Source organism: Nicotiana tomentosiformis, chromosome 3 (genome assembly GCF_000390325.3).
Source record: "Nicotiana tomentosiformis chromosome 3, ASM39032v3, whole genome shotgun sequence".
In the NCBI taxonomy this organism is placed as follows: Eukaryota; Viridiplantae; Streptophyta; class Magnoliopsida; order Solanales; family Solanaceae; genus Nicotiana; species Nicotiana tomentosiformis.
In genome coordinates, this window is record NC_090814.1 from 142,959,352 (window position 1) to 143,020,299 (window position 60,948).

The 60,948-nt window shown below is 38.8% G+C and overlaps 2 protein-coding genes across 3 annotated transcripts; both read left to right on the forward strand.

Annotated features, from left to right (window-relative positions):
* The first annotated feature begins 38,093 nt into the window (after positions 1–38,093).
* On the forward strand, positions 38,094–49,008 carry LOC104084461 (protein MLN51 homolog). 2 transcript variants are annotated; one of them, XM_009588312.4, is made up of 12 exons: positions 38,094–38,841; positions 43,840–43,942; positions 44,048–44,280; positions 44,365–45,203; positions 46,449–46,554; positions 46,811–46,936; positions 47,553–47,608; positions 47,714–47,759; positions 47,886–47,953; positions 48,057–48,132; positions 48,445–48,530; positions 48,622–49,008. In XM_009588312.4, exons 1-9 carry the CDS (start codon positions 38,321–38,323, stop codon positions 47,911–47,913), a joined length of 2,058 nt encoding a protein of 685 aa, XP_009586607.1. In that variant the 5' UTR covers positions 38,094–38,320; the 3' UTR covers positions 47,914–47,953; positions 48,057–48,132; positions 48,445–48,530; positions 48,622–49,008. The 2 variants fall into 2 exon arrangements, with proteins under 2 accessions (XP_009586607.1, XP_009586608.1); XM_009588313.4 differs by lacking the exons at positions 47,714–47,759; positions 47,886–47,953; positions 48,057–48,132; positions 48,445–48,530; positions 48,622–49,008 and having other exon boundaries at positions 47,477–47,576.
* A 4,245-nt stretch (positions 49,009–53,253) lies between these two features.
* Positions 53,254–56,686, forward strand: LOC138908608 (uncharacterized). The gene is made up of 10 exons (XM_070199286.1): positions 53,254–53,313; positions 53,756–53,882; positions 54,422–54,450; positions 54,672–54,724; positions 55,118–55,238; positions 55,322–55,397; positions 55,537–55,634; positions 55,791–55,890; positions 56,143–56,441; positions 56,483–56,686. Exons 1-10 carry the CDS (start codon positions 53,254–53,256, stop codon positions 56,684–56,686), a joined length of 1,167 nt encoding a protein of 388 aa, XP_070055387.1.
* The last annotated feature ends 4,262 nt before the right edge of the window (positions 56,687–60,948 follow it).

The window sequence follows — 60,948 nt, forward strand, 5'->3', positions numbered from 1 at the left end:
TCTACTAGATGCTCATACACTTGTGACATCAGGTCTTGGCACACACTTGTAGAATTTTTGGATTTAATTATTTTACTGGGTTATAACTTATCTTATTTCTCACCTTGTCTTAATTTTTGCAAGTACTCCGAGTTTTATTACTCGGATAATTTTTAAAGAAATGAATACATATTTAAATCATTAGTTGGCTTGCCTAGCTGGATGTTGGGTGCCACCACGACCTATAGGTGAATTTGGATCGTGACAACATGGTATCAGAGCACTAGGTTCACATAAGTCTCACAAGTTATGAGCAGACCTAATAGAGTCTTGCGGATAGGTACGGAGACGTCTGTACTTATCTTCGAGAGGCTATAGGGTGTTAGGAAACTACCTTTCTTCATTTTCCATCGTGCAATTTATGTAGAACTAAATATCTTTCTCTTATTCTCTCACAGATGGTGAGAACGCACTCTAATGAGGTTCCAGACCAGGGAAGAGCTACTCCCCCTGTTGTTAGTGGCCGAGGCAGAGACCGGGGGAGGGCTCCAGCCCGTGGTAGGGGACGAGGACGTCCCAGAATTGTTCCAGTTATGCCACCAGTGGGTACAGCTGAGGATCCCATTATTGAGGAACAATGCGAGGTGCCCGTGGCAGAGAAAACTCCGGTGGATTTCACGTCTGCACCGGAATTCCAGGAGGTCATGGGCCATATGCTACACTTCATGGACACTATGACTCAGGCCGGTTTATTTTTGACAGACCCAGCCACATCTCAAGCAGACGGGGGAGCACAGACCCCTATCGTACAAGCTCATGGGAAGGCATGTGTTGTATATCATACCCAGGGTGCACTACCCGTAGGTGGAGCCCAGCCAGTGGCAGCAACTACACTTGAGCCCAGACCAGCTTTGACCGCCGAGCCGCAGAAACTATTGGACAGATGGACTAGACTACATCCTCTTGTCTTTGGGGGTGAGCGACATGAGGATCCACATGACTTCATTGATCGGTGTAGGGACAGACTACACAACATGAGGATATTGGAGTCTCATGGGGTAGACTTTGCTACTTTTTATCTAGAGGGCAGATCCCGTAGATGGTGGAAGTCTTATCTTCTTGGTAGACCAGCAGATTCTCCTCCCATGACTTGGGACAGGTTTACTCGTATTTCCCTGGACAGGTATATTCCATCCTCCCAGAGGGAAGAGTTGCGGTTTAAGTTTGAGCAGCTCTAGCAGGGTCAGATGTCAGTGACCAATTATGAGGCGAGGTTCTCTGAGTTATCTCGCCATGCACTTATGATACTCCCTATTGAGGCAGAGAGAGTGCGGAGGTTTGTTGCGGGTTTACATACTGGCATTCAGGCCACTATGACCCGAGAGGTTGAGATGGGGACTTCTTATGAGTTGGTTGTGGAGATAGCCCGGAGGATTGAGGGTGTACATCCGCGTATCCGGGAGCAGGTTATGAGAGATAAGCGGTTTAGATAGTTTGGAGAATTCAGAGATGCTCCGTCTGGGGGTAGAGGTCAGTTCGTGAGAGGGAAGTCCAGCAGGCCCTCATATCCAGCACCATCGCCTCCTCGGGGTGCTCCAGTGCGACTTTATTTCAATGTTATGCCTAAGAGTTCTTATCGCCCACCAGCTATTCAGGGTTCTTCCAGTGGGTATTCAAGTCACCAGGGCCAGGCTCTTAGTCAGCATCCCATCGCACCGAAAAGTTGTTACGAGTGTGGGGATCCCAGTCACATATGGAGATTCTGCCCCAGGCTTCGGGGTAGACCGGTGCAGTAGGGTCAGCAGCCTATGATTATCGCACCATTTTCTCCACCAGCCGTCCGACCACCAAGAGGTGGAGGACAGGTGGGTAGGGGTCGTCCTAGAGGTGGAGGTCAGCCAGGTGGAGGCCAGCCAATTGGCACTCCAGCTCGGTTCTATGCTTTTCCGGCCATAACTGATGCAGAGGCCTGAGATGCCGTGATTACAGGTATTATTTCTGTTTGCGGCAAAGATGCCTCCATATTATTTGATCCAGGATCTACGTATTCATATGTGTCATCTCTATTTGCTCATTTCCTGGGTGTTTCTCGTGAGTCCTTGAGTACTCCTGTTTATGTGTCCACTCCTGTGGGCGATTCTATTGTTGTGGACCGGATTTACCGATCCTGCATTATTACATTCTGTGGTTATGAAACTAGAGCAGATCTTTAATTTCTTGAGATGACCGAGTTTGAAATTATCCTGGACATAGACTGGTTATCTCCATATCATGCCATCCTAGATTGCCATGCCAAGACTGTTACCTTGGCTATTCCAGCATTGCCTAGGCTATAGTGGAAGGGTTCGTCTGTTAGTGCATCTAATCAGGTTATTTCTTTTATGAAGGCTCAACACATGGTTAAGAAGGGTTGTTTGTCTTATCTAGCCTATGTTCGGGATAAAACTACAGAGACTCCGACTATTGATTCAGTGCTTGTAGTTCGAGAGTTCTCCGATGTATTTCCTTCAGATCTTCCAGGCATGCCACCAGATCGTGATATTGATTTCTGTATTGACTTAGCTCCAGATACCCAGCCTATATCTGTGATGACCTAAAATATCATCTTTAAATATAATAATTAATTGTGTATTCTAAGACCTCGAAAAACACCATTTGTCACTCCTCGACTTGCGTGTGAAGTCCGTAAAATTTTTCAGAATATTTTTATGTGAAAAATGGATTAAAATGTGAACTAGAGCCTTAAAACTCAACTGAGTTGACTTTGGTCAACATTTTGAGCAAACGGACCCGGATCTGTGTTTTGACAGTTCCGGTAGGTCCGTATCGTGATTTGGGACTTAAAAGTATGCTCGAAATTTAATTTGGAGGTCTCTAGCTCAAGTTATGACCATTTAACGGAAACTAGTAATTTAAAGGCTAAAGATTTTCAAGTTTGACCACGGGTTGACTTTTTGATATCGGAGTCAGAATCCAATTCCGAAAATCTTTATAGCTCTGTTATGTCATTTATGACTTGTGTACAAAATTTGAGGTCAATCGGACTTGATTCGATAGGTTTCGGCATCGAATGTAGAAGTTGGAAATTTCATAATAGACTAAGGTTTCAAGTGAGTTCGCACAAGACCTAACTTCAAACGAGTATACCTCTCTTGATATGAAGATTTATATGGTGTATTACCTATCAAATGAAATATCTTTGAGTCTAGTTTCTAACGCTTCAAACCGTTCATCATTTGGACATTCCTACAAGAAGTTATGTCCAAATTACCAAAGGCTGACATAATGCGATTCTGCGACCATTATGCGATCGCAAAATGGTTATGCGACCGCAAACTGGTCGCAAAATGGTCCAGAACAGCCCAGTTCTGGGCACCAATTTGTGTGATCATTTTGCGACCCGCACACAAATTGTGCGGTCCATTGTGTGACCGCATACCTGTTTTCTGAGGGGTAATTTTCCTATTTTCATAACCCGACCCCATTTTGATAAATAGGCTTTGGGGTTTATTTTGGGGCATTTATCTGATAATTTTAGAGAGAAGTGAGAGTGTTCTAGAGAGAGAAAGTAGATAAAGTGTCTTGTTCATCAAATTCTTGTCCAAACCTTGAAAACCAACAAGAAATTCCTCAAGTTCTTCATCAAAGAGGTAAGGTTCTAACCCTTAATCTTCAATTTCGAGTTTGGGTAATGATGGGTGATTAAGAGTATGATTCTTGGGGTAAGTATTCTTTATCCTATATTGATTATACTTCATGATTCTATACTCATTTACATCATGAATTCGTAAATTTAGGGAAGAAAAATCAGATTTTTATAAAATCTTTCAAAAACGAAAATTTAAGATTTGAAGGTCCATTTGATATCGGAATTGGATAATTTTTGTATGGTTGAACTCGTAGCAGAACGGGTGTTCGGATTTCGTGAGTTTTTCTAGGATTTGAGACGTGGGTCCCACTGTCGAATATTTAAATGAATTTTGGATTTTTATCCGGAAAATTAGTAAATTCATATGGAATTAATTCCTATGATTCGTATTGAGTATATCGAATTATTTGTGAATAGATTTGAAACTTTTGGAAATAAATTTAAAAGGAAAAGCTATGGTCGAGTAATTGATTGGGAATTGCAAAGCGAGGTAAGTGTCGTGGTTAACTTTGACTTGAGGGAATAGAACCCTTAAATTATTTGTTATGTGAAATGCATATGAACGACGTATATAGGCGAGGTGACGAGTGTCTATACATTGTCAAATTAATTGTTTGCCTACTTACTTGAAAAATTATAAATTATTTTAAATCATGAATTAATTATTATAATAATTGTTTCTCCCCTATTCTTTGTCAAATATTAATCCTTGAATTATTGAATTAATTGTTACCTGCTATTTGAATTATGTGTCTTAATTGTTATTTGACATTTAGCATATCAATTATTAAACTGCCTATTTTCTCTCTGATTTCCATAATAACTTGTTATTTGTCATTGTTTGTTTCATAATTAAATCATAATTATTGTATGCTTGTTGTCTTATAATTTTATATTAATTGTTGCATTTATTGGGGAAATTTCTTCTATAAGAATTGGTAAATGAATATATTGGAGGAGCGGGTTGCACGCCGCAACAACATTGAATTGGTAAATGTGTATATATATATATATATATATATATATATATATATATATATATATATATATATATATATATATATATATATATATATTGGAGGAGCGGGTTGCACGCCGCAACAGAATTGATCGAAATGAATATATTGGAGGATCGGGTTGTACGCCGCAACAGACTTATTAAAAAGTCCATATTGGAGGATCGGGTTGCACGCCGCAACAGACTTATTAAAAGTCCATATTGGAGGATCGGGTTGCACGCCGCAACAGACTTATTAAAAGTTAATATTGGGGGATCGAATTGCACGCCATAATAGACTTATTTAAAAGTCAATATTGGGGGATCGGATTGCACGCCGCAATAGACTTATTTAAAAGTCAATATTTGGGGATCAGATTGCACGCCGCAATAGACTTATTTAAAAGTCAATATTGGGGAATCGGATTGTACGCCACAACAGACTTATTTAAAAGTCTATATATACTTGATTGAAATAAATATAAGACAGACTTGATTAAAAGGAATATATTGGGAGAGCGGGTTGCACGCTGTAACAGAATTGATGGAAATGATAATTGGTTATGACTGCTGAATTCGCTTCAATTATTATAAATGAGTTACCTGATTTATTTCTATTATTTGTTGTTGTTACTAATATTGCGTACAGGTTAATGTAAGTGAACCGCCTTAGCCTCGTCACTACTTCGTTGAGGTTAGGCTCAGCACTTACCAGTATATGGGGTCGGTTGTACTGATACTACACTCTGCACTTCTTGTGCATATTTCGGAGTTGGTCCCAACGGCGTACCATAGACTTGCTCGGATTTCAGCTACTCAGAGGAGACTTGATGTATAACTGCACGACGTTCGTAGTTTTGAAGCCCCCGTCTACTTTACTTTAGCTGTGTGTTTGTTTCCATACAGCTTTATTTTATTCAAACCTTTATTTGTATTATTCTAGAAGCTCGTGCACTTATGACACCAATTATGGGATGGTATTTAGACACCGTTGTTTTTAAGGATTATTCACTACATTTCAGACTTCACTTCCGCATTTGTTCTTTGTTATTAATAAATTAAAAAACTATTTTAAAAATAGATAATATTATTCTAACATTGGCTTGCCTAGCAAGTGAAATGTTAGGCGTCATCACGGTCCGAAGGTGGAAATTTTGGGTCGTGACAATATCTATCCCACCGTATCGCATGGCTCCAAAAGAATTGAAAGAACAGCTTGAGGAGTTACTAGCCAAAGGGTTCGTCAGACCGAGTGTATCGCCTTGGGGTGCACCGGTGTTATTTGTGAAGAAGAAGGATGGAACGATGCGAATGTGTATTGATTATCGCCAATTGAACAAAGTCACTATTAAGAACAAGTACCCGTTGCCACATATTGATGATCTATTTGACCAGTTGCAGGGTGCTAGGGTATTCTCTAAGATCGACTTGAGGTCGGGGTACCACCAGTTGAAGATTCGGGATTCCGATATTCCGAAAACAGCTTTCCGGACTAGATACGGCCATTATGAATTTCTGGTGATGTCTTTTGGTTTGACTAACGCCCCGACGGCGTTTATAGATTTGATGAACAGGGTATTCAGGCCATATATTGATTCTTTTGCTATTCTCTTCATTGATGATATTTTGATTTACTCGCGCAGTAAGGAAGAGCACGAGCAACAAATGAGAGTGGTGCTTCAAACACTGCGGGAACAAAAGCTATATGCTAAGTTTTCCAAATGTGAGTTTTGGCTAAATTCTGTAGTATTCTTGGGGCATATTGTATCGGGCGAGGGCATTAAAGTTGATCCTAAAAAGATCGAGGCAGTTCAGAATTGGCATCATCCCACTTCGGCCACTGAGATCAGGAGTTTCCTGGGTTTAGCAGGTTATTATCGTCGGTTCGTGGAGGACTTTTCATCTATTGCAACGCCTTTGACCAAATTGACCCAGAAGGGTGCTCCGTTCCGATGGTCTGATAATTGCGAGGTGAGCTTTCAGAAGCTCAAGACAACATTAACTACAACACCAGTGTTAGTGTTGCCTTCCGGTTTAGGGATATATACAGTGTATTGTGATTCTTCACGCGTTGGTTTGGGTTGTGTATTAATGCAGGAGGGGCGAGTTATTGCATATGCTTCACGTCAGCTGATACCCCACGAGAATAATTATTCGGTACATGATTTGGATTTAGCTGGAATTATTCACGCTCTTAAGATTTGGAGGCATAATCTTTATGGGGTGTCTTATGAAGTTTACACTGATCATCGCAGTTTACAGCATTTGTTCAAGCAGAGAGACCTAAATTTGAGAAAGCACAGATGGCTTGAGTTACTAAAGATTATGATATTACTATCTTGTATCATCCGGGCAAAGCAAATGTAGTTGCAGACGCCTTGAGAAGAAAGGCGGGGAGTATGGGTAGTTTGGCTTTCATTTCAGCGGAGGACAAGCCATTAGCTTTAGATATTTAGTCCTTGGCTAACAGACTTGTGAGGCTGGATATTTCAGAACCCAGCCAAGTTCTTGCATGTGTAGTGGCTCAGTCTTCATTAATTGAGCAGATCAAGGCTCGCCAATATGATGATCCACACTTAATGGTTCTTAGAGAAACGGTACTACGGGGTGGTGCCAAGGAAGTTACTATTGGCGCAGATGGTGTTCTGCGACTCCAGGATTGTCTATGTGTTCCTAATGTGGATGGACAGAGGAAAAAGATCCTAGAGGAGGCACACAGCTCTCTGTATTCTATTCATTCAGGTGCTACGAAGATGTATCGTGACCTGAGGTAGCATTATTGGTGGAGGCGAATGAAAAAGGACATAGTTGAGTATGTAGCTAGGTGTCTAAATTACCAGTAAGTTAAATATGAGCACCAGAGGCCAGGTGGCCTACTTCAGCGGATGACTATACCGGAGTAGAAATGGGAACGCATTAGTATGGACTTTGTAGTTGGGTTGCCGCGGACCTTGCAGAAGTTTGATGCAGTTTGGGTCATTGATGACAGGCTGACCAAGTCGGCACACTTCATTCCGGTTATGACTACATATATTTCAGAGAGGTTGGCCCAGATTTATATTCAGGAGATAGTTCAGTTGCACGGTGTGTCAATTTCCATCATATCAGATAGAGGCCCTCAGTTTACTTCACATTTCTGGAGAGCAGTACAGAGTGAATTGGGGACTCGCGTAGATCTCAACATAGCGTTTCATCCACAGACCGACGGGCAGTCAGAGCCGACAGTTCAGATTCTGGAGGACATGCTCAGGGTGTGTGTGATTGACTTTGGAGGTCAGTGGGATCATTTCTTGCCTTTGGCCGAGTTTGCTTATAATAATAGTTACCAATACAGCATCGAGATGGCTCCATTTGAGGCTTTAGATGGTCGGCAATGTCGCTCGCCCATCGGATGGTTTGAGCCTGGTGAGGCTAAGTTATATGGTACTCATTTGATGAAATATGCCTTAGAAAAGGTAAAGTTGATTCAGGAGCGACTTCGTATAACACAGTCTAGACATAAGAGTTACGTAAATCAGAAAGCGTGTGATTTATCGTTTATGGTGGGTGAAAAAGTTCTCTTGAAAGTTTCGCCGGTGAAAGGAATCATGAGATTTGGGAAAAGGACAAGTTGAGCCTAAGGTTTATAGGTCCATTTGAGGTGTTGAGACGAGTTGGGGAGGTTGCTTACAAGCTTGCTTTGCCTCCCAGTCTATCAGGAGTCCATCCGATTTTCCATGCATCTATGCTCTGGAAGTATCACGTCGACCTGCCACATGTATTAGACTTCAGTACAGTTCAGCTAGATAAAAGCTTGGGTTATGAAGAGGAGCCAATTTCCATTGTTTATAGACAGGTTCGCCAGTTGAGGTCCAAGAAGATTTTTGTAGTAAAAGTCTAGTGGAGGGGCCAACCAGTCGAGGAAGCGACTTGGGAGGTCGAGGAAGACATGTGAAGCAGATATCCACACTTATTCAGCACTCCAGGTACAATTTTAAACCCGTTCGAGGACGAACGTTTGTTTGAGAGGTGGGGAATGTAATAACCCAACCGGTCATTTTGACTTTTAGAACCATGTTCCCCTAAATAAAACTTCACGTATGTGCTTTTATTAATTTATGACTTGCGGGGATGGTTGGTTTGGGATTTGGAAGTGTTCGGGTTGAAATCGGAACACTTAGTTCCTTAAGTTGGCCTTAGAATGCTAAGTTTGACTTCGGTCAATATTTTTAGAACAATGACCCCGAAATAGAATTTTGATGATTCCAACAGCTCTGTATGGTGAATTTGGACTTAGGAGCGTGTTCGAAATTTTATTTGGAAGTTCGTAGTTTAATTAGGCTTGAAATGGCTAAAATAGAAATTTAAGTCTGGAAGTTTGACCGGGGAGTTGACTTTTTGACATCGGAGTCGAAACCTAGTTTCAAAACTTTTCATAGCTCTGTTATGTCATTTATGACTTGTGTGCAAACTTTGAGGTCAATCAAACTTGATTTGATAGGTTTCGGCATCGAATGTAGAAGTTGGAAATTTTAATTTTCATTAAGCTTAAATTGGAGTATGATTCGTGGTTTTAGCGTTGTTTGATGTGATTTGAGGTTTCGATGTTTTAGGACTTGTTGGTGTTTTTGGTTGAGGTCTCGAGGGACTCGGGTGAGTTTCGGATGGCTAACGGATTATTTTTGGACATTGGGAGATAACTGATAGTTGCTGGTATTTTTCTTCTGGTTTTCTTATATATCGCATAGGTTTATCCGCTATCGCGTAAGCTAATTTGGGGCAGAGGCGACTTTGTTCTACGCGATCGCGTGAAATGGTTTGCAATCGCGTAGGCTTGTTTAGGGCAGTGATGATTTTTGTTCTTCGCGATCATGTGAAGAGGGCCGTGATCGCGTAGCTGTGGGAGTTTGTTATTCGTGAACGCATGAAGAAGGTCGTGTTCACGTAGAGTAAGTGGAGCAGAAGTGGAGGTCACGTGTTTGTACTTTGCGATCACGTGGATAAGTTCGCGATCGCGTAGGCCTGTAAGTTTGAGCTTCGCTATCGCGTGGACAAGTCCACAATCGCGTAGGGTTAACTTGGGCAATGGAAAAATTGTGCTTCGCGATCGCGTGAGAAGGTTAGCGATCGCGTAGAGCAAATGACTGGGTAGAGAGTTTAAGTTCTGTTCATTTTTACCGATTTGAAGCTCAGATTGAGGCAATGTTTGGGATATGTTCAGAGAAAATAACGGGGTAAGTGTTCATAACTCAATATCGGTTAAATTAACCGAATCCATCACTGTTTTTATAATTTAATTGGTGCATTAAATTGGAAAAGTTTGAAAACCCTCTTGGATAAATTTGAGGATTTGAGGGCCGAATTGTTATCGAAATTTAGTAATTTTGGTATGGGTAGACTCGTGGTTAAATGGGCGTTCATATTTCGTAATTTTTATCGGATTCCGAGATGTGGGCCCCTCAGATGATTTTTTAGTTAATTTTAAATTTTTATTGAACAAATGTAGTATTTTCTTATGAAATTGATTCCTATAATTTTTGGTGACTGTATCGAATTATTTTGGCTAGATTCGAGCCATTCAGAGTTGGATAATCGAGGAAAAGGCCTACCGGTGGATTAAATTGGAACAAGTCGAGGTAAGTCTCTTGCTTAACCTTATAAGGGAGAAATTACTCCATAGGTGATTTAAATTAATAATTGTTTCTAATTGCGGGGGCTACGTACGCACGAAGTGATGAGAGTCCGTGCGTAACTACTATTTATGCTAAAGTCCGGATAGTTTAGGACTAAAATCATGAATTGTGTGTGTTAATTATATCATTTATTTAATTAAAGTATTTGAACTATACTGTGAATTATTAGGGAAAATAGTAAAAGATTGAAATCTCATATACTTGAATTTTTGAATAAATTAATTAATTGTTAAAAGAAATTGTATACCCTCTTGTATTAATCTCCTAATATATATATCCTCATTCTAGAGGTACATAAGAAAATGTTCTCCTTTCTTGTGGAGCGGGCCGAACGCCTCGGTAGTATAGATGCATCTATGGATCGCGACGCACGTCCCTCAGCAGTGTACACGACACTCTGGATCGGGTCATACGACCTCGGCAGAAATCGTGCCTAATAATAATAATTATACGATACATTGATATTTTAATTGCTGCTTGTGAAGTTAATTAATAAATCGAAAATTATCGCATTTGAAGGAATTTAATTATTTCTGCTGGTTAAAGAATTTTTTTTTGTAAATTCTATAAATCATGTTGATTTAAATATTTTTATTGTAATATTATTGACCCATAGTGAGTGTCAAAGTCGACCTCTCGTCACTACTTCTTCGAGATTAGGCTTGATACTTACTGGGTACACGTTGTTTACGTACTCATGCTACCCTTGCTGCACTTTTTGTGCAGGACCTGAGACATGTACTATCGGAGGACCCATCGACGCGCACCCACGTTATCCAGAGGCTTAGTGGTGAGATGCCCCTTTCTGAGCCATTCTGCAGCAACTAGTGCTTATTCTTGTATTTGTATTCTGTCTATTTTATTTCAGATAGTATTTAGAATTTTGTATAATTTACTAGATGCTTATACACTTGTGACACCAGGTCTTGGCACACACTAGTAGAATTTTTAGATTTGATTATTTTACTTGGGTTTTAACTTATCTTATTTCTCACCTTGTCTTAATTTTTGCAAGTACTTCGAGTTTTATTACTCGGATAATTTTTAGAGAAATGAATACATGTTTAAATCATTAGTTGGCTTGCCTAGCTGGATGTTGGGCGCCATCACGACCTATAGGTGAATTTGGGTTGTGACACTTTTCATTATGACACTTAATCTTGAGTCGGTTCCATTTGAACCCTATAACAAGGTTATTACTGTGTCGCTTAGACACAAAAAATATACGGGCCACCTTGCGTGGGAATCACAGATGTTTAGCGCGTGAGGGCTATAAAAAAAAAGCTGACATGGACTATTCAAACGGTAATAAACCAAACCCCACGTTATTTTCCTTATTTTAACCCCTTTCTCCATTGTTATGTTCTCTCAAGCCCAAATTTCTCTCCATTTCAACCGAGCTAAATTCTTCATCAAAAAGTGAAAATCGGAGCTTTTGTTTTTCAATTTGAAAGAACTCCATCCTCCTTAATCGAATTTTTGACGTAACATTTCCCGCTACTTCTCATAATTTTTGTTCGAATAATGTCCCAAAACACCGAAAGTGTTGACTGGTGTCGATGTGGTCGTCCGTGTGAACTGGAAATTTCATGGAGTGCTGCTAACCCAGGAAGAAGGTACTTTTTATGCAAAATTGGCAAAGTAAGTGTATTCCACAAAAAATTCTTTATACGATTTTATTTGCCATTGATTTATATTAGTTGATTTTTTTTGTTTTTTGAAGGACAATGAGGGATGTAAATATTTTAGATGGTTTGAAGACGAGTTTCATGAGCAAGCGAATAAAGTTATATGGGGTATGTTGAAGAGAGTGAAGGCATTTGATCAAGAAAGAGATTGAGCTAAAAAATGGAGGAACATAGTAATGCTTGTTGTTCTACTGGTGGCCTTAATCATATGGATTTGTTGTGGTTCTTGCTCTTGTTGATGGACTGAGCCAAGTTTCTGGGAAAATCATTTGTAATTTAGGCTAGTTAATGTAGTTAGTGTTGGGAACTATTGCTCTACTTTTGTTCATTGCTGACTTACTAATGTACTTGGGATAGTAGGGATCCTTATTTGTGTAATTGATATTGCGTTATCAATGCAATGTATCTTTATTTTTTGTTAAAAACATTTGTAATTCTTTAGTGTTTACTACAATTCTTTAGTGTTCACTGCAATTCTTTAGAATATAGGTGAGTTAATATCACGACCCAAAATCTCACCAGTCGTGATGGCTTCTATCTCAATACAAGGCAAGCCCACATTCTTAATAAACCACCATATCTTTTAAATTTAAAAATAAAATAATTAAATTCAGCGGAAGAAATCTCACAAATATAAATATAATACTCCCAAAAATCAGTGTCACTAAGTACATGAGCATCTAATATGAATACAATGTCTGACTGATGAAAACCATTGTCTGAAAGTATAGAACAGTACAATAGCTAAAGAAAAGAGAAACAACATCACCGGACGCCAGGCAGCTACCCTGATAGTCTCCAACTGGTAACACACTAAGGTCTAGCAGCCGCCGTCTCCGGAAGCACCTGGACCTGCACATAAGGTGCAGAGTGTAGTATGAGTACAACCAACTCAATAAGTAACAAGACTAACCTCTGGCTGAAAGTAGTGACGAGCTCCGCAGGTACAATCCAATATAAATAATGGTACAAAATGTAGGCATGCTTTCAAGTTCAACAGTTAAACTCAGTACAAGTAAAATAGATCAATACCGCATGATATGAGGAATATGACATCCCAGTATAAAGACCTCATGTAAATACTGGTCACAAATTATTCGGTTACTCGGTACAGTTTTTGGCCAATCCAGCCCAGGGGTGTTCCAACCCGTATATATATACACATCGACTGACAGTTAGTCACTCAGTACCATATAAGGCCAATCCAACCCTGGTGTAATTTATCCCCAAATACAAATGATACGGACAAAATCCATATCCACGTAAATTCATTACAATATAAATAAGTAAGACAAGTCCATGCCCTGGGAAAATCCATCCTGAATATATATATATATATATATATATATATATATATATATAATCATCATAAGTAAGGCAAGTCCATGCCCTAGGAAGTCCATCCCGAATATATATAATCATCTACGCTCACTGAGGGTGTGTACAGACTTCGGAGGGGCTCCTTCAGCCCAAGCATGATATAAAGCCGATATGGCCTGCTGCAGGCGGGCAACCCCGATCCATATAATAATAAAGCCAATAAGGCATGCTGCGGCGTGCAGCCCCGATCCAGAACAATAAAGCCTATAAGGCCTGCTGCGGCGTGCAACCCGATCCCGTAATAATAATAATATATATAAAGTCGATATGGCCTAGTGCAGGCGGGAAGCCCCGATCTCATAAATATCCTCATAATGGGTGAGCATGACTGAGTATGAAATGTACATTTTAAAATAATTAATTCAACAGCAACACGACTTTATGAGTCCCAAAATATCGGCACGTAGCAAAATCATGATCTTTAATACGAGTCTCAGCTCAATTTCCTAACACGTGAAGGATATGCGAATAATAACATAATTCTTTAATTTTACAACCTCACAGGATTTATTCAAGTCACAATTTCTATGGTGTACGTCCACACGCTCGTCACCTATCGTGTGCGTCACCTCCAAACAATTTATATAATACCAGATTCCGGAATTCATACCCTCAGAACCAAGTTTAGAAGTGTTACTTACCTCAACAAAACGAACCCAACGTCGAGCAAGCTAATTCCATTCTGTGCGTATCCACCTCTGAATGCCTTCTTGTCTCCTCAATTCAATGCCAAAGATCCGAAACTGAAATTCACCCCTTAATAATACTACAACAATCTACTATACTAAGAAACTTCAATCTACAATATCAACATCCACTGGGACCAACATTAGTAACCCATTCCATAGTTTAGGCCATTTAGACAATTTGCCAAACACCTAGTAGGCATACATTTATACATTCTTAACCATATAATTAGTTCTTCCAACTACCATCATTTACCAACAATTCATCCCACCATCATTATTTAACAACTTATAATCCTAACATTACATATGTGACCAACCATTCTCACCCGACCAACAAAATTCCATCCAATAATCACCTTTCAATCTCTACAATGGTTATGTATTTAAATTGGGAACTTATAGCTTCCAATAACCATACCATGAGTTCCTATACTTAATTCATACTCATATTCCCATAATATATCCATACATGTAAGTCTAAGGGTGTAGGATTACCTTTTGGAAGAAATCTTGCAAAATCCTCCTTTGAGTTCTTGAAGAATTTTCTTGAAGATCTATGTATTTTATGAGTAGATTTCATCAATACTTGTGTAGAAATGATGGAATTGCACACCAAAATAATGGGGATTGCTTACCTTGAAGAAGAGGGGAGTTGGTGGTCTTGAGAGAGTGGAGAAGAGCTCCAAAATTCGTCCAAAACAAATGGGGAAAATGAACCCCGAAATTGTATTGTATTTATAGGCCCAAATTTCTGGGTTTCGGATGCTGCCCCGGATGCTTCACATCCCCACTTCACTCCTCTTTAAAGTTCGAATGCGGACCTGGATGCTATGGCAGCACTTCACTGCCAGCCTTTCTTTCGGACGCGGCCTCGGATGCTTCGCATCCGCAGACTCCTCCGCCATCCTTTGGTAATTTGGTCATAACTTCTTATAGGAATGTCCAAATGACGAACGGTTTGAAGCATTAAAAACTAGACTCGAAAATCTTTAATTTTATAGGTCATCCATCACATAAATCCTTATATATATATATATATATATATATATATATATATATATATATATATATATATATATATATTGATATTCTCATCCAAAGTTTGGTTTTGTGCGTACTCATTTGGAACTTTAGTCTATCATGAAATTTCCAACGTGACTTGGACTTAGGGATATCCTTAGACCCCACATCACTTATAATATACCTCATACATTTATTATCATATCCAATTGATATCCATTATATTAATAGTCCTTGTCTGCACACAAAATAATATAATGAGCGCACATCAACTTTCTTACTAGCGCTCAAGTACTTCAAAATGTTTTTCGGGATGTTACATTCTCCCCCACTTAAGAACATTCGTCCTCGAATGTTTCACAAGTCACTTTTAAGAATGGATTTATCCTTCTACCTCCAACAATTAGACATAGGCACTTATGACTACATCGATCTCATACTTCCTTTCCAAAATTTCAACTTACTTATGACTCTTAAATGTGGCTATCTTTACAAATTCATAAAAATTTCGGCAGAGTTTCCCCTATAACTGGGCATATCCACCTGTCAGGTAATCACCAACATCAACCTATCAACACATCCACAACTTGACAAAGCATCACCATGTATATCAACATCACAAATCTCATCATTACAGGCATTGTATTATCAAAAGTGATATCTAGACATGAGCTGCACATATTTAAATCATAACACATAGAAAGTACCTTTCAAATCACAATCATTTGACTATACACTCAAGTGAGAACATTTTATCTCCTTAACACTTTTGGCCCTCAAGGTGGCCTCCTCGATTTACCGACTCCGCCATAACACATTAACGGAGGCAATCTCAACTCCCGGTCTTTTCTAACGAGGATAGAAAATAGTTGCTCCTCATAATCCAATTATCCATTAACTTCACCTCCTTAGACATAGACACATGAAACACCGGGTACACAGAGAACAATAATAGGTAGACATCATACTCATAGTTTGGCATATTCCCTTCATGATTTCATAAAGCATAATGTGACTACACATACTTTACCCTTATTAGAAATTCACATAACCTCTTATTAGATCAACAAGCCATGGAGTTATCTTGCCCCAACCAGAACTATAATAACTTTCTAAGCCGACTTTTAATGTTATCCTCCCAAATATACCATAATCAAACCTGATAGTACCCATTCTAGGTCCAATGACCTTATACTATTAAACACAACTATTCCACAGACATGCCACACCAATATAACTCAAGCCACAAACTGCACAACCTTGTACCCAAAAATGGAAGATATCTCAAAGTAGAGAACCGTATTGCAAGTTCAACAAGCACCACCACAACTGCAAATGCTATAAGCTCATTATCTATAGTAGAACCAAGACACACGAATTTAGTAAGAGTAACCAGCTATTCTAGAGCTCACATTAACATCACTCACACGGACAACTCACGTGCCATAGTATTAGTATATGGACCCACATAGACAACTCACGTGCCAATAATATAACTATCTGGACCCGCACGGACAACTCACATGCCAATAATATTAGTGCATGGATCCGCACGGACAACTCACGTGCCAATAACATAATCCGCTTGGCATGGACACATGCCTTTAATTCAAGCATATCATACTGGAGCAATCAAATAAGTAAACATGAACATCGTAACTTATCACAACTCCAGCACTCGCATGGCTATCACATCCTTCATGCACGATCATCCCACTAGGAATATTCCCATAATTCCTTCGTACCACGTATCAATAACTCGTATATGAGTAGTCTATTAACTAAGTGAGTATCGCAATACCGATGACATCCGAAAGTCAAAACACAATGCGCCTTTTGAAATGCGCCCCCTCCTCATGGATTACCGAGCAGTTATAACATTCACTTAAATATCTGAAGCTGACCATGTAGTCTAAAAATTTGGGACCTTCCCTTCAAGACTAAAATGTCACCTCGTATATGTAGATTTTAATCCCGTACAACACACCGCATCTATCATGCCATCATGTGACAAGCACAAGAATCTCATTATCATCTTTGAGTCATCAACAATTTACATACCCTATTAGTTAGAAACCTTTCTCTTGCTTCTTTCCAGGAGGAAGCCACAATACACAACACGTTCCCCACACCGGTAGGAAATATCCGGCTCAAACTATGGTAGAAACCATTAAGAACACTTTGAAATCCATTTGCACATAACTAAGCTATCAGAACTGAATTTCTCTAACTCGACCAAGCCACACAGGTTGCCAAATCCGAAAGAATTGCAACAAAACACCGTAACGCCCCACCTCATCATAAGAACCAAAAGAACCAAGCATACCATTACCATATTGATCCAATATGTTACCCATTTGTCCTATTTTCTCCGAGTTTCTTCTGAATTAGCCTCAAGTTGACAATTCTCCTTGTCAGAACACAACGATCCTTACCCAAAGCTCACTACAAGACATCCTAACATAATACCACATCGCCCTAAGGCCCATAAGCCATTGTATTCTTCTTAAGCATCTCTATAAATACCACAACCGTAACACTCACTCTGAAAATTCCTTATGTGAATTTAAATTTTTTCTTCTTACCTTTCTTATACTGAAATGTAGAATCCATAGTCGTACAGAATTACCGCAAGTTCCGACACCATCCAATGTAAATAACCGATTCTAGCGATATACGAATCCGAACAATTTTTAATTGCCACTCATACATTTTTGAATCCATTAGCACCTTCTCGAGAGTCACCCATTTTGTTCAAATCTAAATTGCACCGCCCTCATGGGCTGAAAGACACGTTCCCTATTAGCATAGTACCACTCAAAGAAGTAACACTTCCTTAATACCACCGATCAAATTCATACTTTGTGCGCGCTACATCCTTTAGAAATAAAAGCTCACTCATCCCATGATTTTCCTATATTCCTAAAGTGCCATAACCCGTATCCAGAAATTTCCTTACTCGAGTTATTCTTGAACTCCACCTTTGCAAGTCATCACTGATTCCCAAGTATACCTCAGACCAAACAAAAAATTGACACATAACCATGAATTAAATTGTCATTAGCAGACTCTCTCACTTGGCTGAAAGCTATAAATTTAAACACTCGATAACTCATGATATCCATACTATATTACCGTCGTAATACCGCGGCGAGATTCAACTAAATCCTTCATGTGCTCCAGTAACGCAAATCATCTAATACTTCAAATTATCTGCAAACTTGCATTCACCCTTGTGATAGTCAGGTCAACTATTACAACCGATCCCAACTCAAATCGCACAAATATAACCCACTGATGGATAAAAAATCCTCCACATAATATCATAAAAATCACACATCCGTAGATCATCTCATAGGTTATAACCCAACTGCTTAGCCTCAACTAACATCTCTTTATACCTTTTTCACAGACACTACTTCGACGCAATCACTTAATCTTCCCAAGTCTGAACTCACCAACAAGGCATGAGAATTTAATTTGTCCCAAAATTTAATAACGTGAAAGATCCTCCAAAACATTAATTCTCGAGTTTATACGTCACATCAAAACGAAAATCAAGTACCCAATGGCCTTCCTTTACATTTCAAGGAAACACTTCTCGTCATATTCAAATAGTCTTAACACATCCCACAGTTTCATCATACTCATCACAAAGCCATTCCACCGCTCATCAACCCACAAATTCCCCTCGTAGGGACATTACCGGACATATGAGTCCAAATGTACAAGTTACAACTGAAGCTACCGAGCTTAAGCCGTGGTCTGCCCATGGCCTCAAGTCCTCCAAACTGGCCCATCACCAAAACACAGAATACACATCTCGAACCTCGTTCATAGAATCACAAGCCAGCGAAGCACAACTGATACCGAGCACTCATGTGCGCATACGAATACGTGGAAGGAATTCAAAGAGTTATGTCTCAAACTGAATAAATTTCGCACGATAAGGAAAGAAAGATGGGAAGTATATATCCTAAATTCCCTGTAGCCTCTCGAAGATACGCATGGACATCATCATACGGATCCGTAAGACTGTACTGGACACTTGCTCATGACTCGTGAGACCTATGTAACCTAGGCTCTGATACCAACTTGTCACGACCCAAAATCTCACCAGTCGTGATGGCGCCTATCTCAATAATAGACAAGCCCACAATCTTAATAAACCACCATATCTTTTAAATTAGAAAATAAAATAATTAAATTCAGCGGAAGAAATCTCACAAATACAAATATAACACTTCCAAAACCCGGTGTCACTAAGTACATGAGCATCTAATATGAATACAATGTCTGACTGATGAAAACCATTATCTGAAAGTATAGAACAGTACAATAAATGAATTAAAGAGAGACAAGATCAGCGGACGCCAGGCAGCTACCCTGATAGTCTCCAACGGATAACACACTGAGTCTAATAGCTGCCGTGTCCGGAAGCACATGGATCTGCACATAAGGTGCAGAGTGTAGTATGAGTACAACTAACTCAATAAGTAACAAGACTAACCTCTGGGCTGAAAGTAGTGATGAGCTCCGCAAGTACAATCCAGTATAAATAATGGTACAAAATGTAGGCACGCCTTCAAGTTCAACAGTTAAATTCAGTACAAGTGAAATAGATCAATACTGCATGATATGAGGAATATGACATCCCAGTAGAAACACCTCATGTAAATACTGGTCACAAATTATTTGGTCACTCGGTACAGTTTATGGCCAATCCAGCCCAGGGGTGTTCCAACCCGTATATATATATACATCGATTGACAGTCAGTCACTCAGTACCATATATGGCCAATTCAGCCCTGGGGTAATTTATCCCCAAATGCAAATGATACGGACAAAATCCATGTCCAGGTAAATTCATTACAATATAAATAAGTAAGGCAAGTCCATGCCCTGGGAAACTCACTCCCGAATATATATATATATATATATATATATATATATATATATATATATATATATATATATATATATATATATATATATATATATATATAATAATCGTAAGTAAGGCAAGTCTATGCCCTGAGAAGACCATCCCTAATATATATAATCATATACGCTCACTGGGGGTGTGTACAGACTCCGGAGGGGCTCCTTCAGCCCAAGCATGATATAAAGCCGATATGGCCTGCTGCAGGCGGGCAGCCCCGATCCATATAATAATAAAGCCAATAAGGCATGCTGCAGCGTGCAACCCCGATCCAGAACAATAAAGCCTATAAGGCCTGCTGCGGCGTGCAACCCGATCCCATAATAATAATAATATATAAAGTCGATATGGCCTGGTGCACGCGGGAAGCCCCGATCCCATAAATATCCTCACAATGGGTGAGCATGACTAGAGTATGAAATGTACATTTTAAAATAATTAATTCAACAGCAACACGACCCTATGGGTCCCAAAATATCGGCACGTAGCCAAATCATGATTTTTAATATGAGTCTTAGCTTAATGTCCTAAAACGTGAAGGATATGCAAATAATAACATGATTCTTTAATTTTACAACTTCACTGGATTTATTCAGGTCATAATTTATATGGTGTATGTCCACACGCTCGTCACCTATCATGTGCGTCACCTCCAAACAATTTATATAATACCAGATTCGAGAATTCATACCCTCAGAACCAAGTTTAGAAGTGTTACTTACCTCAACAAGACGAACCCAATGTCGAGCAAGCTAATCAATGCTCAGGAAATTCCATTCTGTGCGTATCCACCTCTGAATGCCTTCTTGTCTCCTCAATTCAATGCCAACGATCCGAAACTGAAATTCACCCCTTAATGATACTACAACGATCTACTATACTAAGCAACTTCAATCTAAAATATCAACATCCATTGGGACCATCATTAGTAACCCATTCCATAGTTTAGGCCATTTAAACAATTTACCAAACACCTAGTGGGCATACATTTATACATTCTTAACCATAGAATTAGTTCTTCCAACTACCATCATTTACCAAAAATTCATCCCACCATCATTCTTTAACAACTTATAATCCTAACATCACATGTGTGACCAACAATTCCCACCCGACCAACAAAATTCCATCCAATAATCACCTTTCAATCTCTACAATGGTTATGTATTTAAATTGGGAATTTATGGCTTCCAATAACCATACCATGAGTTCCTATACTTAATTCATACTCATATTCCCATAATATATCCATACATGTAAGTCTAAGGGTGTAGGATTACCTTTTGGAAGAAATCTTGCAAAACCCTCATTTGAGTTCTTGAAGAAATTTCTTGAAGATATATGTATTTTATGAGTAGATTTCATCAATACTAGTATAGAAATGATGGAATTCCACACCAAAATAATGGATATTGCTTACCTTGAAGAAGAGGGGAGTTGTTGGTCTTGAGAGAGTGGAGAAGAGCTCCAAAATTCGTCCAAAAGAAATGGGGAAAATGAACCCCGAAATTGTATTGTATTTATAGGCCCAGATTTCTCGGTTTCGGATGCTACCCTAGATGCTTTGCATCCCCACTTCACTCCTCTTTGAAGTTCGGATGCAGACTTGGATGCTATGGCAGCACTTCACTGCCAGCCTTTCTTTCGGACGCGGCCTTGGATGCTTCGCATCTGCAGACTCCTCCGCCAGCCTTTGGTAATTTGGTCATAACTTCTTGTAGGAATGTCCAAATGATGAATGGTTTGAAGCATTAAAAACTAGACTCAAAGATCTTTGATTTTATAGGTCATACATCATATAACTCCTTATATATATATATATAGAGAGAGAGAGAGAGAGAGAGAGAGAGATTCTCGTCCAAAGTTTGGTCTTGTGCGTACTCATTTGGAACTTTAGTCTATCATAAAATTTCCACCTTGACTTGGACTTAGGGCTCTCCTTAGACCCCACATCACTTATAATATACCTCATAAACTTATTATCATATCCAATTGATATACATTATATTAATAGTCCTTGTCTGCACATAAAATAATATAATGAGCGCACATCAACTTTCTTACTAGCGCTCAAGTACTTCGAAATTATTTTCAGGGTGTTACAGTTAATGTAGTTAGTCTTATGAATGGAATGGAACTTACTTCATTGCAAAAGCTACTAAAATAAGTGCTGCAAATTATAGAAGTGCATATTACAGTACTGAAAAGGAATGGAACTTAGTCATTGAAAATTAAAGAAGTGCTGGCATATTACATAATCCAGTTCCAAAAGATACTAGTGAGTGCAACAAACTACATTTAACAAAAAAAGCAAGTTTTAACAAAAACAATTGCTGCATATTACATAATCTTGGCTTGTCGCTAATTTTATTTGGCTAGTTTATCCATGATTACTTGAGTTGAAGACTGAGATGGTGCTTGTGTTCCAACTTTGTTTCTTCTACTTGCACTCATTTGCTGCAGTTGCGAAGTAGTAATAGCATCTCTCCCATTCCATCTAAATCTTGGAAGCCTAATTCCATCATCCAGATTCACATCAGTGGTGCTCCTTACTCTAGTCCCATGGTTGACAACCCTTTCATTTGACAAACCAGGCTGCAATTGTATAAAATCAGAAACCTAAGTAAGTAAAAATAACCAGGTTGGAAAAATAACTAGAAACTAGGATAAAAAAACTAGAAACCAAACCATAAATCAAGATTCTTACATTAAGTACTGTCATTCCAGTCTCTGTGTTAGTGTAGCATCCAAAGCCAACTGTTCTTGGCCTTTTTCCCCCATAAGCAGCAGATGATTCTGCAGTTGTAGGTCCACTTCCGCTTTCCCTTTTTCCAGCAGATGAAGATCCTCTTGCTGCCTTTGGTTTTGGGGATCTTCCCCTGGGAGCAGTCTGAGGAAGTGCATCAGAACTGTCAATGAACTCCTCATTACCTCCTAATCTGCCAGCATATTTCCCTTTTTTGTTAAATCTTATATCTTCAAAACCTCTATCAATTCCAGCTTCTCCTACATGCACACTAGCAGATCCATTTCAGTTTCAGGTTATTTCTTCCTTCTGGTCACACAGTAATAACCTTGTTATAGAGTTCAAATGGAACAGACTCATGATTAAGTGTCATAGTGAAAAGGGAGGACAAGTTTAATGGCATGTCGATGTATTCTGCCAATTTCATACTATTAATGGAAGATAGTTTCAAAACATTCAAAACACTTACAAAAGATAAGGATTACTAGAATTAGATAATAGCATTTCAAAATGATCTGGTGAGACAATCCTTCCAAAATATACTTGTAATTATATTGGTGCAGTATAATCCAATCGATGTTATATAGTTGTGAAAAATATATTATGAAAATAAGTTAGACAAATTTAGAAGGATACATAACAATTCATCTAATAATTAACTACAATAAACGTTGAAAAGCATTAATTATTTCTTAGAGAGCACGAGCAAGAGTGTAAAAAAAATATGATACGCCTAAACTCGATCAGAGGCTAGATGATAGTATTTCATCAGAATGTAAAGAAACAATTGAGAAAGTCCATAAAAGTTTATGTGGAAAATTCAATGCCCAATCAAAGCTAAATCTTAATCAAGAGCAAGTCCATAAAAGTTTATGGACAATTGAGAAAGTCCATAAAAGTTTATGTGGAAAATTCAATGCCCAATCAAAGCTAAATCTTAATCAAGAGCAAGTTTTCGAGACTATATTACAAAAAGTTGACTCTGACAGGTAGGACTATTCTATGTAGATATAGTTAAGGAACTGAAAAATATTTTTATATCGTGCTTTACTTGCAAAGTCAAGAGGCATGATAACATTAGCAGTATCAATAATTGGTGTAGAAATAATGGTCAAGGTTGTATGACTCGCTCAAGATTTTATACACCTCTTTAAATAACTATCATGACCGAAAATCCGCATGTCGTGATGGCGCCTATCTCAATACTAGGCAAGCCGATAACTTCAATAAACCACAATTTCTTTAAAGTTAATAGAAAACATAATATTTAAATTTAATAGAAAATCCCACAATTTTTTTGATACAAATACACTCCCAAAACTCGGTGTCACTGAGTACATGAGCATCTAAATAATAACATGGTCTGACTAATAGAAATACTGTCTGAAAATATAGAACAACACAATAACTGAAGAGGGAGAGAGTCAAGGTCTGCGGACGCCAAACAAGTACCTCGATAGTCTCCAACAGATAAATCCCCGAATCTAACAACCGTCGTATCGAGAAATACCTGGATTTGCATACGAGGTGCATGGTGTAGTGTGAGTACAAACAACTCAATAAATATCGCAAACAAACATTTCAAGGTAAGAGAAGCTTAATTTGTTGAATTCACCAGTTAATTCAGTACAACTATATCATGCTCAACAATATTATGGGATGTAGGGGAAAGAAAACCAGTAAATCAGATAATGATCGAGAAAATACAAGTTTCACACATTGCACGGACAACTCACGTGCTAACAATAGAATCTGTACGGATAACTCACGTGCAACACGGACAACTCGCGTGTCAATAATATCAATATATGGATCTGCACGGACAACTCACGTGCGACACGGACAACTCACGTGTCAATAATATCAATATATGGATCCGCACGGATAACTCACGTGCTAAAGTATCAATATGTGAATCCACACAGATAACTCACGTGCTAAAGTATCAATATATGGATTTGCACGGACAACTCACATGCCAAAGTATCATGCAATAGCAATAAATCAAGGGTACATGTATATAATGAGTGAAATAAGATTCACATATCCCTCGACTGGTATAAATGACATGCTAAAGTGTAGGCATGTGCAAAGTGTGCTATCGTAACAAATTCAAAAATTTCATCGATGAAAAACATTTATCAAGTTTGTTCTGGGATTTTTACCTCTGAGTAACCACATCATGGTTTAATCAGATCATATAAATTGTTACAACATATTAGATATCGAAGCTCGAACCTTAACAATCATTCCTGGGCTTATAGGAGTCCGAGCACAACCCAAACATAAATACACAACCCCGGTGCCTGCACATTGGACTATCCCTACATATGTACGCACCTAAAAGCACGTGGCTATCACAATAATTTAGGCAACTAGTGCCTTAACCGAGTATAAATACGATACTTACCTCAAATCATGTAATTCTTTATTCCAATATGCCTTTGCCTCGCGAATCGGTCTCTGAACGCCTCAAATCTCGATTAACCGCAATTGCATTAAAAATGTGACCTCCCAATTCACGTACAAATAAAGAGATTCGACCTTAAACTTGCCAGAGATCTGAACCAAGACCGGAGCTGTTGAACCCGACTTCGAACCCGACTTCTAGAGATGTTGTTTTTGTGCGAAAGAGGGACTGTTTCGAGGTGTTTCTAGCTGAGTTTTGGTGTTGATTTGGGTGGAAGGACTGTTTCAGCTATGTTTTTAGCTGGTTTTGGCAGCATTTTTGGAGCTGATTTTGGGTCTCGTTCGAGGACTGTTTTCGCCGGTGTTAAAGGGTGATTTTAGAGCTGATTTAGAGCTGAAATTTGGGAGCTGATTTGAGGACGTTTTGGGGGTGTTTTGGAAAAGGTTTCACTGCTGGTTTTGGCCAGCTTTTATGGTGTTTTTATCTCAGTTTTCTGGTGAGAAACTGGTGAAGAGGTGGTGCGAGGAGGAGCAATTTTTATGGTGGTTTTGGGTGACATTTTGGCTAAATTTATGGAGAAAATAGCAACTGATTTTTTGAGCTTGTGAGTTGTTTTAATGGAGTTTTCAGGTGGATTTACATGGCTGGATCTTAGATAGTATTCATGGTTGTGTAGAAGATCGAAGAAGAAGAACAATATCCATCAAAAATGAAAAAAAGGAAACCCAAACCAAAAGTTGCGCTTTTCCCCTTTCTCTAGCATCTTTGTTTTTCCCTTTTTTTCCGTTCCCTACTTTCTATTGCTACTTCAGATGTGTGTGTATGTGTGTGTGTGTTTTAAGTCCAAATTTGGTCTGTTAATCATCTGAAACTCACCCGAGGCCCCGAGACCTCAACCAAATATACCAACAAGTCCTTAAAACATAATACGAATTTAGTCGAGGCCTCAAATCACATCAAACAACGCTAAAACACGAATCATACCACAAATTCAAGCTTAACGAAGCTAAGAAATTCCAACTTTTACATTCGATGCCGAAACCTATCAAATCAAGTCCGATTGACCTCAAATTTTGCACGCAAGTCATAAATGATATAACAGACCTTTAAAAATTTTCAGAACTGGATTCCAACGCCGATATCAAAAATTCAACTCCCCGGTCAAACTTCCAAACTTAAACTTACTATTTTTGCCATTTCAAGCCTAATTTAACTACGTGCTTCCAAATAATTTTTTGGACATACTCCTAAGTCCAAAATCACTATACGAAGCTATTGAAATCATCAAAACTCTTTTTCTGGGTCGTTTACATATAAGTCAACATCCGGTCAACCTTTTCAACTTAAGTTTTTATCCTTGAGAGTAAGTGCCTTAATTCATTCTGAAACCTCACCGGACCCGAACCAATTACCCCGGCAAGTCACATAATAATTGTAAAGTATAAATTGAGCAGTAAAAGGGGGAACGAGACTGTAATACTCAAAACGACCGACGGGTCGTTACATTCTCCCACTCTTAAACAAATGTTCGTCCTCGAACGGGTTTAGAATCATGCCTGGAGTCTCAAATAGGTGTGGATATTTCCTCTGCATCTCCCGCTCAGTGACTCAGTCTCCCAAGTAGCTTCTCTGACTAGCTGGCCTCTCCACTGCACTTTCACTGAAGTTATGTTCTTTGGCCTCAACTTTCGAACTTGCCGGTCCAAAATGGCCACCAGCTCCACATCATAAGTCAAATTACCATCCAACTGCACTAACTGAAATCCAAAATATGAGATGGATCTTCGACAAACTTCTGTAGCATGGATACATGAAACACTGGATGAACGCCCGATAGACTAGGCGGCAAAGCAAGCTCAAAAGTCACCTCTCCAATCTTCTTAAGTATTTCAAAAGGCCCAATATACCTAGGACTCAACTTGCCCTTCTTCCCGAACCTCATAACACCTTTCATAGGTGAAACTCGGAGTAGTACCTTCTCTCCTACCATGTAGGCGACATCGCGAACCTTTCGGTCGGCATAACTCTTCTGTCTAGACTGTACCGTGCGAAGTTGATCCTGAATCAATTTAACCTTCTCCAAAGTATCCTGAACCAAATCAGTACCCAATAGCCTAGCCTCACCCGGATCAAACCAACCCACCGGAGACCGGCACCGTCTCCAATATAAAGCCTCATATGGAGTCATATGAATACTCGATTGGTAGCTGCTATTATAAGCAAACTCTGCAAGCAGCATAAACGGATCCCAAGAACCCCCAAAATCTATAACACAAGCATGTAGCATATCTTCCAATATTTAAATAGTGCGCTCGGACTGTCCATCCGTCTGAGGGCGAAATGCTGTACTCAACTAAACCTGCGTGCCCAACTCTCATTGCACTGCTCTCTAAAGCTGTGATGTAAATTGCATGCCCCGATCTGAAATGATGGACAATGGCACACCGTGAAGGCAAAAAATCTCGCGGATATAAATCTCAGCCAACCACTCCGAAGAATAAGTAGTACCAACTGGAATAAAATGTGCGGACTTGGTTAACCGATCCACAATCACCCAAACAACATCAAACTTCCTCAAAGTCCGTGGGAGCCCAACTACGAAGTCCATGGTAATACGCTCTCATTTCCACTTTGGAATTTCAAGTCTCCGAAACAATCCGTCCGGTCTCTGATGCTCGTACTTCACCTGTTGACAATTTAAACACCGAGCTACAAACCCAACTATATCTTTCTTCATTTTTTTCCACCAATAGTGTTGTCTCAAGTCCTGATACATCCTAGCGGCACCTGGATGAATGGAATACTACGAACTGTGGGCTTCTTCAAGAATCAACTCACGCAGTCCATCTACATTTGGTACACAAATCCGACTCTGCATCCTCAATATCCTATCATCTCCAATAGTAACATCTTTGACATCATCGTGTTGAACTGTGTCCTTCAGGACAAGTAAATAGGTATCATTATACTGGCGCTCTCTGATGTTGTCATATAAAGAAGACCGAGAAACCATACAAGCTAGAACCCGACTAGGCTCCAAAATATCTAATCTCACGAACTGATTGGCCAAAGTCTGAACATCAACTGCAAGAGTCCTTTCACCAATAGGAATGAATGCAAGGCTACACATACCCTCCGCCTTTCTACTCAAAGCATCGGCCACCACATTGGCCTTCCCAGGATGATACAGAATAGTAATATCATAGTCCTTTAGCAGCTCCAACCATCTCCGCTACCTCAAATTTAGATCCTTTTGTTTGAATAAGTGTTGAAGACTCCGATGATCTGTAAATACCTTACAAGACACACCATAGAGATAGTGCCTCCAAATCTTCAATGCATGAACAATGGCTGCCAACTCTAAATCGTGAACATGGTAGTTCTTTTCATGTGGCTTCAATTGGCGCGAAGCCTAACTAATCACTCTACCCTCCTGCATTAAGACACACCCAATACCGATCAGAGAAGCATCACAATACACTGTATAATAGCCTGAAGCTGAAGGCAAAACTAGAACTGGAGTTGTGGTCAAGGCAGTCTTGAGTATCTAAAATCTCTCTTCACACTCATCCGACCACCTGAATGGAGCATCTTTCTAGGTAAATTTAGTCAAGGGCGATGAAATATACAAGAATCCCTCCACAAAACGACAATAATAACTGACCAAGCCGAGAAAACTCTGAATCTCCGTAGCTGAAGATGGCCTGGGCTAACTCTGAACTACCTCTATCTTCTTCGGACCTTTACTGTACACTATGTGTCCCAAGAATGCTACCGAACTAAGCCAGAACTCACACTTAGAGAATTTGGCATAAAGTTTCTCCTCCCTCAGCCTCTATAATACAATACTCAAGTGTTGTGCATGCTCCTCCTGGCTACATGAGTACACCATGATATCATCAATAAATACTACGACAAATGAATCAAGATATGGCTGGAATATTGTTCATCAAGTGCATGAATGTTGTTGGGGCGTTGGTCAACCCAAAAGACATCACGAGAAATTCATAGTGATCATAGCGGGTCCTGAATGCCATCTTTAGAATAACGAAATCCCAAATTTTCAATTGGTGATACTCAGATCTCAAATCAATCTTAGAGAACACCCTCGCTCCCTAAAGCTAGTCAAATAAATCATCAATACCCGGCAAAGGATACTTGTTCTTGATTGTAACTTTGTTCAACTGTATGTAGTTAATACACATCCGCATAGTACCGTCTTCCTTTTTCACAAATAGAAATGGTGCACCCCAAGGCGACACACTAAGCCTAATAAACCCCTTATCAAGAAGTTCATGAAATTTCTCTTTCAATTCCTTCAACTCAGTTGGTGCCATACGATACGGAGGAATAGAAATGGGCTGAGTGCCCGACACCCAAGTCAATACCGAAATCAATATCCCTATCGGGTAGCATACCCGGCAGGTCTGCAAGAAATACATCCAGAAAGTCTCACACTACCAGTACAGAATCAATGGTAGAGGTGTTTGCATCAACATCTCTCACAAAAGCCAAATATGATGAACGCCCTTTCACAACCATCCGTTGGGCCTTCAAATAAGAAATTACCCTGCTAGGAACATAATCTAGAGAACCTCTCCACTTGACCCTCGGCAACCCCGGTATCGCCAACGTCACGATTTTTACGTGACAATCCAAAATAGCATGACATGGAGACAACCAATCCATACCCAAGATTACATCGAAATCAACCATACTAAGCAATAAGAGATCAACTCTAGTCTCCAGTCCCCCAGTAGTTACCACACGTGACCGATACACATGGTCCAAAATAGTAGTATCGCCTACCTGCGTAGACACACGAATATGTGAAACTAAGGACTCACGGGGTATATCTAGGTAACAGACAAAATATGATGAAACATACGAATATGTGGAACCAAGGTCAAATAATATAGAAGCTTCCCTGTGGCACACTGAGATAATACCTGTGATCACTGCATCTGAAGCAACAACATCTGGCCTGGCAGGAATAGCATAGAATCGGGCTTGACCGCCACCTGATCGGCCTCTCCCTCTTGAGCGACCCCTAGCTGATTGAGCCCCTCCCCGAGCTGGGTGGGTGGGTGGTGGAACTGCTGGTGTTGGTACCATCGGTCGAGAACTCTGATGTGGATTCCTATTCAACAATCTAGGGCAATCTCTCTTAATATGACCCTAAGTTCCCGCACTCAAAATAACCCATCATTTGACGGAGCTGCTGGTCCTGATAACCCGAGGCACTACCTGTAGAAACCTGAGAAGATGAGGCATGGTGAGAACTCTGCGCTGGTAGTGCACTAAATGAGGATTGTCTTGAGCGAGCACTGTAAGAGCCGTGACTATCTGATGCACCATGCTGGGCTGAATGAGCCATCTGAGTAGGCCTATAAGGACGACCCCTATTGTGGTAGGGCTGTCCCCCAGAATGAACACCACTGGGATTACCCGGACCACGAGACCTCTTGGCCTCCCTCTCCTCACGCTCCTGAATTCGGACCATCTCTAGCCGCCGAACACTATCAACCACCTCGTCAAATTTAGCACCTCCTAATCTTCTCCCTCTCGGTGGGAACCAACTAGACTGCATGACGAGCTAATTCTGAAAACCGCATCTCATACTGAGTCACGGACAGGTCCTCCTGACGTAAGTACTCGAACTGTCTGCGCAATTCCTCTTTGCGGGTCTGTGGCAGAAACTTCTCTAGAAATAATACGGAGAACTCATGCCATGAAAGTGGCATTGAACCAACTGGTTTTCTCCTCTAATAAGTCTCCCACCATCTGAAGGCTGTTCCAATTAGTTGAAAAGTAGTAAATGAGACCCTACTGGTCTCCAGAATACCCGTTGTATGAAGCATCCGCTGGCATCTGTCCAAGAAATCCTAAGTATACTCTAACTCAATTCCATTGAAAGTTGGAGGATGGAGTCTCCCAAACCTCTCTAATCTTTTCTGCTCCTTGTCATTCATAATAGGACCCACCTGGGCCTGAGCAGCTGCAACCGACTGGACTGGTAGTGCCCTTGGTATCTGAAGTCCCTGCACTACCTGCTCTGGAGTACGGGTGACAGGGGTATGAGTACCTCCCCCGGCCTGAGAAGTGTCTGGTACGGCTTGAGCCGAAACCACCCAAGCAAGGCCAGTGCAAACAGTCAAAATCTGGGTTAAAGCCTCCTAAAGGCCTGGAATCACAATAGGCAAAGCTGGTGCCTGAGTTGGCCCCACCGGCTCAACTATATCTGGAACCTACTCCTGAGCTGGAGTAACAGGTGGTTCTATAGGTGCTGCTCCAACTGCTGTACGAGCTACACCTCGACCTCTACCATGGCCCTGACCTCTACCACGGCCCCAGCCTCTCGCGGCCCTAACTGGTGGCATTGGTGGCTGACTGTCCGATCCGGTAGTACATGTCCTCACCATCTGTGAGAAAATAAAATAACAGAAATTTAGTTTTCGGAATCAACAAATTCGCATGACAGAATACAAGAAAGTGAAATTTTAATAAGGGTTCGGCAGCCTCTCGAAGATAAGTACAGATGTCTCCATACCGATCCGCAAGACTCTACTAAACTTGCTCATGACTCGTGAGACCTATGTAACCTAGGCTCTGATACCAACCTGTCATGACCCAAAATTCGCATGTCGTGATGACGTCTATCTCAATACTAGGCAAACCGACAACTTCAATAAACCACAATTTCTTTTAAGTTTGAAACCATAATATTTAAATTTAATAGAAAATCCCACAATTGTTTTGATACAAATACACTCCCAAAACCCGATGTCACTGTGTACATGAGCATCTAAATAACAACACAGTTTGGCTAATAGAAATATTGTCTGAAAATATAGAACAACACAATAACTGAAGAGGGAGGGAGTCAAGGTCTGCGGACGCCAAACAACTACCTCGATAGTCTCCAACAGATCAATCCCCGAATCTAGCAACTGCCATATATGGAAGTACTTGGATCTGCACACGGGGTGTATGGTGTAGTGTGAGTACAACCATCTTAATAAGTATCGCAAATAAATAGGGCAAGGTAAGAGAAGCTTAATTTGTTGAATTTACTAGTTAATTGAGTACAATTATATCCTGCTCAACAGTATTATGGCATATAGGGGAAAGAAAACCAGTAAATCAGATAATGATCGAGAAAATACAAGTTTCACACATTGTACGGACAACTCACGTGCTAATAATAGAATATGCATGAACAACTCACGTGTTAATAATATTAATATATGGATCCGCGCGGACAACTCACGTGCTAAAGTATCAATATGTGGATCCGCACGGACAACTCACGTATTGTACGGACAACTCACGTACTAAAGTATCAATATATGGATCTGCACGGACAACTCACGTGCCAAAGTATCATGCAATATCAATAAAGCAAAGGTACAAGTATATAATGACTGAAATAAGATTCCCATGTCCCTGGACTGCTGGTATAAATGACATGCTAAAGTGTAGGTATATGCAAAGTGTGCTATCATAATAAATCCAAAAATTTCATCAATGAAAAATATTTATCAAGTTTGTTCAGGGATTTTTAACTATGTGTAACCACATCACGGTTTAATCAGATCACATAAATTGTTACCACATATTAGATATCGAAGCTCGAAGCTTAACAGTCATTCATGGGCTTATAGGAGTCCGAGCACAACCCAAACATAAATACACAACCCCGATGCCTGCACATGGGACTATCCCCACATATGTGCGAACCCAAAAGTACGTGGATATCACAAAGATTTAGGCAACTAGTACCTTAACCGAGTTTAAATATGATACTTACCTCAACCCGTGTAATTCTTTATTCTAATGTGCATTTACCTTGCGAATCGATCCCCGAACGCCTCGAATCTCGATTAACCACAATTGCATTTAAAATGTGACCTCCCAATTCAAGTACAAATAAAGATATTCGGCCTTAAACTTTTCAGAGATCTAAACCAAGACCGGAGCTGTTGAACACGACTTCGAACCCGACTTCTAGAGCTGCTATTTTTGTGCGAAAGAGAGACTGTTTCGAGGTGTTTCTAGCTGAGTTTTGGTGTTGATTATGGGTGGAAAAGAGGAATGTTTCATCTAGGTTTTTAGCTGGTTTTGGCAGCGTTGTTTAGAGCTGATTTTGGGTCTCATTTGAGGACTGTTTTCTCATTTGGGGGCTGATTTGAGGACGTTTTTGGGGTGTTTTGAAAAAGGTTTCACTATTGGTTTTGGCCAACTTTTATGGTATTTTGATCTTAATTTTCTTGTGAGAAACTAGTGAAGAGGTGGTGCGAGGAGGAGTTGTTTTATGGTGGTTTTGGGTGACATTTTGGCTAAATTTATGGAGAAAATAGCAGTTGATTTTTGGAGCTTGTGAGTTGTTTTAATGAAGTTTTCAGTTGGATTTACATGGCTGGATCTTAGATCGTATTCATGGTTGTGTAGAAGATCAAAGAAGAAGAACAATAACCATCAAAAATGAAAAAAAAAAAAGAAACCCAAACCCAAAACTGTGTTTTTCCCCTTTCTCTAGCATTTTTTTTTTCGTTCCCCGCTTTCTATTGCTACTCCAGATATGTGTGTGTGTGTGTGTTTTAAGTCCGAATTTTGTCCGTTAATTATCCGAAACTCACCCGAGACCCTCGGCACCTCAACCAAATATACCAACAAGTCCTAAAATATCATACGAACTTAGTCGAGGCCTCAAATCACATCAAACAACGCTAAAAACATGAATCATACCCCCAATTCAAGCTTAACGAAACTAAGAAATTCCAACTTCTACATTCGATGCCGAAGCCTATCAAATCAAGTCCGATTGACCTCAAATTTTGCACACAAGTCATAAAATGACATAGCAGACTTATAAAAATTTTCAGAACTGGATTCCGATCACGATATCAAAAAGTCAACTCTCCGGTCAAACCTCCAAACTTAAACTTCTTATTTCTGCCATTTCAAGCCTAATTTAATTATGGGTTTCCAAATAATTTTTCGGACACACTCCTAAATCCAAAATTACCATACGGAGCTATTGGAATCATCAAAACTCTATTCCGGGGTCGTTTACATATAAGTCAACATCCGGTCAACCTTTTTAACTTAAGTTTTTATCCTTGAGAGTAAATATCTCAATTCATTCCAAAACCTCACCGGACCCGAACCAATTACCCCAGCAAGTCACATAATAAATGTAAAGTAAAAATTAAATAGTAAATGGGGGAACATGACTGTAATACTTAAAACGACCGGTTGAGTCATTACAATAACTGAAACAACTATCATAAATATGTAGAAGTAGAGTAATTATATTAAATGAACAAAAATAGCAAAATTGGCAATCTGGAGTGAAGCACGTACAACTAAGTGTTAAATAGTCAAAATATTTTGTCACAAGTTTTAGAGACATAATGAACGTCGATGAACCTTTCAGCAAAAAAAATACAAATTTTAAGGTGATTACGTCAAGTACTATCAGTAGTTCTAAAATTAATGAGAATATAAATTGTATATACCCGCTTGGTAAAATCATACTTATAGCATCAAATGAATATCGAAAAAAATATGACAACAAGAACAAATTCAATATTCACTTAATTGATCATCTTGCTTCAAACGGAGACGAGCATACAATAAAAAATGATGTAAAGTTGAAGATTGGTTGTTAAGGCCAATAAGGTATAGTAATGTTTAAGATTGCTTAATAATAGATACATTTTGATTATAAATGAAAATGCAAGCGTGCAAAATATATGACTGAAAGAGCTATTTTAGCAAACAAAAATATTTAAGTCGATCAACTAAATTAAATGCTAATTATGCAAAGTTTCTTGGTGAAAGGAAAATATTTTTTAGATTTGACTCAGTAAAAGATAATACCAATTACGGCTATTATCAGGAAGAATATTTAAAATACTATAACACCAAATAATCTTCTGCTACACATCTTCGTTGTCAAGTTAATACATTTTATATATCTTTAGAATTTAACTTTTGCCTCTAGACATGAAGGATATCTTTTAAAATTCGTCCAAAAATAATTTTAAGTACATTTATTGTATTTTCATATAATAAATTGACTAAAAATCAACGTGCAACGTAGATACATAGAAACTAGTTTTTCTGTATGTATTCATTCGCCCACAAGTATTGTTGGTTCGGTGATGGGCTTTGACTGGTAAACATAGAAAACCCGATTATTCAACGGCCCAATATATGGCCATTCAGCGGTCCAGGCGCATATCATAATGCATTTTCGTATGTTTATCTTACACAACCCAATCTCTCTTTCGTTGAAAATATTCGTAAGGAAGATTTGCATAACTAGGATCATTTAGTGCAAAAATTTCCAAAAAATATGATATATTTTGGGGTGATGTTTAACTTTTGACCCCTGCTTGCTTTATGGAAATTTCAAGGTCAAAAGTTAAAAGTGTTGCCATGGGAAAAAACGAGAGACAATACTTTTTAAGCTTAAAGTTTTGCCCATTAGGCAAGCGAGGATAAAATTTCAAGCATTTCACCCCATTTAGTGCCACCGTTTATATTTTGACCTCATTAAGAAAAAAATTAGAAAAATAATTCCGATGCTAGAATTTTAAAGTTCACTACCATAATTTTGTCTGAAAAATCTGGCATCAAACTTTAAAATTATGGTGGCGGGACTATTTTACCAAAAAGTTTCTTAACGAGATCAAAATATTAATAGTTGTTCTAAAAAAATCCATCCAGCGTAATTTTCTGTATTCATATATATATATATATATATATATATATATATATATATACGCGCAAATGCGTGTGTGTGAAACTTGTTATTGTTGTATATTAAGTTGCCGTGATCGTGAAAAATTATAAACTTCAAATCTTGAATTATGTCTATGTATACAAGGCCTATATTGTTGAATCGGTATTTTGCTTTCCTCGATAAGTCTCATATTAAGTCAGAAAATCAATTATTGTAATGATATCAATAGTGAAAACAATACTCTTGTTATCAAGAGAAAGAACCAAATTATCAGTATTTTAACAAATAGCAAAAAGATATCTATCATAAAAGATGAAAAGGTTTGGAGAATGAAAATCAATTCGTCTAACTTTCAATCTCAATACGAACCTACAACAACAATAACATACCCAATATAATCTCAATACAAACATAAATATCAATTATTTAAAATTAATTTTTAGATTTATAAACAACATGACTGTATAACCAAAGTAGTTTAAAACCACATGTAAAAATCTTTATTTCTAAGGTACTATATAAAATGAAGTAGCTAGAGTAAACGTTTGTATAACAGAAATATCTAAATACTTACCTGCATCGATAGTTATACTTAACTAAAAATTAATTTAAAATTTAAAAATTATACAACAACAACAACTCGGTATAATCCATTAGTGGGGTCTGGGGAGGGTAGTGTGTACGCAGACCTTACCCCTACCCTGGGGTAGAGAGGCTGTTTCCGATAGAAACTCGACTCCCTCCCTCCAAGGACTCCATACCTTACTCTTGGGGTGACTCGAACTCACAACCTCTTTGTTGGAAGTGGAGGGTGCTCACCACTAGAGCAAACCACTCTTGACCCAAAATTTAAAAAATTATAATATATATATATATATATATATATATATATATATATATATATATATATATATATATATATATTGACTTGATACAAATATCTTTATACGGTTTTTAAGAAAATAAATATACAAAGGGAGATATCGATCCCGAAAGAGAGAAGGAAAAGAGAAAATGACTCTCTATAGCCCCTCAAAATTTTAATAGCTCATGTTTTTCCCCACTGACACGAAATATCCCTCCGACCCAAATATATTACATCTAATAGCCCGAAATATCTATTTTGTATATTTTTTGTATAGTGACAGTCTATTTTGTATATTTTTTGTATAGTGACAATCTATTGTATATAAATTGTACAGTGACAGTCTATTTTGTATATTTTTTGTATAGTGACAGTCTAGTTTGTATAGTGATAGTCTATTTTATATATTTTTTGTATAGTGACAGCCTATTTTGTATATTTTTTGTATATAGTGACAGTCTATTGTATATAAATTGTATAGTGACAATCTATTTAGTATATTTTTTGTATAGTGATAGTCTATTTTGTATATATTTTGTACAGTGACAGTCTATTTTGTATATATTTCAACGATGTATATACAGAATTAATTGAAAAGTAAAGTTTGGTCAAAGCCAATATGCCATTATTATCACATTTTTGTATAAAATAAATGAAATTTAAGCTATTCGTCTCTAGAGGTCAACACTAGTCAAAACTGTCCAATAATATTTCAAGAAAAAAATGTTCAACTTTGCGGTACTAACTTGGAGTTCCTTGTCATGTTTCATATGGGCATCTGACAATCATTTTACCGGAAAGCTTCCTAAATTCTTTGTGAACTTTATGAACTTCCAAGTCCTGTATGAATGATTTTGTTTTTCTGGTTATCTGATTAACTATTATTTTTTTTATCTTAGGTTTCCAGATAAATGCATCCGTTTTTTTATTGTCTTCTGTTTAACAGATTTTTGAGAGATTAGTTCTTGTTAACAGGAGACTAGAGGAAACACTTCTTGAAGGACCAAGAAATTTATTGCATTTGAATAAATTTAGGCTAGCAATTATAATTTGTTTAGAGCTATAAATTGTATGACTTAATTAAATTGTATGAATTAATTCACGGCTACAACTCAAATTTGCTCGAAGGAAAACGGAAACCCAACGGCTAAATGACCATTGACCACGGACCTTAGCTATTTAAGAGTCTATAATAGGAGAGCAGCAAGTCCTCAGTCCAACCCGAATCAGAATCCGAATCCCAAACGGGAATGTAAGACGACTTCCCCTACATATATATGCTGACGACACACACCGTATGAGGAAAAACGTGTAAAAATATCCACAAAATAATCGACTGGGATTGGGTGGGTAGCGGAATTAATCCACCATCTAAAATTCTAGGGTTTTCAATTGCCCCTAATCTAACTCTACAAAAGATTCAGATCACACCCCAAAACCTGATTCTTCAAAAAATTTGTTTATTGTTTATAAAAGTTCCGTTCTTTTATGTGTTTGGTGTGAACTGTTGCGAGATTTAGCAGTTGAAAAATGGCGAGTGCGGGAGAAGCAGAAGCGGAGTACGAGAGCGACCCGGAAGAGGCGAAGTTGTCGTTGAAGATGCGGAGGAGAGAGGCGAGCGATGACGAGGAGGAGGAAGAAAGGGAACCGGAGGAGAGAGAAAATCCCCATCAGAGGATTGAATCTGACGGCGAATCGGAGGGACAAGGCGCTGCTGCCGATTATGACGAAGAAGAAGAAGAATACGATGATGAAGAGTACGGGGAGGATGAGGAGGATGAGTACGAGGAAGCTGGTGGAATTGTTGGCGATGGTCACGAGGAAAGTGTTACGGAGGATGTTGAGGTTGTAGCGGAGGGTGCTGATGGAGTGAAGGTGGTTGTGGGCGAAGGAACAGGGTCAGGTCAAGGGATTGCTGATGGCAATGAGAATAATGTGCTGCCGGGGGAGGAAGAGGAGAAGAAAGAGAATGAACCCTTTGCAGTGCCCACTGCTGGAGCGTTTTACATGCACGATGACAGGTTTCGAGACAATGCCGGTGGACGACACAGGTATTGTCCATTCTCTATGCTCAGAGATAGTGCATTAGTATCTGATTTGATTGAGTAATTTGTTTTGCACTCTATATGTGTATATCATCGTGTCTTGGTAAAAATTTCTTATAATCAGCTGGTTGCTTTCAGAAATTAAAGCTATATGGAACATGGAAGGTTTTTGTACTTTATGTGCCATCTTAACTCTTCAAATACTATGAACACATGTAGAGATATTTAGTCCAGTGGAGCTATTGAACATGCCGCTGTTGAGACATGACTTTGTCCATCAGAAAGGCCTAATCTTGCCAAACCAGAATATGATTTGATAGAGTAATTAGTTTGGCACCCTATATGTGTATAGCATCGTGTCTTGGTCAATATTTTTGATAATCAGCTGGTTGCTTTCAGAATTTTAAAGCTATATGGACCATGAAGGTTTCTTTTGGATATTCTACCTAGGTTAAACTCATAAATATTTCGTCTGCTAAGCAATTGATAACGATAGTTGTGTTAGCTCCTGAAGCATATTGTAGACATCTGCATTTTCTGGGAAGAAGTCTCACTTCGTGAGTGGAAGATTGTTGCTAGCTTTGTACTCTTAACTTCATGCCTTATTCAAAGTACTCTTAATTTCTTGTATAATTGCTTTCCAAGAGAATTACCTGTGCAATTGAGAAGGATTGAATTGAAGGAATCTTTAGTTAGCTGCTATATGATAGAAAAATTGCAGAACAACTTGCTAATTAGGAATTTCTTGATCACTTGCTTTGCGTTTTAAAAACAATCAAGCATGTCAAGCTTTGCATGTTCAGAAAAAGAAGTAGCAGGAAGGTTATATGCAGTTACTAGTAATGGGAATGAAGATCTCTCTTCCTCTCTCTCAGTTGCTGGTCGATGGATTTGAAGATTGAGATCTTTGTTGATTCTTTTAGGATTTCTGGTTAATTGGCCTTAAAATGATTCTTGGTCATGGTGTACTATACCAGCTTATATGATGCCACCTTCCCTCTTTCAAGGTGACTTAAAGCTCTCAGTAACAGGGTACATTTGTGGATCAGTTTGGGGGTTCCAACGGTTTTCAAGTAAACTTTCAACTGAATTGGATAAAATGATCAAACTCATAGGGATATATGACCCACATAGTTGATGGTCCACTCAGTATAACTCAAAGTGTCAAATGGCACATGCAAGTATCACATGGTTTGTTATGATGCCTCTGTGCTCTAGCATGCTAAGTTATCCATGAACTGCTATGAGGTTTAGACCTGTTCCCTTGAAAAAAACTCTTGCAGAAGTAAAAATCAAGGAGCCTAGTAATAAATAACATTGCAAATTCACATGGTACTGTTTCTTAAGTCACATAGTAATCCTATACAATGTGCTTGATATGTATCCAAGAAATACAAATTGATTGATGAGGCATATAGCTTAAACAATTTGTTCATTAGGGAGCTGGATAACTTATAGATCTAGAAGAGAAGGTTGATCATACTTTAACTCAAATTTATTGAGTGGAAGAACCTTTTTCTAATGTAATCTTTTTTTTTTTAATTTAGTAAATCCCAGTTGCTTAAACTGCCCTAACTAAGAGCTCGACGGTGGCCTTTTAAACATTTTATCCTTGGTTACTTGGACCTCCGCTATTATGGTTGGAGATTGAGGGTCTTTTCCATTAGTTATCACTCATAAGTTAATTGAATGGAAGAATGCAAGGAAAAGCACCAAGAGAGCCTTGTCTTACCAAATGTCTGCACAATGGTCAAAGGTTTTTGTCCATACTGCTTTTTTTGTAGTGGGAGAACACATTTTCTTAATTTTTCTACAATGTCAGGTTCCATTAACACCTGATTAGTGTAGTTGCATCTCCATGAACTTTTCTAATTTGATAAAGGTAGGATGACTCAGAAAAAGAGAATGTTTCGAGCCTGGTATCTCTAGCTATGACGGTAGTTTCTGGAAGCTTTTGGTTTATTTTTTCTGAGTTGAATTACTGCTTAATGTTTAGAGTGTGCTTTTTAAATACTCCCTCCATTTTATTTTATATGGAGGTGTTTGATTGGCCACGTAGTTCAAGAAAGGCTTTTGCTACAAATGTATCGCTACAACTTGTGGTCTTAAACATGCTATGGCATTTCTGTGGCTGTAAGAGCGTCTTGTTAAGGGTAAAATGAGATGTTTTAATATTAAAGAGTTTTCTGCCACATAAAATGGATTACAGGGAGTAGTAATATGGAATTGTATTGCTTTTTGAAGATTAGATGTCAGATGGTTTGACGTATTCTGAGTCTATAAAATTGGTGCTTGAGGACTTAAATGTTATTAAAATAAAATCAGTGTTTAAACCTTGATTGTTGTGAATTCGCTGAATTTAGTCATTTGACAGCTAAAAGATTCTATTGTTTTATGCTAATTATGCATTAGCTACTTTATCCTGTATATCTAAGATATTGTCGGAATAATTGTACTGGTAATGCTAGCTGCTGCTTTTCTTTTCTGGCTTAAGACTACGGGTAGCATGTAGATAATGAACCATTACTTGTTCTTTTCCCTCTTTTTGTCTGCTAGAGTTTCTTCATTGGTTGTTCACTTTCTTCTGTGCATCTCTGGTCCTTCTGGGCCATTAATTTGCATATCCCACAACTTAGTCCCGTTTGATGTCACCCATAACTTCCCTAGTGTCCATTGTTCCGATGGTTGAAATATTTCATTGACCACGCATGTTGGATTCCATTCTACCAATTATTCTAAATCAAGAGCATCACTCTTTATTGTATAAAATTCATCAGAATCATCTTCAGTCTCTGGCACTTCTTGGATTTATTCACACATGCAGAGCGTTCTTCCCACCGTATGAACATCCCTCCGCAGAATAATATTTTCCTCTTGTCAAGCTACACGTGTCCTCTGCTCCTTCAGTTGACACTTACGAGTTTTTTGAATATGTTGACAGAAATGGTTCTAGCCGCAACATCCCCCCCCCCCAAGTTTGTACCTGATTTTGAGGGGACCCTTGGAGCAACGGTAAAGTTGTTTCCTTATGACCTATAAGTCACTGGTTTGAGCCGTGGAAGCAGCCACTAATGCTTGTGCGGCCCTTCTTCGGATCCTGCGTGAATGTGAGATGCTTTGTGCACCGGGATGCCTTTTGTTTGTACCTGATTCTGTCCGTGTCTCTTTGACTTCAACATCATCATGTTCCTTTTCCTTTAGTACATGTTATTCATTGGTCAACTCTTACATTTTATTCCATCAGAAAAGGGGTTGGGGTATTTGTGGAAGATAGGACGTTGTAGTTAAAATTAATACACAATGAAGGCCTGTACACCGTGAACTCTTGTAGCTTTCCTCACGAGAAGATAATAACTTTACCATCCATTTTTTATATATAGAACTGTTGGATACTACTCCCTCCGTTTCAATTTAGAGGAGTTAGTTTGACTCGGCACAGAGTTTAAGAAAAAAAAGAAGGTTTTTGAAACTTGTGGTCTTAAAAGCTTAAGGGGTAAAAGCTTTGTGGGGCCATGATATTTGTGTGGTTATAAAAGCTTCTCATTAAGGGTAAAATGGGTAAAATGAAGAGTTTAAAGTTGAATTATTTCCAAATTTAGAAATGTGTCATTTATTTTGGAACAAACTAAAAAAGAAAGTACCTCATCTAATTTGAAACAGAGGGAGTGAATGAAAAAGAAGTTATGAAATTGATAAATGAAGAGCATGAGTGCTTAACACAAAGTTTTAAAAAGTGAAGACAAGAGAAAGTGAAATATAGATGCTCTATTTCTTTTGTGCAATGAAGCGTGGAAGATTTCAAAATCTTAATATTTTCTTTAAAAAGTGAAGATCGGGGTAAAGTTGAGTGTAAGTCCTCTTCCAGTATCTTTTGGATATTCAGACAAATTAGACCATTCAACTAAGAAGGGTGAAATACCCAAAGTCACGCTATCCCTCGTTGTAATTTTGCTTATCTGATATATTTTTTTCCCGTCACTTTGTTTAATGGGAACCTCTCAATTTGGATCCTTAGTTTACCCATATCAAATAGGTGTGACATGGGTATGAGTGCTTTGGGTGGATTCTTCAAATTACACTGAAAATCAGCAGAAAACTACAAGTACCGGTACTGGATATTTACATTTTATACAAATCGTGTAGGTTTTGTTCCTGAATCCAGGTATGTAGCTGTTCCCTAAGTGAGAATGATATTCTGAATATGTCATTGTTGACCTGTGCATTTTATCTAGAACACCAAAATGATCAGGTAGTGATTGAAGACTAGGGATAACATTGCATGTACCCTTGACCATAGAATAAACACCTACATCATTCTTTCTCTGCTTTAATTTTTTTTCTTGCATTTGTCTAATGTTTTTTTGTTAGCTGCATTGCAACCTCTTTATATGGATGCTTGGTTTGTTCGAAAACATCACCACACAACCTGTACCGTTCTTCAAGTGCAAATGAGATATCAAATTTCATGTTTGCAATCTTCAATGTTTCCGCAGAAGCACTAAATTTATTGTTTAGCGATTGTGTTTTTCATCGTTAATTCTAAATATAACTTTCTAAAGAATTGGAAATTACAAGTGCAATGAAAGTTGGGATCATAACTAAGTTTTGTAAAGTGGAATGTTTCTTCTAAGTGATGCTGCTGCAAAGCATGAGTTTTGATAGTATTTGATGGAAGTGATTGGATACTGGTATGCATGATCACTCGTAGATGAGTTCAATCTGCATTTCTTTCTTTCCTCTCAAAGTCGAAGATTTTGATCAAACTGTAAGTCGTAAGAGTATTTCAGAATAGGCATACTTTTTGACCCCTTCTAAGTATTGGCGTTGCGGACAGTGCTGGTAATGTGCTGAACAACATAAACTGCTTTTCAAGTTGCTTCTATGTACCACTTTATGGGTCTTACTGTTATCTCACTCTCTTAAATGCACAAACCTGACATGTTACAAATGCTCTTCTATTAATAATGAGCACATTTTGATATTGTTGTATAATTGTTTTGCTAGGCGAACTTTTGGTGGAAGGAAGTTATGGGAATCAAAAGATGATCGGAAATGGGGACATGACAAGTTCGAAGAATTGAGCGTGGAGGAGAGGAATTATGAAGAGGTGAATGCTTATAGCCACATGCTTCTTCGTTTTTGCTTATCTTTTTTCCTAGTCTTTTGCATAACTTGTGTTGCTATATCAATACTATTCTATCAAAATCCTCAGGGTAGGAGGGCTTCAAGGGGTCGTTATCGTGGACGAGGTAGAGGGCGAGGGCCTGAACGTGGAACTGTGCGAGCACGAAGACCCAAAGCTGACATCAATGACAACATTCAGGGCAACGATAATAATCAGAAGATTCAAAATAATACTTCAAAGGGTATGCGAGGCAGGGGTCCTAGAAGGTATCGGCCCTCATTTAAGGACAACATTGGTGCACCACCTCCACCAAACAAACAGTGAGTGTCAATTCAATTAATTTTCTCCTTTTCCTCATCCGCAAGGATTCTTCTTAATGTTCTTCATCAAATTGAAATTTTCAGATCTGGTCTGTCAGCTGAGAAACTTTCACATCACAGCACAGCCAAAGCATCTACTCCTGTATCAAATGTAGAAAATGATGCAGTGGCAGCTGCTAAGCTAAGCTTTGTGTCAAGCTTGAATTCTGCTTCTCCTCCATTTTACCCCTCTAGTTCCTCCACTAAGGGAATCACTACAATGGACAAGAGAGAGTTGCAAACCGGGACAAGTAGCCGCAGTGCTCAGCCTTCTGTTTTAGGAGATAGTTCTGCTGCTGCACGATCAACTGTAGTGCTGCGAGGGAAGAATGTTGGTGATTCTATTAGCCTTGACAAGCTTAATATTGCTGATCCTATTACTGCAGTAGCTGCGAAACCATCATCTGGTTTGCAGTTGCCTCCTGGCTCCTCAACAATAAATCCTACTCAATCTCAGCCATTGAGAGGCCAAGGAAGAGGATTTAATGCAATGCCACTTGTAAACTACCAATCTCCTGTAATAAATAACCAATTCAACCGAGTTTCTCAGCCGACAAACCTCTCCTCTACTCATAGAAATCCTGTTCAAAGTCGAGGACAACCTTCTTTCCAGGTTGCTGGTCAGCAGTTTGCTCAGCGATCTGGTACTGGATCTCAAGGTTCATCTCCCCCAAAAACTGGACAGTCTATCTCTGAAACTAGAGAGATTGAATCTTCTTTGGATTCAAGTAAATCAAAGAGTGCTATGGTTGCAAAAGGAAAAGGCACTCTTCAGAGCACTGGAAGGGGATCAGTTCTGCATGGCGGAGCTCAGGTTATGGGTGCACCTGGAAGTGTTGGTAGTGGCGATCAGAACTTTCCTGCATCACCAACCTTTTTGCCAGGTAAGACCTTTTATAATTAGTATGATTTGTATAACATTCTTTATAAACATCATCTGTATGTGCCCCTTGGAATGGTTCAGTAGGATGGTTCGTGCAGTATTCTTTCACTCAATTTATTTTTGGGAAATTATTATATACAAGTAAAAAGATTCATTATAAAGTCATCGGCGGGGAAACAATGCAGCATCTAAAGTCAATGTTATTACATTTCAATGCTTGAACCAAAATGATTGGATATTATTTGAACCTGCGAGGATGATGTTTTTGGTGTATATTTACTTTCATCACTTTGGTTGTTCTATCATGGACAGAACTTTTGTTGTTGACATTGATATCCCTAGCTCTTGATAGTGCAACATATAGTTGTTCGTGTGAGAAAACATGTTGTGACAAATGTAGTTTAACATTGGGAATTATTTGGCCCGCTACTTTAGGTGAAATGTTGATAGACTAAAATTACCCTGAAATGTTGATCGACTTTTATATTCTTCAAATACTTCATTATATTTTCCAAAAGTGAATTTCTTTTGGGTAATATTGTAATATTCAGAATTTTATAGTAATATTCAGTATTTTGATAAGTCCCGGAAAATATGATAAACATTATGGAATTTAAAAGGTTAACTCTAGAAAATATAAAGATTTCACATAAACATGTCATTTTAAATTCTTTAAAGCTTCAAGACACTTTTAAATTCGAAGACAAACTTTATAGTTTATAGTTTATATTTTTTTACATTAATGTTGAATGAATAATTTAGTTCTTAAGGGGCATAAACGTTCATCGACTTTTTATGGGCATTTGGTCATTCAACTTTTTATTTAGTGGGTATCCCACTTTTCTATTAGCATAGATATACAACAACAACAACAACAACAACCCAGTGAAATCCTACAAGTGGGGTCTGGGGAGGGTAGGATGTACGCAGCCTTACCCCTACCCTGGAAGGGCAGAGAGACTGTTTCCGATCTGTTAGCATAGATATAGATATAGGTTATGCTATAGTTAAATTGGGCCATATGTGATATTTATCAAGAATGTTGTCTATTATTGATAGATTATGGTCATTATATTGGTGCAAGATTATGCTGTAGTTATATTGAGCCATGTGATATTTATCAAGAATGTTGGTTTGTTATTGGTACATTATGGTAATTATATTGGTGCATATTCCTAAAGGAAAATCATTTTTTTACCTCCAGCTTCCGAGTGACACTTAGTTTTCCTCTCTTGTGAATTTGCAGTCATGCAATTCGGGGGACAGCACCGCGGTGGCATTGGAGTTCCTGCTGTTGGCATGGCCTTTCCTGGATATGTTGGTGGTGGTTTGGGGAATTCTGAGATGACATGGTAAGCTTTTATGCCAATGCGACCAGGGAAAGATGAGTGTAACTTCCATGTGCTGTATGGAGATTTTATTACTTAGGCATTTTCCATCATTTACCCAGTTGTGGATGGGATGAATGGCACGTCTATGGAGTGAAACCATATTTTCCATCTGAATCGTTGTATATTATTTTACCTCTGTTCATTTAATCATAAATATTGATACCCTGGTTTTCCTATATTGGGTAATTTTTAAATGATGTTGGTTTTCAATTGTCAGGTTGCCAGTTTTAGCTGGGGCTGCTGGAGCATTAGGTGCAACATACTGTTCGCCATATTTTGCTGTTGATGGTGCTTATAATGCTCGCCCATCTGGGCAAATATCTTCTCTCACTGCTGCTCCAAGGTCAGTATTCTCACCTCCATTTCAGGATATTCCCCGTTTCATTAGTATTCTTCTTCGTGCTGGCTTGTGTGTATCATACTTGTTCCACATGTTTCTTTCATTCCTTTGCATATACATTATTCTCTTGCCTTGTTTTGCTTAATGGAGATGTCGCTATTGTCTGTTCTGCGACGGCTTACTCATGATGTGTGAACTCTGATAGCATGACGAGTGTCAAGACTAATGTGACCCATATTTTTCTCTCGAAGAAAAACTTGTCCTGGTTGCTTAGCTCGAAAAGCAAATGGTAAAGCCTGTACAATTGCAACCAAAAGTTTTGAGGGATCCATTTTGTTGTTTTGGCTATTTATGGATATTTATTGTAAGTTTAGTCTAAGGAGCATAATCTCTGAGAGAGTTCTGCTTGTGCAATGTCTTTATTCAGTCTTCATCGACAGTTACTGGTTTGTGGATTTGTCATCCATTCTCACCTATCAACGTCATTTGTTATTACAATTTGTCTGTGAGAAAGTGACTTTTTGGTTCTGTAAAATATTGCAGCTATGCATGTAGCAGGCATTTTTTGATTATGGTTGTAAAAAGTGGAAAAGAAACTTAACAATCGCTTCCTTTGCAGCAAAGAGAACAATACCGGTAAACCAAATAATGAATGCAATCCCCAACAGAGACCAGGTGAGATATGTGGTGCTTGTGTTCTAGTTTTTGCATAATTTGCTCTGCTCCTGCATATCTGTGGACCTATATCACTTATCTTGTATGCCCCATTTCATCTCTCAGAGCTCTCAAATGACGACTTAGGTCAGCGTCAGAAGAATCCTCGCAGGCAAGCTTATATTCAACATTTCTGAAATGAGGCTCTATTTCCAGCCTTCCCTTTTTGCTTAATTACATGAATTTTTTTGTTTAATTAACCATTTTAAATTTTGAATTCATCTATTGTTCTTTGCAGATATACAGAGATGAAGTTTGATCAGTGAGCTTGTTTGTAGGTTGAAGCTGTTTAATAAGCAGATTAAGGTCGAAAGTTACAGTCAAAATTTTCTTTTTTAGTTTACAGTTAAAATTTTCCATCTATAGTTAGTGTTTTGCGAATATCTGAGCAAAACTTGTGGTGCTGCAGGCATTCTCCCAGACCCTATGCTCTCCGACTGTTGATGGACTCATCTAGGGCTCTCATGTGTTGTGATGTATTTTAGGTAACAATTTTGCTCATGAGTTTACTATCATAATTTCTTGTGTTTTGTTTCCTCTAACGTTTTTTCATCACCGTGACAATTGCCCCTCCCCACCTTCCTAAGAAAAAAGCCCCCCCAAAAAAGCACTCTTACTGGCCTGTAGAGGGGGAATTTTTAAGTCGAATGAATTTATCTGATGGTATCGTGATCTATCTGAAGGGGAACAGTATTGGGGCATTTTTTCTACTACCGATTTATACATCTTATGTTTTTCGTTTCTTCCGGATCTATATTCATTGTATTCTGTTCTCATTCTGGACTCTTTATCCACAGGTTTACATGACAAACGCCTGCTCATGCTGCTTCACTTGCAGGATACCTGCAGCTTGACGGGTGGCAGTTATTTGTTTAAATATGTGGTATACCATTACAGTACTCTAGTCTTCATACTTGTGCAAGTCTCTTTCAAAAATTGAGAAATAAGTTTTACCTTATTTTTTTAAATCTCAGGTTCTTGTGGCTTGGTTTTTCTTTAACTGAAGGAATTGAGAATTGTTGGTTGGTTTCTTCAAATGATGACGAAAATAATGGTAAAACTCTGGAAGCGATTGCAGCTGTTTTGTTATTATGCGAAGTTCTCCTCTTCTGAATAGATTGCCCTAGTGTCTTCCCAAGTTCTCCGTTGGTGGCCTTAAGTTACTACTTATTTGGTGGATACTTTCAGGGTGTTGTAGTTAAATATTATGTTAACAAGAGAGCATAGCTTGCTCAGATGTTGAATAATAAATTTTGTTACAAAAATACTTTTGTTTCTCCAATTTTATGCACATATGGAATTGATGATGGACCTCACTGGATTACTTTCTAGTCAATGGATTGTTGGGAAACCTTGTGTAACATTATGTGTTAAGACTTGTGTCTCTTTTGTTGGAAGCAAGGTGATACTTGGGAGGAAATGGTAGGGGCTGCCAATTGTTATTTAAGAGAGTAAGGATGCGGGGGGAGTGCCTTGGGGGTAACTTTAACTTTACAACGGAGGGTTTAGCAGTAGAAGGAAATTGTTAGTGGATAAATGAGGATTTCTTTCATCGGAATGATTGCATAATCTATGAAACTAATTAGTGAGCGTGGTACTTTTGACTGTATAGTATATTTTGCTATTTATTATATAGAATTAAAAGGTTGTGATGATTTCTTTTAAAATCAATATTAGTGTTTTCTGATGATTATTGAACTTTTGTGGAAAAATGGCTCAACTTGATCTAAGTCAGCATCCAAGTGTTTTACTTAGACGTTGCAGAAAGTTTATGTATACTAACACTTGCAGCTTTCAGTTTTACATATGTTTGTCACTACAAGGGCTTTTTTTATATAATAATTGGGGTTGAACATGTGAAGGAGACCAAGAGGCCTTATGATATTTTAGAAACCAAAAGGGCTGTCAGTATCAAGCTGTTTAAATGTTATTAAGTGTGTGAAAACCGTTCACCAAACTGCAGGCTGGTAAAAACAGAGAAATTTCTAGGCCAATGCAGTAACGGCATTGTGAAAACAAATATAGCTAGCTATACATGATAAGATGATGACCCTATTTCCACTTGTTATTCTCTATTGTTGCTGCAGCAAACGACGTTGATGAAGAGTCAATTTTTGATTTTTGGTTTGAAAGGGTAGGAGAATCTCTCGGAGTTATGCGTACAGCGCATCTTCTTTAAATCACCACAGAGTTCGAGCATTTAAATAATGCTAGTTTCAAACTCTTTCATACGAAAATTTGATCGGAGTCAATGAGTTGGATGCATGTTGGGTTTCTCAACTAAGATTCTCGCCGGTCACTCTTATTTTGTATGCTTATTCTATTTAAGAGATATTTGAACTAAATAACGATAATATAACAAATTTCGGAAGCAGTTCATCTGTGGTATCATTCATTGGATCATATATTACAAAGGCAAGTTTGACTAAGACAGCAAAAATCGTCTCTTTTAGCCTTGTTTTTGGTGTCTCCACCATTTAGCGGCAAAGTCGCTTCATCTTAGCACCCACACATATTTTTGGTCAAACACACTTCTTTATTGGACGATTGGTTAGGCCAAATTTATCTTTACCAGAAATTGCCACTTCAGCCCTTATTTAGGCATTTAACAAACAATTGGAAAGAATTTTTTTTCCTAATCACGTAAAACAGTACGATATCAGTCAACTTGAGATATTATCAGACTAGTTACATAATATAAACTTAGTGTAAATTTTTTTCAGTGTTTAGTTCAGTGACAAGTAATGCAGAGATTTGTATTATTATATAGGATTTGTAAGTAGTACTGAAGTTTTCCTAGTTGAAAGTTTAGTTAACAATATATATAGTCAATGCCAAGTTTTATGTTACATCCTGTGCATCCCAAGGTGAGGTATAATGAATATGAGACTTGTTAATCATGATTTAAGTGAGTGTAAAGTCATAATATGACTATATATATGATGTTTGGATATAAAATATAAAGTTTGGGAAAAATCAGATTTAAGTTGCGGGAAAACCGACTAAAGATTTACCTTGTAACGAAGCTTTTTGAGCAATACATTTCGTGTGCTATATGAGGTCTTTTTGGGGATATATTATATACCAAATTGAAGGTCTTGGAATTTAGTTTCGAACACTTTTAACCGTTCATTCATAGGACGCTTGGATAAAAATATATAAGCGTCTGAAAAAGGGCCAATGCTAGGGTGCCAAGCTAGCACCTCTTTGACTTTTCAAAAGTATATATATATGCCTTAAGTCTTCTTTTTCTTCATTTTTCTAGAGACCACGAACAAAGAAGACCTATAAACTTATCCTTAATCTTTCTACAAGAGTTTCAAAAAGGATTAACATCTCGGGTATGAAATCAAGAAACGATAGCATTAGAACGATCCCTACAACGTAAGTATCATTATACCGCCTCTCTTTTTCTTTGTAGTTTGAGTTTTGGAAGGTACTTTATAGTTAAGAAAATGCCTATTTGCTGTATTTAAGCTTTTAAATCTCAAGGATGGTTGATAAATTCGTTTCCTAATAGTTAGAACTCACGGGACGGTGATCGAAAGCTGTGAGTTCGATTTATTCCACTTGTAGTGGACTATTTTATAGCCCACTCTTGTTGGCCTCTTGTGCTGATGATTTATGGAGTTTGAAAGGATAAAGGGCATGGAGAAATGCCACATGTGGTAGGATAATGGGCTGGTCGCTTGTCGTTGCAACATCAAGCTAATTGATAACTTGTCGAATGGGTGTATTATGGTATATTTGGGATTTTTATTTTATTAAAGGTCCCAAATTGTAGTTAGGTTATTTTTGAGTTGCTGATTGTATTGTGTTGTTGTCTCGCCTATAGTAGGCTTGAGAAAGCATTAAAATCAGGGGAAATGCTGCCCGTTTTGTTACAGATTAAGTTACTTTTGTTATATAAATGAGAGAGTCATTCACAGCTTGACAATAGCTTCACTGTCGTTGTTGTACATAAGGTGCGGGGCTGAGTTTAGCATTGTTATTTGACAGATTTCTATAAGGTATGTTAAGGATATCCCTTCTTTCCTTTTGGCATGATCCATACGATACAACGAAATGAACAAACACGCAACTTTTATAAATGACTCGATTCTTAGAAGTACTAGGGTTGCCTATGTTCTTGATTCCCATATGTCCTATTATTATATCGTCTGCTCATGGGTCTCAGAAAATACGTAAGTTGATAAAGTTTATTTCGTGATATTAACCGAATGTATATTGAACTTATGACATCCCGAGAGGTCTTATTTTTTTTTACTTCTTATGCATTGCATTCATTTATACATGTACATTGACACATGACTAGATGTCGTTAACGTGTATATTATCTATATATGGGGTATGGAGAAAGGTTACAGTGTTATATACGCACCGCCACTTAATCAGTTGGTATACGTTGATGATTTTGCCTACTGAGGCTGAGATAATATGATAGGATACCCTCAGAGGCTTGATGATGTTATGTAAGCTTATACCTATGCATGATATGATATTTATACGCATATGCATGATATTATAAATGTTTCATGATTCACAAAGCTATTCAGACTTACAGGTTGAGTCCTTTACTCCGTGTTTCTTTCATGTCTTTTATATACTAATTTTTATGCCTTATATACTCGGTACATTATTCGCACTGACACCTATATTGCCTGGGGGCCTGCGTTGTGCAGGTAAACAGGCTGACGGTCCCCCTTCTTAGGGTCCTTTCACAGCGAGAGTTAGTGTGCGCCATTTGATCTGGAGCTGCTATTGGATTTTGGTGCGATATTTTTGTATACATATATGGGCATGACGAGGCCATTCCCCTCCTTTATATAGTTGTACACTCTATTAGAGGTTTGTTGACAGTCATGTATAGTTGGATAGTATGTGGCCTTATCGACTTCTATTTTGATATATAGTTGTCCATAGTAGCCTTGTCAGCTTATATATATATATATATATATATATATATATATATATATATATATATATATATATATATATATATATATATATATATATATATATGTCTTTTGGGTATGTTTCCACACGTATGTTATTCACATGATTCAGCAGTTTATTTACAGATGTTATGCATGACCTACCCCTATTTCATGTTTATATCTTAGACGTATGCTTAGGGGTGTTCGACAGGTAGGACTCAGACACTCGTCATGGCTCATCGGTTTGGGTCGTGATAAAATTGGTATCAAAACAGTTCTGTCCTAGGGTTATCTACAGACCGTGTCTAGCAGAGTCTTGTTTATGAGTGTGTTGTGCACCACACTTATAAACAGGAGGCTGCATGACATATAGGATGTTATCTTCCCTTCTTATCTTAGATCGTGCGATATAAGGATTCATTTTTCTAACGATATGTTATGTTTTCAGTGATGCCTAAGAAGGCTACAGCAGCCCAGAAGGGCAAGTTCGTGGCTGATGAGATAATGAGTCGAGCGCCACGAGTTACCAGGGCTCGAGGAGAGTCTCAAAGTGAGACTCCATCTTAGACTTCACATACCCCGCCCTCTCCAGAGGAGATCCGAGAGGCACCAGCTCCAGCGTCCGCCCCAGTACCCCCAGTTCCTCAGCCAGATGCACCGGTTCAGGAGATGAGAGATGTTATTCAGCTATTGCCTCGATTAGTGGCCGTACAGGATCGGTGTCAGGAGGTAGGTATTGGTTAGGCAGATAGGGCCATCAGTGTAGGGTTCGTGATTTGATTAATTTGGACCCTCCGGTATTTACTGGAGCAGATCCAAAAGAGGACCCTCATGTTTTTATCGATAGGATACAAAGGACTTTGAGGGTAAAGAAGGCCAATGCGACTGAGTCAGTTGAGCTAGATTCCTATAGACTTTGGGATGTTAGAGTTAATTGGTACGAGTCTTGAGAGTTGTTCAGAGGTGAGGGTTCCCTTCAAGCAGTATGACAGGAGTTTACAGAGGCTTTTCTTCGTCATTATTTGCCACCAGAGCTTAGACGGGCCAGAGTTGATAGGTTCTTGACCCTTCGGCGGGGTAATATGAGTGTTCGGGAGTACAACCTTCAATTTGCTTCTTTGGCTAGGTATGCTCCCACTATTATAACTACTGTATGTCAATCTTACTTCAGCCAAGCACTGATATTTCTCGTATTCAGGCATACGCTCAGGGTGTAGAGGAGCGTAAGCAGAAGCAGAGGGCCGATCATGAGCATGATATGGGCCAGAGTAAGAGAGCGAGATCTTCAGGTCCTTCTGGTGAGTTTCGAGGTGGTCGGAGATAGCAGTACCCGAGGTATCCAGCCCAGCCATCGATTAGTGCACCCTCAGTTTATCGGTAGGAGATTTGATCGTTCCACATATTCAGGGCCCAGTCAGAGTTCCAGGGCATCTAGTTCTCAGTATAGGGGTGAGTCAAGTCAGATGAGGTCGGCCTTGCCACGATGTGCTCAGTGTGGTAAACAGCATACCGGGCAGTGCCTTGTGGGGTTAGGTGTTTGTTATACTTGTGGTTATCCAGGCTACATTATGAGAGATTGTCCGACGAGAGGTGGTGCGAGTATAGTTCAGCCAGCATGATCTGTAGCTGGTTCCTCATCATCAGTACGCTATTCTGGGCAAGGTTCACAGGCACCAGTCGGTCGTGGTAGAGGCAGAAGTAGAGCATCTAGCTCGAGCGGTCCTCAAAACTGACATTTATGCATTAGCGGGTCGACAGGATCAAGAGTCGTCACTTGATGTTGTTACAGGTATATTATCAATCTCCTCATATGATGTATATGCATTGATTGATCCAGGTTCCACCTTATCGTACATCACTCCATTGGTTGCTAGTAAGTTTGGGATATAACCTGAGTTGATTGAACCTTTTGAGGTGTCTACACCTATTGGGGATCCAGTGATAGCTAGACAGGTATATAGAGATTGTATAGTAGTAGTTCATAGTCATTCTACAGTAGGAGACATAATTGAGTTAGATATGGTAGAATTTGATGTTATAATGGGTATGAATTGGTTGGCTTCTTGTTATGCTAACGTTGAATGTAGATCAGAGATGGTTCGATTCCAGATTCTAAGTTAGCCATTTCTGGAGTGGAAAGGTAATACTGCATCGCCGAGAGGTAGGCTTATTTCCTATCTCAAGGCAAGGAAGATGATCATAAAGGGATATATTTATCACTTAGTTCAGGTACAGGATGTGAAAGCACAGTCACCGACCCTTCAGTCTATCCCGGTGGTTAATGAGTTTCCCGATGAGCTTCCAGGCCTTCCACCAGAGTGGAAGATTGTGTTTGCTATTGATATATTACCGGATACTCAGCCGGTATCTATTCCTCTATATATAATGGCACCTGCAGAGCTGAGAGAGTTGAAAGAAAAACTGACGGATTTGCTTGAAAAAGCTTTATCAGACCCAGTACATCACCTTGGGGAGCACCTATGTTATTTGTGAGAAAGAAAGATGGTTCCTTGTGGATGTGTATTGATTACAGGCAGTTGAATAAAGCGACGATCAAGAATAAGTACCTGCTCCCAAAAATTGATGATTTATTTGATCAGTTGCAAGGTGCCAAGTGTTTCTTGAAGATAGACTTGCGTTCTGGGTACAATCAGGTAAGGGTTAAAGAGAAAGATATTCTGAAGAAAGCATTTAGGACCATATATGGGCACTTTGAGTTTCATGTTATGTCGTTCAGGTTGACCAATGCCCCAGCAGTATTCATGGACTTGATGAACCGTGTGTTCAGACTCTTTCTAGATCTGTTCATGATTGTATTTATAGATGATATTTTGGTTTATTCCTGTTCAAAGGCTGATCATGCAGATCATTTGCGTACTGTGCTCAGAGTTCTACAAAAAAGGAAGTTGTACTCAAAATTCTCTAAATGTGAATTATGGTTGAATTATGTAGCTTTCCTTGGGCATATTATTTCAGGTGAGGGTATTCGGGTCGATACACAGAAGGTTGAGGCAGTGAAGACTTGTCCTAGACCCACGACACCGATGGAGGTTCGTAGCTTCCTGGGTTTGGCAGGTTATTATGAGAGATTTGTAGAGGGATTTTCTTCTCTTTCAGCACCATTGACCAAGTTGATTCAGAAGGAAACTAAGTTTCAGTGGACCGATGCTTGTGAGCAGAGTTTCCAAGCATTGAAGGATGGATAGACTTCAGCACCAGTTCTGACACTCCTAGAGGGAACTGGTGGTTATGCTATCTATTGTGATGCTTCAGGCGTTGGATTGGGTTGTGTATTGATGCAGCATGGTAAGGTTGTCGCTTATGCTTCTAAATAACTAAGAATGCACGAGAAGAATTACCCGACCCACAATTTAGAGTTAGCCGTGGTGATTCAAGCACTAAAGATGTATAGGCACTATTTGTATGGCATTCATGTTGATATCTATATGGATCATAAGAGCCTTCAGTATATCTTCAAGCAAAAGGAATTGAATTTATGTCAGAGGCAATAGTTAGAGCTACTAAAAGACTATGATGTTGATATTTTATACTATCCAGGGAAGGCAAATGTAGTAGCCGATGCCCTCAGCCGTAGATCTATGGGTAGCCTGTCATATTTACAGCCAGAGAAGAGTGAGATAGCCCATGAGATTCATCAGCTAGCTAGTATTGGAGTTCGATTACCGGATTCAGGTGATACCAGAGTTACTATTGAGGACACGACAACATCCTCTTTAGTAACTGAAGTGAAAGAACGCCAGTATAAGGATCCTGTGCTAGCTCATTATAGAGATACAACCCCTCAAAAGGAGAAGACACCATTTGAGATTACAGGAGATGAGTCCTCGGATATCGAGGTTGATTATGTGTTCCTAATATGGCAGGGCTGCACTGGCAGGTTATGGGAGAAACTCACTATTCTCATTATTCTGTTCATCCAAAAGCGACAAAGATGTTTCATGATGTCAGGGAAATATACTGGTGGGACGAAATGAAGAAGGATATAGCAATGTTTGTTGCCCAGTGCCCTAATTGTCAAGAGGTTAAGATTAAACATCAAAAACTCGGTGGATTATTGCTGGCTATAGAGATTTCGACTTAGAAATAGGAAGTAATTAATATGGATTTCATCACAGGCTTACCTCGTACCCAACGTAAGTTCGATTTTATTTGGGTGATTGTTGATAGACTTACAAAATCAGCCCATTATCTGCCTGTCAGGACTACGTATTCAGCAGAGGATTATGCAAGGCTTTACATTAAGGAGATAGTATGACTTTATGGTGTCCCTATATCTATTATCTCATATATAGGTGCTTAGTTTACAACTAATTTCTGGAGGTCCTTCCAAAAGGGATTGGGGACTCAGGTAAGTCTTAGTACATCATTTCATCCCCAGACAGACGGTCAAGCTGAGCATACTATTCAAAAACTTAAGGATATGTTACAAGCTTGTGTGATAGACTTCAGGGGTAGCTGGTACGATCATCTTCCGCTTATTGAGTTCGCATATAATAATAGCTATCATTCAAGCATTCAGATGGCTCCATACGAAGCTCTTTACGGGCGAAAGTGTATGTCACCTATCGAATGGTTCGATGTTGGGAAACTAAGTTAGTAGGACCAGAGTTGGTACAACAGGCAGTTGAGAAGATTAAGCTTATACAGGAAAGGTTATTAGCAGCTCAGAGTCGTCAGAAGTCCTATGTAGATAATCAACGATGAGACTTAGAGTTTCAGGTAGATGACTAGGTATTCCTAAAGGTATAACCGATGGAAGGCGTTATGAGATTCGGTAAGAAAGGAAAGCTTATCCCTTAGTACATTAGACCTTATAAGATTATACACAGAGTATGCCAGGTAGCATATGAGTTAGACTTGCCTTCCAACTTGGAGTCTGTACATCGAGTCTGTCATGTGTCTATGCTCCGTAAGTGTATCCGTCTAGAGTCGTTCCAGTTGACGATGTTTAGGTCACAAAGAGACTATCATTTTAGGAAGCTGATAAGCAGGGATTTTGACTGCTTATTAACGCCTTTTAGCTTTTGTTTTAGTCTAAAAGCATTGAATTATGCTCCCAAAATAAATGAAATTGTACAAAATTATAGGAATACTGGAAGCTGGGCTCCCGAGATAAAATCCGACTCAAAGAGGAGTAGTCCAAGTACAAGGCAACAAAGGGCACAGAAGCACACAATGTACGGTCCGCAGAAGAAATTGCGGTCTGCAGAATTCCACTTGCGGCCGCAAACAAAGAAGGAAAACTCAGCAGACATTTGTGCAAATTGCGGTCCGCAATTAAATTGTGTGGCCACAAATATGGGCTAAAGGTCAAGATCAGAGAGATTGCAAAAAGACCAAGTCTAGAGCTTCAGAAAATTGCGGACCGCACAAGATTTGTGCAGCCGCAGAAAATTGTCTTGCGACCGCAATCCTACTATTGCGGACCGCAAAAGAGTGACTTGCGGCCACGGTTCTAAATCTGCGGACCGCAGAAATATTGCCTTGCGGCCGTAGTGAAGAATTGTGCGGCCGTAGACTCCGAACCCCTGCCAGATGAAGAAGTTTGTGGACCGTACATGGAATTGTGCGGCCGCAGAACCTCCCGAGGGGAATTTTTGTCCGAGATTTTTAGACTTGTATAAATAGAAGAGTTTCTCGAAATTAGGTCAAGTTTGAACATCAGCAATCACTGTAGCCGTTTTTCTTTGCCATTTTTGGAAGTTTGTTTTGCTTTGGTGTATTTTACAATAGATTTAGTCATTTTAATCTTTAATTATGAGTTTAATTAGTCTTTCTTCTTCATTTTCTTCAACCCCTAGTATGAGTAGCTAGATTTTTACTAGGGTTGTGACCCAACTCTAGTGTGTAAACCTTATGGGTATTTAATTTAGTGCTTGTTTATAATTGGATGTTTATTATTTAGCTTAGTTCATGCTTTATTTTGAGGAATTAATGGTTGCAAACGTTAGTTCATGCCTATTTGACTTAGTCTCTTCTTGAGAAAGAGAGACCTAGTCTAGGATAACTTGGATAACAAGAAATTGGGTCAATTGAGAGACTGATTTACCCAATTAAAGGGTTCAACCTAGAGATAGTAATAACCCGACTTGAGCTTTTATCAACTGTTTTGTGTGATACTCATTTGGTCTTGAGAAAACCAAATTAGGTAAAACCACTCTCTGACCGAGAGGTATTAAGTGGGTAATTTAGAGTTGATAGCTATAATATACTACAATCAACAGAACAAGCATTAAAGTCTTTATCCCATTAGGCAAACACCTAGGTAATGGTCACAGCCCTAGGCTTTTTATCAATTTGAAAAAAACCCAAAAATAGTTATCTCTAGTTTTCTTTCTATATTTGGCAATCAATAGAGTAAAATTAGAAATAGAAAACCAATATTTTTGTGGAAGTGCACTCTCGATAATTCAATCACGCACATTGAAATATATACCCCTAACTCCCATCTTAGCTCCCTGTGGATTCGACCCCGACTCTTAGTTGGGTTTCTATAATTGCAAACGACCATTTCATACCTCTTTTGAGGTGTGTAGTTGGACGCGATCAATTTTTGGCGTCGTTGCCGGGGAGTTAAAAAATGGTGTTAGCTATATATTTGGGTGTGTTTTTGGAGTATCTTCTTTTCCTTCTATGTTATTAACTTGTTTGAGAAATCATAGGTACAACCATGGAAAACAATGAGCTCGAAAATATTGCTTTGGGGGATGTGGACATTAAGGATGACCAAGTGGATGAGGTTTCTCTTGAACCTCAAGCCAATAGAAGAGGCCGAGTGCGTCATGACAATGTGTCCGTCCTACCCCCACCTCCACCACGAGCTTCTCCACACTGGGTGTTACTTAATGAAAGATATGCAAGTGCAATAGTCCCTCCCCGTATTCGGGCAGGCAACTTTTAAATCACCAACGTGATGCTCACTTTGCTAGAGCAACGAGGTTTCTTCATTGGTGCTCCAAGTCAAAATGCATACAAACATTTGAAGGGGTTTGTGGACACTTACTGGGGGAGCAAACAAACAATTGTCTATGAGGATGCATTGAGGCTAAGGCTTTTTCCTTTCTTTCTATGGGGGAAAGCTTTAGATTAGTTGGAACGTTTGCCGAACCATTCCATTCACACTTGGGATGAATTGGTGAAAAAGTTTATTTCTAAGTTCCTCTCCGGGGCATATGGCTACACGATGAGATTCTAGCATTCAAGAAAGAGCCCAATGAACCACTACACGAGATATGGGAGCGGTATAGAATAATGGTCAAGGAATGTCTCAACAATGATATGATAGAAAACATGATTCAACTAACCTTCTATCGTGGGATTAACATGACCAACCAATATGTGGTGAATCAACTTGCCGGTGAAAATTTTATGACTATGCCTTATGCGGAGGCGTGTGAGATTTTAGATGAAATGGCGGAAACTTCATCGACGTGGCAATCTCGGGCTAATGTTCCACAAGGCGATCCCAATGTAATCCACCTTCACAAAGAGTTGTATGACCATGGGAAGCCATAGCCAAATTGACTACCACCATGAATCAACTAGCAAAGGCTCAACTTCAACAAGTGCAAAATCCTAAGCAAGTCAATGCTATGGAGGGAGTGAACATGATGGTGGAAGAAAGAAGAACCAATGGTCTGCAAGTGGAACATCAAGTGGAGAATTATGTGCAAGAAGATAGTGGGTTTGATCAAGATGATTCTTACAATAAACAAGAGAAGGAGGAGCAACATGTGAACAACTTTCAAGGGCAACAAAATAATTTTCAAGGCCCAAATCAACAACAATGGCGACCTCAAAACAATAAAGGCATTTGGAATTCTAACAACCAAGGTAATTGGAGTGGTGAAAACAATCAAGGGAATTGGCATAAAAACAATCAAGGAAATTGGGGGGGGGTAATAATCAAGACGGATGGAACAATAACCAAGGCAATCGGGGGTCGGGTTTTCAAAGGTCCCCGATGTATCAACAACCAAACAACCCACCTCCTTATCCTTCCCACGGTCCTACTTATTCAACCAATGAGATGGGGCATATTGAGAATATGTTCAAGTAAATAATGGAAAAAAATGCCGATTCGGATGCCCAACTTACCTCACATAACACATCGATCCGCAATTTAGAAGTGCAAATGGGGCAAATCTCCCAAGCTCTCGATTCTCGTCCTAAGGGGGCACTACCAAGTGACACGGTAGTGAACCAAAATGGTGGAATCAACACGGGGCATGCCATGGCCGTGACTACAAGAAGTGGAAGAGGTGGGAATGTACCCACCTTAAGTCAAAGGCAACTTGTAGATGATGAGCAAGTAGTACAAGAAGAGGAGGTCCCGAACAATGT

What these genes read in the sequence shown, in the direction of transcription:
- LOC138908608 (XM_070199286.1), top strand. Translation starts at nt 53,254, where the DNA reads ATGAGAGATGTTATTCAGCTATTGCCTCGATTAGTGGCCGTACAGGAT. An exon ending in GCCATTTCTGGAGTGGAAAG is followed by an intron (nt 54,725 to 55,117) that starts GTAATACTGCAT and finishes TATTGATTACAG; the next exon opens with GCAGTTGAATAAAGCGACGA. An exon ending in TTCTAGATCTGTTCATGATT is followed by an intron (nt 55,398 to 55,536) that starts GTATTTATAGAT and finishes TGAATTATGTAG; the next exon opens with CTTTCCTTGGGCATATTATT.
- LOC104084461 (XM_009588312.4), top strand. Translation starts at nt 38,321, where the DNA reads ATGGCGAGTGCGGGAGAAGCAGAAGCGGAGTACGAGAGCGACCCGGAA. An exon ending in AATGCCGGTGGACGACACAG is followed by an intron (nt 38,842 to 43,839) that starts GTATTGTCCATT and finishes TTGTTTTGCTAG; the next exon opens with GCGAACTTTTGGTGGAAGGA. An exon ending in CGTCAGAAGAATCCTCGCAG is followed by an intron (nt 47,760 to 47,885) that starts GCAAGCTTATAT and finishes TGTTCTTTGCAG; the next exon opens with ATATACAGAGATGAAGTTTG.